The sequence below is a fragment of the Hakea prostrata genome, chromosome 8 (genome assembly GCF_041222555.1).
Source record: "Hakea prostrata isolate BN-2017 chromosome 8, UWA_Hpros_2, whole genome shotgun sequence".
In the NCBI taxonomy this organism is placed as follows: domain Eukaryota; kingdom Viridiplantae; phylum Streptophyta; class Magnoliopsida; order Proteales; family Proteaceae; genus Hakea; species Hakea prostrata.
In genome coordinates, this window is record NC_142607.1 from 50,113,417 (window position 1) to 50,170,024 (window position 56,608).

At 36.8% G+C, this 56,608-nt stretch overlaps 2 long non-coding RNA genes and 1 pseudogene across 2 annotated transcripts; all 3 read right to left on the minus strand.

Moving 5' to 3' along the window:
- Positions 1 to 877: 877 nt before the first annotated feature.
- On the minus strand, positions 878 to 2,167 carry LOC149008423 (uncharacterized). Its single transcript, XR_016175230.1, has 3 exons — positions 1,758 to 2,167; positions 1,288 to 1,382; positions 878 to 1,153 (listed from the first exon to the last, which is right to left on the minus strand). It is a non-coding gene; the product is annotated as an uncharacterized LOC149008423 (long non-coding RNA).
- A 33,019-nt stretch (positions 2,168 to 35,186) lies between these two features.
- Positions 35,187 to 37,072, minus strand: LOC149008424 (uncharacterized). Its single transcript, XR_016175217.1, has 3 exons — positions 36,979 to 37,072; positions 35,555 to 35,656; positions 35,187 to 35,452 (listed from the first exon to the last, which is right to left on the minus strand). It is a non-coding gene; the product is annotated as an uncharacterized LOC149008424 (long non-coding RNA).
- Positions 37,073 to 40,352: 3,280 nt separating this feature from the next.
- LOC149008425 (uncharacterized) lies at positions 40,353 to 48,894 on the minus strand (annotated as a pseudogene).
- Positions 48,895 to 56,608: the final 7,714 nt, after the last annotated feature.

Here is a 56,608-nt window from a genome sequence, read left to right on the forward strand (position 1 = left end):
TAATAGACTTTCCTTTTGGGCTAGGAGATGCATTCCATAGAAATTGAACCATAACTTCAGAATTTGGTACTGAGAAAACGTTCCTTACATAATATCCGGATGCAAGATGGATGCATGAACCACGCTCTGATACAGCATATATATATATATATATATATATATATATATATATATATATATATATATATATATATATATATTTCTTTTCTTCTATGCGTTTTTCTTTTCGTTTTAATGACCAATATGGCAAGTCTCTCTTCTACCTACAAAGAGAAACACACCCCATGTAACACGCAATTCTAAGATGCAAAATATGCCCAGAGCCGTTAGAAAAATCAAAATTTCTTTAGTTTAATCTCAAGTTCATTAAAATAAACTCGTGGTTTGTAGCACAAGGCGTTCTTTATTTGGAAGGTTGTAGCTCGGGGAGGTAGCACAAGGCGTGCTTTATTTGGAAGGTTGTAGCTCTTGAGAGGTAGCATTTCTAAGGGTTGTATCTATTTGAGGCAAATAAGGTATAAGAGTATTTTTGTCTCTAAAGGACTATACCAAAGAAAACAATTAAGTTTGAAACTGTATGATTTGTTTGGAAAGTTATAGCTCTTGTGAGGAAGCACTATTAATGGTTGCATCTATTGACGGTAAGAGTACTTGGGTCCAATGAAAATAAACACCACTTCCCAAAATATACATACTATTTCAAACATCTTAGATTCATATTTATAATCATTTCCTTGAAAGGGTATGTATGTATACTTTTGGAAGGAGTGTCTATATATATAGTTAAGAAAAAATATTTTCGTTTAGGAAAAAAACATATTATAACTAAAATTGAAGTTTTATTTTTATATAGTAGTATAGTATAGAACCTATTATAACTCACAATAATGGGGTCTACAAGCCCACAGGCCACAGGGTAGAAAGATGAAATTTCACGTCACAAAAGCATAAATACATAAAACCATTCAACTAGATCATAACAAGCGGAAGGCTATGTCTACCAAAAAAAAAAAAAAAAAACAAGCGGAAGGCTATGGTTTGTTTGACTGGTCGGCAGGCCCCTCCGTCCATGTGCCTATTATTTGCCACAAGATTTGTTCAAACACCAATACCAGCAGCTTCTTGTTCTCTCCTCGCTTTCTTCTCACTTGCCCTGTTAATAAAAAAGCACACATTGCAAACTCGGAGCTGGTATTGTTGAAGAAGAAAAGAAATAGATTAGTAAATCTTACTATCAAGTTTTTGAGGCAATTAATTCAATAAATTGTTTGTTTCGAGATTACCCACCGAAGGAATATTTATAAGATACCTCCAGTTCCCATTGATGAGGGTACGCCTACACGTACGGCAGGTCTCTACATTTGTTGCCCTCCCTGCGCTCCCTGTTGAAGAAGGTACCAGGTACCGGTGAATGAAAATTGGGGTTTTTTTTTTTTTTTAATGATATCAAGAATTGAGAGATTTGATGGACCCTTGCTATCTGAAATAAGGTTTTGTTGAATACAAAGACGATAAAGTTCCAGAAAAGAAATCCAATTTTGAAAACAATCAGTCATCCAGTCTTCACCATTTACGAAGCCGGCAAGAGTAGTGAAGAACCATTTGCGGTAAGAAAAAGAAGGAAAAAAAATCTTTTTTTTTCGTGAAAAAGCCAAACACCAAGCTTGAAGCAGAGAAGAAAGTAAAGGTAGTAGGCATGTGGTTTCAGAACCGCAGAGCTTGGTGGAAGACCAAGCAACTGGGGGAGAGAGAGATACCTGCTGTCCATTGTGATGCTCTTCGCCTCCATTTTGATGATCCATATCTGTTGTGATTTGGGTCTGGGAGTGACTTGGTGCTTGGTGGTACCGTCTATATATAGATCGCTCTCTATTTCTCACTGAGAGAGAGAGATAAAAACCCAAACTCACAGAACCAAGCTTGGTATCGTCTACTCTCAGAATCAGAGAGAGAGATAAAAACCCAAACTCATAAAAGGCAAAACCAAGCACCGATCGTCTACTCTAAAGATCGTTCTCTCTCTCTAAGAATCTCTTTCTTTCTCACTCAGAGAGAGCAGAAATAAAAATCCAAACTAGATAAAAACCCAAACTATAAATCGCTCTCTCTCTCTCTCTATCTCTGGTCGGATCTCTCTCTTTGTCACAGAGACAGACAGACAGAGATATTTATATAAAAACCCAAACCCAAATTACAAAAGGCGAGCCAAACCAAAGCTATTGTAAAGAAAAGCAAAACCCAAACCCAAATCACAAAAGTAGCTCCGGTCTTGCTACAGCACGAACTGAAAAGTCTAGAATAAAAAGTGTAAATTGTTTAATTGCTTAGAATAAAAAAGTGAGAGACAAGTACTCTTGAAATCAATAAAACTTGTCTGGTGAAGTGGCAATTCAACTTTCCTATCCTAAGACTTTTGAAAATTCCACAAATTTGGTAAAATTTTGTGAAAAAATTAAGAAAAATAAAAGTGTAAGATCTACCACTATCACTTTTTCACAAAATACTTTTCTTTCCTTCTTTCACACCTTATTATATATGGGAACCATATGTTTTTTTTTCCACATTTTTTTCCACCCATCTTTGCAAACAAACGCAGCAGCCTCAGGAATTCTGCCGGGTTTCCTCTCAGCAGCTAAAAATACAAAAACCAGAATTTATAGAAACAACCAATCAGACTGTAGGTTAAATGTATAATCAACTTCTCAAGTTCTCATTAGGTCATTCATCCAAATAAGGAAAAAAAGACTTTCTCATCAGTGGCTTGAAATACATGAATGAACTTCTGGCAAGCAAAACAAAGTGTTTTTGGCATCAATCCAAAGAAAATAGTCAAAGTCAGGCACCAAAAGATGTAACTTCAAATAGGGATAAAGAACTACTTGTGCATGCATGAGGTGCAATGCCCCTGGGCCCACACTTAAGCATGCAAAATGACCATCATGTCTCCATGGAAAGGAGGAAACCCAGCGGGAGTGGCAGTCAATTCGAATACTTTTGTGTTTAAACACAACAGTAATGCACTCACGTTTTATTCTTTTGGAAAATTACATGATTAACTATATTTAGTTTTTTCTTGACAAAATTAATCACCTAATATTTTACCCAACAAAATTGAGTAAAATTAAGTTTTATTTTATTTATTTTATTTTTTTTCATTTTTACCCCAAATAATCTTGCCGTCAGATGATTCACTTCCTGCAATCCAAGCGAAAAAACACCACCCTTGCTCTTGTTTTTCTTCAATACTACCGACTGAATCTTTCGATATTCTAAAGTGTTTTTATATTTTTTCTTTTCAATTTCTCAGCATAGTTATCCAAGCGGAATCAGGATTCAACAGCAGAAACAGAGGAAGAATCCTTGAAATTCAACCCCAGAAATAGAGGCTAAAGTACATTTCTGGAAAATTGCTGAAATCTTCTATATAAATTGAGCCATTGGAGCAATTTGCTTCAATCGAATTAAAGGAAAAAAACATCAAATTTCTGGGTCTCTTAGTATCACAAAGAACGCCTCTATTGTTGACTGTTCTTCTCAAAATTCAAGATGAAAAACCACCAGATACCATGCCATTTCAAATTTTGTACAGCTTGATCTGTTTATCTTCCACTAGCTCCCATGTTCCATCAAAATTTGTCCAGTTCGATTCTGTACAGCTAATCCTACCATCCCATCTCCCCTTTTATCTCTCAACTTTAGAAGACGACGGGTGGAAATAATGTCGATTACAGCTCCATTAAGAAATATCACCGATCTCCATCGGCGGTGGTGCCAGCGGATAACATCGGACCTGATAGTTGCCTGCGTTATTTCAAGGGTAAAATCGCCAAAAACGAGGGTAGAGTCACGGACCTCACAGTTTTGGTTAGTTTTGAAAATTCAAACATGATTTTGTTCACTTTTGTAAAATGAAAGATTATGTAGCCAGTTTTGTAAACGAAAACCTAAATGTAATCAATCTTGTAATTTTTCCTATTCTTTTTAACTTCCAAGTATTAAAGGAGCAGGAAAAACCATAGAACTTAATTTCGCCGAATTCGGTGATCTCGCCCCTGGCTATGTGCTATCCCGATTGTTGAAGGAGAAGAAGAAGAAAGAAAGAGAGAAAGAGAAAGAAACAAAGATCTATAAGCTATATTTGCCTCTTCCCTTGTATCATTGAAGTCTTTTCTCATATACTTGGCATGGTTGGTGGTTCTGGTGCAAACTAGTTCGTATGAGGGATCTGGAACGTGACCCTGTGAATATCCAACCTCCGTCTTCACCACCCCCTTCAACAAGTTGAAATGCAAGCTCCACTCCCTAGAAGCACCCGGCGCCGAACTGCGCGAACTCAAGACCTGGCCGCTCTAGTTGATCTGTATCGAAATCAAGCGCTGAAGTTGAAGGAGAAGAAGAAGAAGAAGAAAGAAAGAGAGAAAGAGAAAGAAACTGAAGACAAGTATTACCTCTTACCTGGCTTGCTGCTACGGCGTTGACGAAAGATTTCGCCGAGATTTCGTTCCTTGCAAAAAACTTTTACTAAAAAAAAAAAAAAAAAAAACTCTACGGGGAGAAGTTGGCAAGACAGAAAAGGAAAATAGCAGAGAACATTTTCAGTCTCTACGGTCTTATTTCATGAGCTTCCCAAAAATATGTCAGGGCTTGGTTATAATGATGGAGAACAAGGAATTTTGGTTAGTCAACGACTGCATTGAAGCTCTCAGTTAGGTGAGAAATTACTACTGCATAGGGGAAGGGTAGTGAATGGCCAGCAGTAGGGTGTTGGGATCACCTCCCCTCAAGCGTAGGGTATAACACTGCCCTCCACCTCCACCACCACACATTCAGCTTGGAGCCCTCCTCTGAAACCTGACAAGGTCCCTCCCAAATTGTATGGGTTTTTTTCCTAGGATGTGTGTGGGGTGGGTTGTTAGCGTATCTGGTAGTGTTATACACTGGATTTTATCTGCTCTTGTCCTGACAGGCTCCAGTTTCATCCAATGCATCGTCGGATGATGAATACGTGTAATATTCTAATTCTATGATGGATATTCTTCCACTCTTAACCATTTCATTTTTCTAACATTTTCTCTCTCCTTTGTATCTCCGTCTTCGGCTCCGGCACCACCGCCACTTACTTTGCTGCGCTGATTGAAAATCCAACATTGAAGAATGAAAACAGAGAGCTTGAGAATGATCATGATTACACGTGACCCTACAGACGAAGTTGCTAACTTGATCATTGTAAGTTATTAAATCATAAATGAGGTAGTATCATTTTATAGCTTCAATTAATATATCTTGTAACTGATTTTTGTGTTTCAAATGTAGGCTAATATGGAAAAACAACTCAATGAACTGCCTGAAGAAATGCGAGGGGACCCTGCCGTGCAAGATGAAGTTTTTAGAGATTGTGTAGGTGAAGATGTCCATGGTCGAGTATGGATGTGCGGAGTTGGAATAACTCCAACACAAGTACATGGGACAGCAAGAGAGCTCAAGAAGTCATACGTTAAAGAGAATACACAATTGCAGGCTAAGATACATACATTAGAGGCAACAACATCGGCACAGGCTGAAGAGATAGCTAGTCAGGCTGAAGAGATAACTACTCAGGCTGGAAAGATATCGATATCTTCGCTTGAGGCTGGCTACTCTTCGCTCAGGGCTGACATAGAGTTCCTAAAGCAAAAAGAACAACGTACTTGAGGTGAGTATGGTTCCACACTAGTATAAAAAAGATATTAAGTTTTGAATTCTCTTTCATTTGCTACTGTGAAATTGCCACATTGAGCTATTGATTCAGCTCTGTTCAACTTCTTTGTTGTTCCCTCATAATATGAATGAAATGTGAATGCAAATCAGTAATTTCTTCTTTCTATCCTGTACAGTCAAGGAGCTATAGTAAACCTGCTTGATTTTCCACAAACCATATTGAGTCAAACTGTCAAATGATGTTACTGAATGAAGTAACCAGCAAGTTCAAGAACTTCCATGACCATATCTTCTGGCTTGACTTGGTTTAGACAATTGTGAACAAATTGCAAACCTGCTACCAATTAATTTGCTTCTTTAGGTCCCACTCAAGTGGAAACAAACAATTAGACAACAAAACAGTAGGCTTCGTCCAGCTCCATCTTAAATTTCTAAATGAAATTCTTTAAAATTTTTTTTTCCAGAATTTAGCCGTAATTTCCTATGAGTTCACGGTTAACTGCTTTTGATCCAAAGAGATGGTTCTTATTTGATGACACAGTTTCACTTTATTACGTGCGTTTGATATTAAAAGCTTTATCAATGTATCTGTTAGGTAGCACCAATGATCTCAACTGCAAACATTCAAAGAAGCTCCATAGAATCAACAAGGTTCAGGGGTGGCATTTCTTTAAGGGATTTGAAAGGCTTTGTGAAAGCTAGGGGGATTAATACCTTGATTTGCTCATCCAAAAGTCCATTCAAGCTTAGAAAGTGAGACACATGAGATCCAAATCCTCCAATGGAACCCTCCTACACTGTTACCAGGATCTCATGCTCAGTAACCAGATTTCTTATAAGCTGTGCATCAAGAGGTTTGCAGAACTTAGCATCAGCAACTGTAGCGATTATGCCATGAGAGTAAAGTATATCTACAGCTTCAATGCATTCCTGAACTATGGATCCAAACGATATATCCCAGAATAGCCCGAAGATGATCTGCTGCTAGTTTTGCTTTCCGGATGAATAGATGATCTGAAGAGAAACATGTTGCAGAGGCTACTATTTGGCAGTAGTGACTGGGTGATTAATTTGAGTTCAAACAGGAGAAGCAGTGCAACACTCCCATACATGCTGAGTCGATTGTGTTCATTACTCATTTACTTGTAGCATTTTCTGTGATGAATTTTCATTACTAATACAATTTTACTTGTCTCAGAAGAGGGAGGGGGGGAAGGAATCTTGTGTATCTACCTTGAGTAGATTTTTCATAGATGACTGATCCACTATGAGTATTTCATTCAAGAATTAATAGATGTTGGTTTTACACAGCTTGATGTTTATCCGGATGGGCTATAAGATACAATATTGAGAAAGTGGGCTAACTAAACAAAGCCCAAGGGTTGCTCTTTTTTGACCTGTCTAATATCACTAGCCAATCAATTGAAGTTTTCTTTTCTCTTCTATTTTCCTCCTTTCTGTCCTGCTGGATTTATAAATATAAACCCTCTAAGAAAAGGAAAAAATAATAATTGCGACGGTAAAAGATTCCGTAGTAAAAGTTATTATTTATAAGTATTTGCCACAGTACAAAATTACTGTAGCGAAAAAATAGGAACCATAATCCCCTTACCAAAATACTTATTACGGTAAAACCGTGGGATATATAAGTATTTGCCACGGTAATTCCTTATTGTGGCATATATGTAAGTATTTGCCACGGTAAAATATTACCGTAGCTAAAGGGAGTAGAACCGACCCCCCTTATTTCCGTCGTATTTCTTTACAACGGCTCTTCAACCGATGGAAACTTACCGTCGGGTTAATACTTTTGCTACGGTTATTGGGCTTTTGCCACGGTAATTATCCGTGGCAAAAGCCCTTATTTCTTGTAGGGTCATCGTGGTCACATGATGAGTGAACGTCTCAATAGAAAGAAAAAAAGGCTTTGCGTTCCATGCTTCCTCCTCAAACAAAAGTCCTTGATCCATCGCCTCTGTCTCTATTTGGGATTTCTTGGAGATGTATTTTCTCTAATGGGTTTCTCACTTTTCAGCTCTTACTATTGCAGAATGATAAGCGCCCACCCTTCAAATGGCAACGATACATCTGCAGGAGGTCAAGAACGAAACAAAAGATCTGAAAAGGGCGAAACCATGAACTTAAGGAAGGTTAGAATCCGAGTGGAAAATCCTCTTCTGCAATTGATTTCTTCTATTTTTTTTGTTTGGTAGAATCTGCAATTGATTCTGTGGGGGTGTGCTTAACTTTTGTGTTCGGTTCTTGAAAATCTATGTTTATAGTTTTTGTCTTTTAACCTAATTTGTTCTTTAGCTTTTTAAGGTTTCTTAAATAGTGAGTGTTAACTTGGTTTTTCTTGCTATTTTCAAGGTTGAGGCATCGAAAATGGAATAAGCACTACAGAAGGCTCTGATGGAGGTTAAAAGAAAGCTTAAAACTGATCATTTCATGGAAGAATAGTATTGTTCTTCAAGATTTATTTTGTTGTAGGTTAAATGATTTGATCTTCATCTTTGGTTTAAATGTGGTCGATGGGGAGCTCGAATAGGGCAGTATCTCTGCAAGAAGGATTAAGAGTCGGAGGTGGTGGTGAATCGATGTTGCCAGAGCCGTAGAGGAAGAGCGGAGGAGAGTAGAGCCGAGAGAAAAGAGAAAATGTTAGAAAAATGAAATGGTTAAGAGTGGAAGAATATCCATCATAGAATTAGCATATTACACGTGTTCATCATCCGACGATGCACTGGATGAAACTGGAGCGTGTCAGGACAGGAGGGGATAAAAATCGGTTATACATTCCTTTGGGGGAAGCACAACCAGATTCAACAGTAGGTAGCATGCTCTCATAACTCTATCATCCGAAACTCATGTCTAGGTCTGGAATTGATTAATAGAGTAAAATTAGTTTTTTTTTTTTTTTTTTTTTGTGAAAGAAAAACTTTAATTAAAAGGAAAGTTAGTGCTGATAGCACCTACATATTGTATGTGATGTACTACTACAACTATCTAGCTGTGTGGCTACAAAATATGCATACTTTTCAAAATGCAAATGGAGCACTGGGTTAGGGAAGTCAACATATTTCGCATATTTTGTTGTATTAGCTAAGTCCATTAACCTTGGTAGTTCCTCTAGAGCCCACTTCTCTGTTGAAGGCCTTGGTAAGAGCTTCGTAATTTGATGATGATTAGTCCAGATCTCGTCTATCCTTATCCCCTTCCCTTTCGCAATATGCATGCCTAACTATAGGCCAAAAAGTATAGTATCCAATATTCTATTAAATTCCCGCCTTCCAAAATTAACGAACTATAGATGTCCGTCTCTGCATATAACAATGCTCCAACCTGTTACTCCTAACTGCTTGTAAGGGACCCCTGCACATATCATAATATTTTTTGTTAAATTGTAAAGTATGCTTACACAAATTATCTTCTAGATCAGCTATATGAGTGTTATTATTTTGGTATTCCGGAATATTTAATGAGTCCCTATCTTCATTCATTTGTAGCTTCAACACCTTAATCCAATGATTCGTGTTATGTAACACTACCATTTGATTAGGTAGTTTATAATTAAACACCCTCTCATTTCTTACCTTCCATATAAAGTAACATGTAATTATAAATACTAACATAATCCATCGCGCTTTGTCTTTACTCAATTGTGAAAGATAGAGTACTTGTACCGTTATACATCAATGTGGAAACTAAACGTTATCCCCCCAAAAAAAAAAAAAAAACTACTGGACACATAACAATCAAGGTATTCTTTTTTGTACCTACTGAATCTAGGAAGACCATGATTATTGTCTTGTTTGCTTCCTGGTACTTAACCCTACTGGGAAAGCATGGGAATGACTATAAGTAGGCTGGATGTCAAGGCATGTGAGATGGTACAACATCTTTAAGTACAGACGTTATAGCGCAAAATTAGAAACCAATTAACATAAAATGTGGTCACGAGCAATTCTATTTAAACTGAATAACCTGTTTTGTGTTCCATGTAAACATTGATTATAAATTGGGAGATATATTCAACGTCGAGCTGACCTGCATAAAAGAAAATCAAACATGTAGCCTTGAATTGGAGTAAACCATTGCACCAAAAAAAATGATCATGATGAGCACAAAGCACAAGAAAATAAATAATAAGGAAATAAAAAGAAAGCATAACAACACAGTAACGAGTGACCTTTCCAAAGCCCATAATCATTAGCTAGGTGCCATTTCACGGTGTACCATACACTGAAGGACCATTAATGCCATGTGTTCCAACATCACATTCACATTAGATGGTTGAAATTTATTTATCTGTCACATCACTCATTTGATTGATGTGACAGATAAATGTATTTCAACTATTTGATTTTATGTTCGGACACATGGCACATATGTGCAAGGAAATGTGATGTTGGATATTGGTTCTGCACTTTCGTTCATTAAATCTTCAGTTATTCAAATGAAGAATAATTTCAAAAAGCAATCATATGAATACATGATGTTACCCCCTGACTAGTTTCATTTACCTCTATAATAGTATGAGGGATCATAATATAATGCAAGGATCACTCTAGCTGTGTTTGTTTGCAAATATGTGGGCACCACATGTAGTAGGGTGAGGAGAAAGAAAGGAAAGAAAAGGGTTTTGTGGAAAAGTGATAGTGGTGTGTTCCACTTTTTACTTTTCCAAATTTTACTACAAAACCCTATCAAATTTGTGGGGTTTTAAAAAGCCTTGGGGAGAGAAAACTGGGCAGTCACCTCACTAGACAAGTTTCCTTGATTTAAAGAAGCTTGTCTCTCACTTTTCCACCTCAAGCAACCAAACAATATACACTTTTAAGAAAAGTAGAAAAAATTTGTTTTTTTCAAGAATTTTCCCACCCACATTTATTCCAATAAACAAGCGCAGCCTCAATTGTGTCAAATGCATACAACTGGTAAAAATACCAACTAAAAAGTTAAAGAAGCCCATTAGAAAACCCACATTAAAGATGCGACTGTGAATGATAATCATGCAATTGATAGTCCCAAGTCCTCAAAAAAAAAAAAAAAAAATCAGTGTCTCCTTCAGAATTTCCACCTTCAAAGACCACACAAGGTCAAGTGAGAGACCAGATGGACAAAGAAGCAGAGACTTTGTACTACTTGTTTCAGATACTTGTTTCAGATATTACTGTTTCGCTAAGGCCACTATCATGCCAAGCATGTTAGTTATCCCTCTGCATTTTAAGAGAAAATTGATGTAAGAAAACAAAAGAAATGTCCATCAATCTCTACACATATTCTTGTAGGCTAAGATTTTATGGAAGGCTGTTGTTCAGTGCAAAATATAGTACGGAGGGTTTTCCCAATAGGCACAAGAGATAAGAATGTTTTCAATACTAAATGGGGGTAGTGGGAGATGAGGAGAGGGATAGAATGGGGAAGGACAATTGGACTGGTTGGGGTCGGTTATGTTTCATAGCAAGTTCTTAAGGAAAAATATTTGCAACTAGAATTTTTAAGTAGGATAAGATGATATACTTTTGGATTTTATTAGGAGGAGATTGACATACTCCAGAAAGGAGTTCGTGAGGACTAATGCAGAGAAAGTTCAACTAAGAACCACTCTACCAGTATGATCATCAATGATAGGCCAATAGTAGATTCCAGCAAAAATGTCTCTAGTTGAATGATGAATTCATCAGCAGTTACCAGACCACAGAACTATATCACCAATGGTGGGGCTAGGGATGGCTGATTTATTAGCACGAGGAAAGCCTGTTACTCCTTCAATTGAAGCATTGCCTTGAGGATTGACACATGTTTCCACAATTTAAGGGAATTAATATCACTTGCAGATGCATAACATCCAAGTGCAATGTGGAGCTAATCTACATCTCTTTTTCAAGCCCAATGTTGCCCCTTGAGTCTTGTCTGGTTCTCTTCTCTCAAAAATTTTTGGGATTTTCAGTCAAAGCTGAAAGATTTATAGGCTATTTTTCTGTTGTTGCTGAATCTTCACTTTCTAAAGAAAATTTTGATTTTGTTAAAGATTGTAACCATTTGCATTTTGGTTGGGGCATGTATGTTTGTATACATAAGTTTACAATTAGTACATTACATTACATTTCAGCTGTCATAACGGGAGGTTCAGTCTATTCAACACAGGTTAATATTTGAGATTCATCTGCTAGCAAAAATCACACCAAATTCTCCGAAAGCCCTTATGCCATTTACCATTCTAAAGCGTGACCTAGTGCGTATTCAAAAGTTTATAAGACACTCCCAGGTAAACCCTAATTATTTACTCTATATAAATAGTAGTCTGCTGAGAAAATGAAAAGAACGGAAAGGGAAGAAATATTACCTCGTCATTACCACTTGGTTGTTTCTGAAACCAGTTAATGTTCAGAACCTATAAAAATCAAGAATTTCTAATCAAGTCAGTCAGATCAGAGGAGACAAAATCGGAAAGGAAGGGTCACAGATTTGCAGTGGAGAAAAGAGGAGAAGAGCAATTACTGTTAACCTGGACGTCGGCGATAGGAGAAGGGTTATTAAAATTGTCAGAGAAAGAAGCCATTGCGCACATCACTGCCAAGATTGTCACCGCAAAAGTAAGCACATCGTTCGCCCGGTAACCGAAGGAATGCATTCTTTCTCCCCCTTTGTCTCTCTCTGTCTTTCTTGCTCGTCGTCTCTCGCCGGAAAACGATGCAGAAGTCGATCTTTCTTCGGAGGAGAGGAGGAAGAAAGGCAACGAACGCTTCCGTTACCCTTTTTATTGTTTTCCTTCGCACAGTAGAGTTTCAGTGGTTTTCACAAATACGGAGGCTAATCAAGTGAAACGAAACAGCATCTTCAAACAAACCTTATTGGTCATTAAGACAGTAAAAACAATCTTATGTAATGACGTGTTATATTTTGCTGATGTGGCCAAAGTTAATCCAACGAGCTTTTGACAAGTAATGCCAATGACGAACACAGAGGTCGTTAAATTCATGCTTAGCTGTCCAAATACACGTTGACCATCTTCAAAGGTATATTGGTTGACCACGTTTTGACGGGAACGCGATCAAGCTGCTAATTTTGCCATATTATTTATTTGAAATTTTCTCCCAAATGGATATGAATTTGTTTTTTTGAACCCATGACATTTTACAAGGGTGGTAACTATTTTATACACCAAAGATTTGGATTTTTCATCTCATTTATTGATAAGACTTTATTAGTCTTTTACCAACTATTAGGGTGCAATTTTGGTCCTCACGATCTTGACCTGCTCTGTGCTCAAATAGGGCTTGGGCTAAAGATTTTGGTCCTAAAAGCAAGTTAAGGCTACGAACAGGCCTAAGATTATTCTTTAGCCATTGGGCCTATCCTAACTCATCCCTAATTTTTTATTGGCTCTGATTTTGGCCCTGATTATGACCTTAATAATGGCTCTAATTTTTTTTCCTTAATATTTAATACCAATGAATTAGAAATATAGACAAGGATAGGGTCAATCGAGCCATGGTTAATCAATATTAGAGTTAGAGCTAGGGATAGGGCCAATCAGGACCGGAATGGACTTGGCTTGGTCTTTAAGGGCTTAATGTCAGGGACTATAATCTTAATTTGGCCATGAATTAGGATCGGACGAGAATGAACTTAGATTGAAATATATATGGTTGGGCTTGGGATTGCAAAAGCTCGACCTATCATACCTTGTTGCAACCCTACCAACTAAGTAGGGGTGTCAATGGTTCCGGTTAGGCCGGTTTTGGGTTGAAAAATACAGAGCCCAAACATAGCCATGAAGAAAATAACGGTTTCGAGCCGATGCGGTTTAGGTTTGGGTTTATTAGCAGTATGTTTTGAATACCTTGTTGATGTGTGGAATTTATCAAGAGCATGTAAACATATATAAGCATTAAATTCTCTTTAAGTCTCTTGTGGTGAGTGTTTAAAACTAAAAACTTTTTTTTTTTTCTCAAATAAGTGAAAATTATTGAACTAATACACACAAAAAAAATGGCATCTTGATGAATTTAGTAGGTTGTTTCTGCTTATTCTCCTACCCCTTCTTGATACTTTAAAAAATGGATCAAAATAAAGTATTAAAAGATATTCAAGTAATAATACATTTGCTAAATATTTACTTAGCCCATCTTCCAAATGACGAAGGCTTTGACAGGCTTGTTATTTGCATATTCCAAAGCAAAACACGGGCTGGCCTTGACCATATTTGGGGTTTTCCTGTCTTTTACATTTAATTTAATTTAATTTATTTATTTATAATGGATTTAACAGTCTGGTTTCGGGCTAAACAGTTTAAGCTAGCGGGCAACACACGGGCTGGCCTTGACCAGTCCGAATCAGTGCAAACTGAGGTTGTTCAGCCCAAACACAGGCTTCGGTTTGGGCTATAACGAGCCGATTCAATCCGATTTTAACCGTTCAAATTAGGTTTTGACACCCTTACAACTAAACTAGCCCTTTAAATACGTTTCTCAATAATTGAAAATGGTATGGTGCATTCCGATTAATTTGTTGGATCTAATTGAAAAATATTAATAAAAGTAACGAGAAAATATCAATTATTGAACTCATATCATCATTTCTCATGGATTGAGAATTCCATGATGATATTACATCCAAAACCAACCTGCCTGATGGATCGAACCGGTCTACTGACGAATATGTAAACCAGCCAACCAAAGTGAGTGCGGTGGGCCGTCTCTAACTTCCAAGTTAGAAAGGAAAACAACGTTTTCCCATTGATAGGGTTAACAAAAGGTTAAAAGAGGCATTAATTTAATCAATGAATTTGTATCATTTGGCATATTTAACCATCACTTTTGATTCTGACCACCAAAAGTGATATTCACCAATAGCACCTCAGTGCTGCGCAAGTCAACATAAATCAATATCTTGTATAGGTTAAAAAATGATTAATATTTAATCAATAGATTTGTATTAACTGGCATATTTTTAGCATTTTATTGACTGGTCAAATGTTTTCTGAAGTTTATTGAACATGTTATTTTGATATATAAATTAGGGCATTTTTAATTTTTTTAAATATTTATTTACAATGTTTTTTTTTATTTAGCATATTCATTATGAATGGTTGATTACACTTTGGATATCCTTTTTTTAATGACTCAAAGGGTTAATAATTTAAATGGGAAGAGGCTTTTTAGATAAGTGAAATATAGTCATCTTTTATGAGTTCATACTTTTGTAATAATGGTATAATAGTATGATTTATTTATTTGTACGACTAACTTTATAAAAGGGAGATAATTATTTTATATTTGGAGATTCAAACCCATGACCTTTCTTTATAAGGCTCTCGTCTTTGCCAAATAAGCTAACTCCTTGAACTCGTTTTTTGCATATTAATATTACTCTCTGGAATTCAATGGTGGTTTTATTCTAGCATATTCAAAGAGTATTTGTTATAGGTCTGGCACTCATTGAGGAAGCCAGCGCTCTCAAGAAAGGTTTGTTTAGTTGGCAAACATGGTTTCAACCAAATTATTATAAAGTTTGAGTGCAAAAATTTGGTTCGTAAGACTTGATAATAGAAAATGCATCACTATTTATATGGATAACATCTTTTTAGATATTGTTTAACTTTAGAACTCTTAATGTGTTCTATTAATTTTTAGTAAGTTTATAAAAATAAAAAATAAAAAATAAAAAACTCTTATTTTGGGGTTGTTAGCTTGTTATGGTGTCTTGTTTTGTATTTTTTGTTCAAGAATTGGAATATTTGTAATATTGAATGTTCAGTTGGAGGACTTAATCTAAGAGTGGTTGTAAGACTGTTGCCATTGCCGAAAAACTAAAGTTTCAAGAGATTTGTTTTGTATTTTACTTCTTCTTCCTTTTATAATAGGTATTTCGTTTAGAATACCTAATCAAACTCTACGATGGAAGAGTACTATAGGTGAGGTATGCTTGGAGCCCTAAAGTTCGATTTTATTTCGTCATTTCTTGAATTTTGTGATTTTTTGGGGCCTCGTTACCCTTAAGTTAACTCAATATTATAGGGTTAGGTTGTGAAGATTACAACTCACCGAGACTATATATGAAGCTTTGAAGCTTTAGCATTGTGAGGGTACAATTAGCATTTTAGATTTAGTGATACTAACTACACAAATTGTAGGTGGATATGGCCTATGCTCCGTTTATTAAAAGATTTCAACAATTACTATTGGAATTGAAGAATTATGACCTCACCAATGACAAGGTCCATGAATAATCCTTTAAACCATTAATTGCAACATATTTTGAACCAAAATGAGTTATAAAAGAAAGTAATTTTTTCCTTGAGTTAGTCAAACACCTACTACCTTTTGATTCATGGTGCCATTAGAAGGGGCTCAAATTTTGTGGGTTGTCATATTCATGTATGAGCTAGAAACAATCTTGCACTAAGAGGTGGTCAGAAAATAATAAGAAATAAATAATCTTCATTTAAGGAATCCTACCAAAAAATGGTTTTGAAACAAATTGTCTGTTTACCAAAAAAATACAAAATTGTTGAAATAACAGCTTTTTGAGTATTCCAAAACAGTCATTTAAATGAACTTCAAGGAAACGTTTCAAAGTGGACTCGCACAGACCGACGAAATTCACGTTGCCCGAGAACTATATAATTCTTTCGGTCAAACACACAGTTCACCACTCCAAGAGACTGGGGGGCTTATGTTAATGACTAAAATAGTCATTCCAGACAACCTGGCCTGACTTCAGGATTGTATGGTCCGACCAAACGGTTTATAAATTATGATAGGGCCGACCATCATATCAAGAATACCCAATCAGGGTAAACTTCTACCATACGTCAACTACCTAGAAGAATGAGTCAGGTAAATTACTCTTCCAGAGTTATATTCCAAATCTAATTCTAATGCCTTAAACTATATAAATGCCCTAAGCAAGCATAAGAAAATAAGCATTCATATTCTTTGTGATCAGTTATTTGAATTGTCTATTAAGTAGTTGAGATCATAGGTAATTGGTATTGACTTGCTCGTCGAAGACGTACCTCTACTAACCAAGGTCGAGCACGTGTTTTGCAGGTACTTGACAGGGAAGGACGAGTGGAATTTCGTATCAACAAAACCATATTGCTTAACACCATTAATTATAAGGTAATTTTCATGTGGACCCCCTGAGGTTTGGTTAATGTCATTTTTAGTCTGAAAAAATTGAGACTTTGCATCTGCCTCCTCTATATTATATAAAAAATTAATTTAAAGACAAATTATCATTTTTATGACGAATTTGCCCTTATTTATTTATTTATTTTTAATTTAACTTTTATGGCGTCGAGATAGGCCCGTTTTATGGGAAGAAACCAAAAAGTTAAAAACAACCATAATACCCTCCAGACTATAATGGAAAATGTTATCCGTATTTTTGAAAGTGCATTTGCTTTTCTGGAGGTCCCACTTGTGGCCACTTCCAATATTTATTAGAAAATTTTAAAAAATAAAAAAAAAAACAAAAGACTTCAAGAAAGGTATCAATTTTCAAAGTGTACTTGATTGTCTTTAGTAGCTTCTTGAGAGATCTGGAAGCGTAAGAGAAGTGCAGTCTCTCCCTTCCCTTGAATAAAATATTAAAAGCTATGGAACTTGCATGCCTAACGTGAAAAAATTAAACAAAACATGAAAGGACGAGGGCTCAAATGTGGATTCTCCCACCACTTCTAGCCTCAGGAAGAAGTTTGATAGATACAGAGAAGTGAGAAAGCATGAGAGAGAAAACAGTAGAGATGATGAGCAAAAGAGGAATCTTCAACCTAAAACGATGGGAAAATCAAAAGAAATCGGAAATCAAAATGAAAAAAATGGGGATATCTTACTTGAAATGATGAAAAAATCATAAAAACATGATTGTAATGATAAGTGTATTTTGGGTCAGGTTGAACACTAGAACCTTCGTTTTTGAGATCGTTGGGTTATTTAGACTTTGTTGAGTAAATTTAATTGTTAACAAGGATATAATTTGTAAATTTAAAAAGTCTTTTAATAAAAATGATTTGTCTTTAATAGTTGGATACAATAAGGAACACGTGCCACATTTTCAGGTGCGAACAAAAATCCAAAACTATATAAATCCTAATTTTTTATAGCAACCTTTTTAATTGTGCTTTTCTTTGGCTTATCTAGGTTTTGGTGCCTTTCTATTCATTGATTTTTATGCCCTTTTGTACGTTGTAAAAGGTAATGGGAAAACACTACTACATGAAAAAGGAAGGAACTTTAAAAATTTTCTTTCACTGCTCTCAACTCTCAATTGAATTATTCTTATTTTCTCCTTTCTTTTCTATCTTCGGACACAAACGGAACATTAAAAACAAAATAAACTTAGAAATCAGACACAGTAAAAGAGAATACATATAAAGTGATAACAGCTAGAGTAGAATCACAAAAGCATTAATACATGAAACTGTAAAGAAAGAAGTAACACCACAAAAGCGTTAATACATACAAGATTTGTTCAAACATCATATAAGATTTGTTCAAACACCCGCAGCTTCTTCTGCTTTCTTAGCTATCTCTTCATCCTTCTTGTTTTGGAGGAAACAACGGTTACACACACGCAGCTGAAAGAATATTAGCAAGTCTTAGTAAGTTTTTGTGGCAATTAATCAAATAATTTTGTTTCTTTTGAGATTAATTACCAATCCCAAGAATATTTTTAAGATGTCGCCAGTGCTGATTGGTGAGGGTACGGCGACACAAACGGCAGGTCTCTACATTCGGAAGTTGTTGTTGTTGTCGTTGTCGTTGTGGTCGTCGCCCTTCCTGCCTTCCTTGTGAAGTAGTTGTTAGGGTTTTAGCACAAAGTTATTTAAAGCATTACATTCTGAGTATATTGGATTTTGTTGGGTAGTCACTGCTCCAAACAGCCAATGGTTGAATTTTAATTTTGATGTTTAGATTAAATCTCCACTGTTCATTATGAGTAAGTGCATTAAACACTAACCTAAGTGAGATTAAACCGATTTTCTTGCATAACCCAAACAATTCAGGTGATGCTAAATAGACCAAACGAACCATTGGAGAGGGATTTTGCTTGGGAGCAGTGCTTACGTGGCACTGCTCCAAGCAGCGTACGATTAGATTAAAAGATTCATTGAATGCTTTAATCTTAATCGTTAAATATCCCACATGCAAAATTCATTGACTTAAGAGAATCAACAACTTAGTTTTACAGACTAACCCAACATATGAATCGACCGAACTGAACCGAACCAGTGTTTCTTTGCATTCCAATTCCTTTCGTCTTCTTTGCACTCCTATCCTTTCGTCTTCTTTGCTAACCCACCAGTTCCTTCTCCCCGTTGGTGGAATTCCTTGGCATCCTCGAGCGTTGTCATTAGCCAATGGGTTGCATTAGTTCTTGAACAAGGCCGTCAATGTAGAACCTCCAGAGAGAGTCCCTAAAGGGAGGACAGAGCATACCAACCTTCAAGGATACAGGGGTGCTGAGACAACCGGCTCCATTCTCTATTTCTACCAGGTAAATCCTAATTTCTTGTTAGATGGTTTATTAATGATGGGTTTGTGGAATCTATGCTGATGTTTATCTTTGCTGGACCCATCTTTAACGATTATAGTTCAGTGGGTTATTCACTCCTGCTCAAAAAGGAGAAGGCAATCGTTGTTCAACCTGATTGTGTGCTGATTCCCAACGGACCTTCATTGGGTTTTGTTCTAATTTGGGCTCTGATGCTGCAAAGGAACCCCTGAGGGTTAATGTTCTGTTCAAGCATATACAAGCCATGCCCTCGGGTAACACTGTTGTGATTGCAAAAACAGGGGATTCATTGTTTAACTGCCAGAAGCTGAAACTGCCGGAAGGTTGCGGGTAAGGGGAAAAAAATCCAATCAAAGATCTCAAACCATATGTAATGGCGATAATGCAAGCGCTGAATTTCAGTTCTCCCCCTTTGGATTGGACCTCTTTGCTCCATTTCCGCTTACAGATCTCAAAGAGAAACCCAGATATCCAACACACATAACTTACAGGAGAAGAAATGAGAAAGAAACCAAGCAGTGAAGAATGGAAGAAAAGAGAAGGAAATTTTTATGTACCATGAAAACGCTCATTAAATCGATCAAGAGAGATCTGGAGGACATTTTAAGTTGCATCGTTGAAAGCTCAAGTTCGGCAAACAGTAGGACCCATCTTGGCACCCAGCTGAAGCACTTTCCTGAACTTAAAATACTCCTCCTCTGGGAGTTGAAAACTAGTTATGATTCACTACCTTATGTGCAGCGGGTTTTAACGATCAACATTAAGACATTCAATAACTAGTCTCCGTCGCTGCTGGAGCAGGCCACGAGGCTTGGCCCCAAGCACCAGCCATGGTAGCGAGATTTGGCAACTGCGTCTAACGGGATGCCAGAAGAATCTCACGCGAGAGAGGTGAAACCAGGTAGTTAGCAAAGAAGAACCGACGAAGCGAGGGAACGAAATGATTCGAATCGTCCCGATCAAGCAAATCGGCCGGGGCGGGAACCTTCGGGCCGATCGGTAACCCGAATTCATCCGATGTTTGGGTTAGTTTGTAAAACTAGTTGTAGATTCACTTAAGTTAATGAATTTTGCATGTGGGGTATTTAATGATCAAGATTAAAACATTCAATTAAGGGGGCGAACTCTTTACTACCAGATCAACATTCTCGTTCCAAGTTGATTCCTCCCATCTTCTCCGGCGGCAGTAGAAAAAACACTCACTCAACAGTCAATATAGAACTCAAAGAGACACATTGCCCCCAGCTCAAGCATAAATCCTAATCTGGAGAGATGCCAACGGCCTGGCGATGAGAAGCCCCTCGTCGTCTCGTTAACAAAAAAAAAAAAAAAAAAAAAAAGAAGGAAGAGGAGAAAAAAAAAAGAAAGGGGGACACGTGGATTCTGGAGAGCTATTGAAACAAATTGCTTCTTCTTCTTCTTCTTCTTCTTCTTCTTCTTCTTTCTCTCTCTCTAACCTAACTCTCTAAACCCACTTCCTTCTCTCTAAAGCAGATCCAACGCCCAGCTTAGTGTAAGTGTAAGCTTCTAATGGTTCGTTTGATTCATTAGCCTGAACCGTTTGGGTTAGGTGAGAAAATCGGTTTAGTTTCACTTAAATTGGTGTTTAATGTTATACTCATCATAATGGACAGTGGAAATTTAATCTAAACATTAAAATCCGAATCCAACCATGCTAGCTGCTTGGAGCTCCCAAGCAAAATCCGAGTATATTTACTTATATTGATTTGTTTTTTTGTTTTTTTGGTGAAAATGCCAAACACCCAGCTTGAAACCGAGAAGAGAGTAAAGATAGCCCCAGGTGTGTGGTTTTCGAACTGCAGAGCTTTGTGGAAGACCAAGCAACTGGAGAGGGAGGGAGGGAGGGAGGGAGGGGGGGAGAGGGAGAGAGAGATACCTGCTGTCCATTGTTATGGTATTTGCCTGTTCCATTGTTGTGCTCCATCGATCTAGCTCTGTTGAAAGGGAGAAGTGAAGGAGAAATGGATGTAGTGGTGAACTGTTGATGATGAGATGAAATTGTGATGAACTGATGATGATGATGATGATGAAGTATATATAGAGTGAAGAGAGATATCTATTAGTGGAGGGGAAGGGAAGAATAATATATAAATCTAAGATGGGGTGGTCAATATAGAATATTAAATATTATATGTAGATTAGGTCTTTTTAAAAATTGTATTAAGTCTTATATAGAATATTATTATATCGTACTTAAACGGTTTGTTTCCCCTAGCTATGAATTATTTATGAATCGTTATAACTGTCATATCATATCATATATCATACGATACTTTAAAAAAAATAAAAATAAAAAAATCATATGAGAATTGAGATATTGAGGACCAACAAGCCATCTATGAAATGGGTTGCCACCATTTTAATAAATTTATTTATTTTCCCAAAAGTGAAAAGTTAACAACGAAAATCAGTGACCTAAAAGCGAGACGTTTTCACAGATGCTTTTACGTGTGCCCCACAAGATAAGAACCTCAATAATGCATGCATTTTAAATAGTAGATTAAGACACTAACTAAGACCACTTTACCAAAAACAAAACAGACACTAACTAAGACGGTAAGACCACAGGGATGCTTGTCGTCATAGTGGGGCCTACCGGGTAAGGGAAAAGAGGGAAATGTGTAACGACTAACGAGGACCCTTGCCTTCCACGGTGGTTCCTGTTGGTATTAGTCAAACCCTTCTTCCACCTAACCACCCACATTTTTTTTTTTTTTTGGTAGAACCTAACCACCCACATTAACATATATGAAGACTAAAGGCTAAAGCATCTCTCGTCTTACCTCATACCATGGAAATCACTAAAATGCCCAATTTCGTGATCAATTTGACATTTTTTTCTCACGTTTGTTCTTTAATTAATGCTATCTTGTGGTGCACAAGTGAAGCATCTGGTTCACTAATGTTTCATTATTCCATAGCGTGATGGGGGTTCACATTATCTTTTCTCTCGTTCTGGTATTAATGGTGTTAAATGTTAATTCAATCCCACTGCTACTCATTATTCATAGTTTTCTCCTGGGAGAGGATTCTCAAGTCTCTGGTTAATTTTACATCTTTCTCGATCGCGTTGGTCCTTGGTGAGGGAGGTCCAAATTATTTTCATAGTTTTCTCCTCGGAGAGGGTTTCTTTCTTGGGATAGAGCTTCAAGGCGGGTGAAATCTATATTTCGACCTTGATCACTCATTCAATCGTGGTCATGCACAGCACTGAAGTTAAACTCAAGCGCTCTACGTATTCTTACTCTCACTCTCGCATTTGGCTTCAGTGCTGTGCAATAATTGCACAATACTAAGCTGTCTATGGTCTAGATTAAGGGTGTCAATTTATAGCCTGAACCATTAAAACCGAACCGCACCAGCCCGAACCAAACCTTAATGGGTCGTAATGGAGCCCGCACCAACCTGAAACCGAACCGCAACCCGTTATAACCCGTTTTGTAATTTTACATTAAATAATATTTGAATTATTATATTACTATATTAGGTAATTGATATAGACAATTAAAAAAATTAAGCATGAATTCAATGATCAAATAGTCATTTTACTACTTAATATCTACGTTCTTGATTTCTATAGAATGTGGTGGGTTTTTTTTAATGGAAATTGACCAATAACAACTTTGCTTTCCATATAATTTTTGCTTTTGTTATAGGATGTTCAATTATTTATTCTTGTTTTTTTTTCTTACAAACCATAAACCGTTAGTCAACCCGAATCTAAACCGTTAGCCAGAACCCAAACCGCACAACCCCTCACTCTTACTTCACTGGATTTTCGTTGTTGAATTTTCACCCCATGAAAAAATAAATTTAACAAAATGAAGGCATTCATTCCATAGATCGGTCGAGTCAGTATCTCAATTCTCATGAGTCATGTTATGACTGTTTTGTTTTTTTTTTTTTTGTTTTTGTGTTTTTGGTAAAAGGTATCATATGATATGACATAAGTTAAAATGCCAGCCTAGTTTAAAAGTTGAAATATGATCTTCACCAATGGTCTCAGGTTTGTGTAGAGTTTCCTTCTCTTTTGACAATGATGATCCACCAAGTCCTGTTTGCCTAATCCAACCATTTATCATCAGAGAAAGTTTTTAGTCATTTTGCCTAATCCAACCATTTATCATCGGAGCTTTAGTGATTGGAATAATCTCAATAAATATCTTGATCTGCTTTCAAGACAAGCTAAGTTTTTAGTCTTCAGCACCATGCCTCTTTTTGGTATCAATTCACATTCTCCATTATGCCTATTTAACAGAGATGGTTTGATAGAATTTTGTTAAAAATAAATTATAGAATGAAAAATAAGTTTAGTATGTTAAAATAAAAAATAGTTAGAAAATAATAATGAACAAGTTCAAAAAGAAAAAGGAGAAAATATATATATATATATATTCTTTAAATGAACTGCAAAATTCAATTGTATCCCAATGAAGACTTAATATTTCTTTATCAACCATCTCTTGTTGCACTCCCTGCTTGATTGCATCAATACCATTCAAAGAGCACTAATGCTCTTCACCCCCAAAATAATATGTTTTTACTTGGAAGCTTCAATAAAATTTAGGTGATGGGGTATTAAGTTACAAGTGGAAGACAACGGTGTTAACAGAGACTTTTTCAGGCGTTGGGGTATTGATGTTTCATTTTTCTACAAAGAATTGTCCATTCACCATTGGGGTCGTCTTCTAGAGGGTTGGCTGGTTGTGAACATTGATGATTTGGTGAAGGGTCATAGAGCACGATATGATGCCATCGGAAGATTGGGGAATGGTCAAGTGGTCTTTGCCGTAGGAGGTGGTGTTGCTGACAACAACATTCTATCATGTGAATTGAGAGGCATCAGGTGTGGTATTCTAGAAGCTAGGAAGCATAACTTCTCAGCTGTGAAGATTCGTTACGATTCTTTGAATGCCATGCAGGCCATTTAGGGAGAAACTGTTGCTCATTGGATTGTTGCTGAATTGATGGAAGAGATTCAGGTGCTGTAGAAGGGTTCCAACACTGGCGGGTGGTCCATAATGTCCGCGAGACCAACTGATGTGCAGATTGGTTGGCGTTGATGATGCTGTCGATTGGTGAGCTTAACCTTGATGTTGAGGCGCTCCCTAGTCCGTTGCAATCGATTGATAGGGAATAGCGGTTTGGTCGTCGTTTTTCTTGAAATTAGCTTGATATAGTCTTTTTCTTTTATTATATTATGTAAATCTCGCCCTTGTTTTAAAAAAAAAAACAAATAAATTTATGTGATGGTAATGATTGGTAGTCACCTGCTCTTCATTCATTAATGTGATTAAGTGAGAAGTAAAATAACCTTAGTGTGCTTTAGGTAATTAAATTACATAATTACTTCTTATTTAATACCCTTTCATTTCCAAATTTTTCATTATAACTGGTTGAAAATGGTAAAAAAAATCAAAACTTTGACATAGATAGTTTGACATAAGGCCTGTTTGGTTATATGAATCTAGGTATTTGAAATGAAATGGGATTTCGAATCTATAGATTCCAAATCTGCGGATTGATGGTTCAAAAAATTAACTATTTGGTTAGGCTCAGATATATCGAATTTCATAGCGTTCCATTGGGTTACTTCGCATGAATACGCAAATTTCATCAATTTTATACTTAATAGTGGAATCCATGGATTTTACCCAATATCCAAAAATGGCAAAAAGGTGAAATTCTTGAATTTTATGAATCCAGTGATGTTTTACAACCAAACAGGTATAAATCTCCGATTCATGAATCTAGGGATTTGAAATCTCTGAATTGAAATAACCAAACATGTCCATATATATTCCCTCCTCGAATTCAGGGTATCTTTCAGGCAAATTCACGTGGAGTCTTCTAAGACTTCTAAGGTAGTCTAGTTTATTTATCTAGAGTCCAGATCGCCTCCCCTGACAGAGTGTTCTTCAGACGGATATTAACCACAAATTACAAGCAGACCTACAGGGTTAAGGTGTGAAGTTTATCTTTTTATTTATTGATTTGTAAGACTTGTGGTTGTGACTTGTGAGGCCATTAGAGGAGCATGGACCCTTCCACACTCACGGGCGTTGAGTTATGCCCGTTGTATGTAAAGAAACGGAGCATAATACCCACCAGCCTGTAAATGGAAAATGTTTTCCGTATTTTTGACTTTTTTATATTTCTCCATCAGAAAAAAAAAAAAAAAAAAAACAGAAGAGTACATTTGCTACTATAGAGTTTGCTTTTGTCGCTTTCTTCAGAGATCTGGAAGCGTGAGACAAGTGCAGTTTCTCTGTCTCTCTGCCCTTAGAATAAGGCGGAGACTGCTGTTTGTTCAAGATTCAGCGCCCACTAACAAAACGTGGTTGACCTTCTTTTCATAACTGTATCTATATAAGTAGGCGTGCTTATCATTTGATAAGTACATTGGGTTATGAGCATATAAGTCGTACTTCTTCTCTCCGTCTCTTTTTCCCATAAAGACGATTCCTTTCTTTCTGCAACTGCTGCAACTGGTAATAATATGATTTTTTTAATTTAATAGCTAAAGCGAGAAGGAAAGAGGAAGAGAGAGAGAGAGAGAGAGAGAGAGAGAGAGAGAACCAGCTGAAACCTAGTTTGCTCCTCGCAGGCTCTTTGTTCTGTTTTATTTTCTCTGGTTCTTCCCTCCTAGTCCTAGATCTTGGTCTGTCTCTGTGTTGAAGAAGGTAAAGCTTCTTCTGGAGGTTTTCCTGTGTTCGAATCTTTGCTTTTGCTTTTGCTTTTGTACAAGTTGTCCCTTTCCCCATTTCTTGGCTTGGCCTGCTTTTTCTTCTTCTTCTTCTTCTTCCATTTCTCGGCATTTTTCTCAGCATATTCGATTGAAATGCCTTAGGTTTCTTTGTATTTCTGGTCGTTGAAACTTGAAAGCCCTAATTTTTCATCTTACTTTACTTGTGCATTATTAGTTACTTTACTTGAAAGCCCTAATTTTTATTTCTCCTTTCTCTTTGGCTTATCATTATCTTTTAGTTTTGGTGTCTTTCTGTTCTGTGATTTTTATGCCCTTTTGCGTGTTATAAGAGATAATGATAAGGCACTGCACTGCACGAGAGAAGAAATGAAAACATTTTTATTTGATCTCTTCTCTATATTCTCTTCTCTATATACCCAGGAAGAGAAATGATGGACACAAATTGAAAATTAAAAACAAAATAAACTTAGAAATCAGACACAACTAAGACACAACTTACAACTGCCAAATTCAGGAATTTTAAAAGAGAATATATATTAAGTGATAACAGCCAAAGTAACATCACTAAAGCCTTAATACATAAAACTCTGAAGAAACATCACAAAAGCCTTAATGCATAAAACTATAAAGTAACATCACAAAAGCCTTAATACATAAAACTATGAAGTAACATCACAAAAGCCTTAATACATAAAACTATGTAACTAGATAGATCATAACAAGCGGAAGATTATGGTTTGTTTGACTGGAAGGCAGGCCCCTCCCTCCGTCCGTTTGCCTTTTACTTGCCAACCATCTTTTAAACGCCATATAAGATTTGTTCAAACACCAGCAGCTTTTTCTAGTCTCCTAGCTATCTGCTCAGCTCTCCTGTTACGATAATAGCACCAATTGCAAACTCGGAGCTGTAATTGTTCAAGAAGAAAATAAACGAATTAGTAAGTCTTAATTACTATCAAGTTTTTGAGGCAATTAATCAAATAAATTTGTTTGTTTTGACATTACCCACCCTAAGAATATGTTTAATGTGACGCCAGTGCTGATTGATGAGGGTACGCCCACACATACGGCAGGTCTCTACATTCAGAGGTCGCTGCCCTCCCTGCGCTCCCTGTGAAGAATGTGAAGAAGGTACCAGGTACCAGGTACCAGTGAATGAAAAGAAATAAATTCCTCCAAGATTTTCTTTTAAAAGGTAGTAATTAAGGAATAAACGTGACAAAGACATACAATCACAAAAGTGGGCTTCTTTAAGAATTTCAAGAATTGAGAGATTTGATGGACCGTCATTATTGTTGTTGCTGGTAGTGGTTTCCACAAAGAGAAAACCCTATCAGCTAGCAAGAGTGAATAAGATGGCGGCTTTAATGGTGCAGCTTAATGCAGACAGAGATGAATGCAAAGAGGATCGATAAAGTTCCAGGAAAGAAACCCATGCAATTTTGAAAACAATTAGTCATCCAATCGATCTTCACCATTTACGGAGCCGGCGGCAAGAGTGCATGAAGAACCATTTACTTACGGTAAGAAAAAGAAGGAAACAAAATCTTTTTTTCTCGCGAAAATGCCAAACATCAAGCTTGAAGCAGAGAAGAAAGTAAAGATAGCCCAGGCCTAGGCTTGCATTGCAGCCTAGAAAGGTAGTGGTGTGTGTGGTTTCAGAACCGCAGAGCTTGCTGGAAGACCAAGACCAAGCAACTGGGGAGAGAGAGATACCTGCTGTCCATTGTTATGCTCTTCGGCTCCATTGTTATGCTCCATATCTCTTGTGATTTGAGTGTATCTGACGGATGGTTAAGTGTTAACTGCAGTTTTGAAGTGAGAAATGGAAGTGGAGAAACAGTAGCCAATAGAGAAGATGGCCTGAAGTTTTGAGGAGAAAGGGAGACAGTGAAGGAGGTATGTATAGAGAGTGGAGAAACAGTAGCCAATAGAGAAGATGGCCTGAAGTTTTGAGGAGAAAGGGAGACAGTGAAGGAGGTATGTATAGAGAGTGGAGAAACAGTAGCCAATAGAGAAGATGGCCTGAAGTTTTGAGGAGAAAGGGAGATAGTGAAGGAGGTATCTATGGAGAGTGGAGAAACAACAGTAGCCAAGGGAGAAGATAGCTTGAAGTTTTGAGGAGAAAGGGAGACAGTGAAGGAGGTATCTATGGAGAGTGGAGAAACAACAGTAGCCAAGAGAGAAGATGGCTTGAAGTTAGTTTTGAGGAGAAAGGGAGACAGTGAAGGAGGTATCTATGGAGAGTGGAGAAACAGTAACCGTAGCCAAGAGAGAAGATGGCTTGAAGTTAGTTTTGAGGAGAAAGGGAGACAGTGAAGAGGTATATATAAGGAGCATGATGGGGTCCGTGATGCGTGGCCTAGCCACCAGCCACTGAAATTCTTTTCAGGAAGCCGACTTGCTCATTGGTCCTAGAGGTAGATACAGATAAGTGGTGTGTGGGTTCAGCGCGTTATTATTGGTGAATTCTTCTCATTTATTCTTCTACTGAGTTAATTTGCCAGGTTTCACTCACCACTTTGGCTTTCTTCAGATCATTGAGACCCGCCACCTTTCTTCGTAAATCTTGGTCATCCATCTGTGTGTGTGTCTCTCTCTCTCTAATCTCATAATGTCACATCTCATAATGTCACCGACTCACATGTTGCTCTTTCAAAATAATCATTTGAGAAACAGTAGCACTGTAGCAGTGACTCTTCTCAAAATTATTGTAAGCGAAGATGGATCTTTCTTGAGTAATGTGCATTATGTGGGCGATCGGTCCAAATTTCGATTTAATGCATGACCAAGTCAAATTAAACAATTTGATACCTGGAATTAAGGACTGCAATGGTGAAACTATCAAGTATCAACCTTTCTGTCTTTAAAATGCAGGGACCCATTCTAAGTGGGCGCCCCCAGCCATTTGGGTGCTTCAAATTCTACAACCTATATATGCTATATAACAAAAGAAAATAAAAAAACTTACTCAAATCAAATTATTACTTAGGGGTTGAGCTTTAGATGCACAAAATGAAGTGCTTATGGTCCAAATTGAATCTCAACCATTCTTTTATTTTACCTCCATCACCAATTTATTATATGTATTTCAGCCATTAATTAATAGAATTACTGCATGCAAGACTTTAGTAAAAGATAATATTCCTAGGTCTTCCAATCTTTTAGTTGATTTCTTGGCTAGAGGAGCAAATTGGTTTAGATTTTTTTCAGCAGTGGTGGGGTATCCCACCTTGTTTTGTTATCTCCCCCTTCTTTATGTTTTTAGGTCCTTTGTCGCTTGACTTGTTTTCTTAATGAAATTTTCATATTGTTGACAAAAAAAAAAAAAAAAAAAAAAAAGTAAAACATAATATAATTAAGGGTATTTTTCATATGGATCCCCCGAGGTTTGGTTTAAATCACTTTTAGTCTAGAAAAAGTTATTCTTTGAATCTGACTTTCCTGTGGTTTTGAGAAATATGATAAAATAAGCACATATCATAATTTTCATGACTAAAATGCCCTTATGATGCAACGGTCAAGATTGTACGCCATTTTATCCAACAATTTATATTAAAAAAAAAAAGACAAATTATAATTGTAACTATAAACTTTTTATTTTATATTCAAAAATTTTAAGATTTCAAATTTAAAATATTATGCCCGAAATATATTGCACGAAGCCCAAAATGATCAAGAAGAAGACGCCTTACCTAAAACAGACAAGCGAAATATATTGCACAAAAGTGATTTCCATAGACAAGAGATGCTTTGTGGTGCTTATCTACGTAGTGGGAAAGGAGTCAACGACGAGAGAGAAATGTGTAAGAGACTTATTAGAGAGCCTAGCCTTCCTGGCTTCACCTATGAGAAAACTAAGAATAATATATGTATATGGGTGGTTAGGTGGAATAAAACACACATAATCAAGGTTTAAAGTATCGGTATCGAATATCGTATCGGTCAGGTGATTTTAAGAGACGTATCGTCCTGTATCGAGTATTGTATCGTTTTGACTAATATATTTTAGTGTAATTCAATGGAGACACGTATCGAGATGTATCGTATCGGTTAGGTCAATTATGGACACGTATCGGCTAGTATCGTATGGTATCGTGGGATACTTTAAACCTTGCACATAATTACTCGAACCTGATCAGGCCATTCCGCAATGGTGGTTGGATGGAATTTATAGATGCTAAGCAAGATAGCCTTTTAAGTAATTATGGCAGATGAAGATCAAATAGTGTTTCATAACAAGGGGCTCTTGATTCAATTCTTTTCTCAACCAAAGATGATGATTTTCTTAGCCTATTAATGAGATTCTCTTCACGTCACGCTTCTCCATTGGCTTATTGATTATTACGATTGCGGTCTCTAAAGAATTGTATGGCAATGAATCTAAGCCAAATTTCCTTATCAATTAGGCAAATTTGACACATAATCAATACTAAAAAATCTTGTATGGTTGGATATAGATGGGCACTGTTTTCAGAAAAAATCAACACAAAATCTTGTATGATATGTACAAAATCACGATACAAAATGGACACTTTTTTTAAAATTTTAATAAAGCAATTAAAGAAAGTAAATACACATCACTTGATACATAGTTGCTCACATAAAATCAGGTGAAACTATAACGTTTCAAATGATTGGTGGAAGTCTCCTGTTGCTGTTGCAGCCAATTGATATATTTGCAATTGTTTAAGATTTGCGTGGTTCAAAACTTCAGATTGAACCCAATAAACAAGATGATTCCTCCTTCAAATTAAATTATCAATTCCTTCTATTAATGTTAATTTAATATTATACTACAAGTATTGCTTGTCTAGGTATTAACTTTAACTGCTTTGATCCCTGGCCCATTTGTTTAGGTATTAACTTTAACTCTTTCTCTGTTCGCTCTATGAATGCTGCGGGTGGTCTCTCGATGCTGTGGAATGATGAAGTTCATGTTCAAATTCTCTATGCAAATCAAAGGATTATTGACACAAGAGTTTACTCAAAAACTAAAGCGAATTTCTATCTTACTTTGGTTCATGAAGAGCCCATAAGGTAGAAGAGATATTTGGTTTGGGAAAAGTTGAAAGATCTAGGGAGAGACAGAGATGAAGCTTGGCCTTGCACAGGTGTTTTTAATTCTTTTTTGCAATGGGTAGAGAAACAAGGTGGACTTAGAAATAATGCTAAGGACATGGGAATGTGTAGAGGTTTCTTGTTGCATGTAACTTATTTGATATGAAGTCTAAATGAGCTGTCTTTGCTTGGTTTAATAAAAGACAAAAATATGCAAACATAAAAGTTTAAGATTGCTCTTCCCAGGGGAAGATAAGTTGGTTTGGGGATTGTCTAATAATGGTTTGTTCTCAATAAAACCAGCTTATCATTTGTTATGTGGTCTGAAAGATAGCGAAATGTCTCAACTAAGAGGTGCAGATTTTCATCAAATGCACGTTCCTGAGGAGGTGTGGAAGTTTGTATGGAATTATAAAGCCTTGCCAAAGTTTCAAACTTTCCATTGGAGGGCTCTCTTGGGTGGTTTAGCTACTGTTATAGCTTTAAAAACAGCAATTTGATAAATGATACTAACTACCCTAGATGTGGAGAGAAAGAAGAATCTATGGAACACATTCTTCTTGATTGTTCAATCGTTAGAGCTGTTTGGCATTCTTCTCCTCTTGGTTTTATAGCTCCTCACTCTAATGTCTCTCTCTCAAGTTTCATTCAAGCTTGGAGCACAGTTGGAAAAGATAAATAGGATATGCATAGAATTTCATGTCTTTCTTCCTTCATCTGTTGGGAACTTTGGCAGGCTCGGAACAGGCTTCTATTTGAAGGGACAACTTTTTCTCCTGATTATATTGTGAAATTTCAATGCAATTTCACTCGAACTGCATGGTTATCACATTCTTTGGATTACAGAAACCCATGTGATATTTCAATTGATGTGAAACAGTGGTTTGAACATCTATTTATAGATAAAGTCCATTCGAAGGCCCAACACAAAGAGATAATTAGGGCCTATTTGGTTACATGAATCCAAAGATTTGAAATCTCTAGATTCATGAATCTGAGAATTATACCCATTTGGTTGTAAAAATCTCTAGATTCATGAATTCTATAGATTCACCTTTTTACACTTAAAACGTGAATCTGTAGATTTATGGGTAAGGGTGAAATCCAGAGATTTCAAAAAAGCTATACGTTTGCACATTACAAAAGTCATGTCGATTAAATAGTTTTTTAGGATGAATTCACAGATTTTATTCCACAACCAAACACTTAATTTTATAAATTATGACTCCATAGATTTGAAGTCTATAGATTTGAAATTTCTAAATATTTGAAATCTTCAGACTCATGTAACCAAACAGGCCCTTAACAATGCATTATACATGTGCTGGGCCCTATGGACGGTAGTAACAACCCACGCAATGGTCAAGGCCCAAGAATCTGCTACCCAATCATAAGGGGATATGGAAATGTACAACGTGGGCTCCATGCTTAAAACGGCGAATCCTTTTCATTTTTTTTTCTTTCTTTTTTTTGGGCAATCAAAAGCCTTTTCACCTTAACAAGCGGAATTTGTAGGTAAAAAGGATTTATGAAATATCCATATCTTTGATCCATGGTATTCATGGCATTTAGATCTATAATGGCCGTTGGGTCTTAATTGGGCCCACGTTTTGCTTGGTTTTCTTGATTGATTCCTCTGCTTTGACTTCGTCATTTTCAGTGATTGAACCCTACATTTCGATCTCTATTGCAGGGACTCCAAGGTCAAGTATTTGGGGAGGAAAAAAAGGGTGAGCAGTGAAACAACTTCTATTGATTAATCAGGACAACTAGAAAATAGAAATTAACCCAGAAAATCTAAAACCAAACAGGAACAGAGGTATCAAATGATCGAATCATGGCCAATTTAAGAAAAATGGAACCCAGAACAAATTTCAGTAAGGAGGGTTACGAGAGGTGGAGGGCCACAAACGAGCATTAGGAGATATCTGGTAATTCAAATGGATTGGACTGTGAACACTGTAAACATTGACAGACATGCAGGCATCAGTTGCAGAAACAGAGCCGACGACAGTGCCAGTTCCGCTGCCTACAACAACGACATCAGGAGGTTCTGCATTGTGTATCTCGTCGTTCTCTTGAACACCCAAAGGAAGCATATGAAAAGAAGGATTAACAAAGGTACCCACAACCAAAACAACAGTAATTGCAGCAATGACTGACCCAGAAACCATTCCCCCAAATAAATCGAGTCGGACAAATGAGGGTGCAAATTTGTAAATTAATAAAATTTTAACCCTTAACCGTTAGATTGCATCTTGCTTATGTGGCTACATCAGGACTGTCGGGCTGCTGCCACAAATAAAAATCCTAGAGCACTTGTTTTCTTGAGTAGGAGTGAAGAGCTAAACCCAAGCCTCTTCTGCCCTACGTCAAACTATAGGAGATTATCCTCCATCTGATGAGCACCTATCACGATCGATGTCCTTGGATTTCTCCCACCATCCACGAATGCCACACACCGTATCATTTCTCCTCCTTCTTCTCTTGACTTTCTCACCATCGAATTCACCCCAAAATCCTCCAAAACACACCCTCCTCCATCTCCTCTTCCGCCTCTTCCTGCTCCATCAACAGATCAACGGTTGGCACCGCTGGTCCCACCCTTTTGCTCCCCACATCATTTACCAGAAAACACACATTGAACGGCTTCACTGGCTTGGTCATGGTGAGGTTCAAAGCCGCCGTGAATGCTTCGTAGATGGAAGTATGGAACTCTCCAAGTCTCCATGGTGGTTTACGATACTACGGTGCTGGTCTTGGTTCCACCATAGCCCGTCACATCATCTATGAGCAAGAGTGTTTCGTTCAACTGCACGGCCTTTCCTCTAACGGTTGACCCCTATGAAATACTCATCGGACGACTGACGATAGTAGGTGATGACGGTGTAACCAACATGGTTAACAATGAGTGGTATATAGGTCAGGGATTTGGAGAGTCCGGATCAGCTACTCGTTGTATGTCTTTACCACCATAAATACAGGGAGACCAATGGATTGGGGGTTGGGTGATGGGAGGTTTTTTTTTTTTTTTTTTAACCTGTGGTGCTGTCCGGATTCGGAATTGGAGAGGTTCACTGGAATGCATACACGCAAACAAGTACAGAGAAGAGAAGGTGGTGCTAGTCTGCCGGGAGTGAGAAATTCGACAATTTCGCTTCATGCTGCGCAGCACTAAGCTGTGAACAGCCACGATTAAGCCACATCTTCCGATTTAATAATTACCGTTGATTTTAAACATGTGAGGTTTGAGTTGTTTTAAGTGAATTAACCAGTAGGTAGACTAGTTTGGCTCAATTCCGTTTCAAACCAAACCGGCTCAAAAGGATCACATTTTGAAATGCCAAATCGAGGGAAAGGTAGATTTTTGTTCTTCTTCGTTCTAGCTTTCGAGGGAAAAAATGATCTGTTGTGCACAGTGGAGTAACACCACAGTTTGACACATGTGATATTCTTAATAAATAGTTCACATTATAAAACTAATTTTTAAGTGGAAGCGACCCATTTTTGTAACCTGTTCTAACCAAAACCCACCTGTTTGTAAGAACCAAGGTTTAAAGTATCCCACGATGCCGTGCTTTACTTGCCGATACGTGTGCATAGTTGACCTGGCGATGGTAGCATTTCTAAGGGTCTCCATTGTATTCACTAAAATATCCGAGGCAAAGATACAGGTATAAGACGATATTTTTGTCTCCTAATAGTCGATCCTATACTAAACCGCAAAGATAACAATTAAGTTTGAAAATGTAGCTGATTTGTTTGAAAAGTTGTAGCTCTTGGGAGGTAGCATTTCTAAGGGTTGTATCTATCCGAGGCAAATAAGGTATAAGAGTATTTTTGTCTCCTAAAGGACTATACCAAAGAAAACAATTAAGTTTGAAAATGTATGATTTGTTTGAAAAGTTGTAGCTCTTGTGAGGAAGCACTATTAATGGTTGCATCTATTGACGGTAAGAGTACTTGGGTCCAATGAAAATAGACACCACTTCCCAAAGTATACATACTATTTCAAACACCTTAGATTCATATTTATAATCCTTTCCTTGAAAGGGTATGTATGTATACTTTTGGAAGGAGTGTCTATATATAGTTAAGAAAAAATATTTCCGTTTAGGAAAAAAACATATTATAACTAAAATTGAAGTTTTATTTTTATATAGTAGTATAGTATAGAACCTATTATAACTCACAATAATGGGGTCTACAAGCCCACGCCACGGGTAGAAAGATGAAATTTGACGTCACAAAAGCATAAATACATAAAACCATTCAACTAGATCATAACAAGCGGAAAGCTATGGTTTGTTTGACTGGTAGGCAGTTATTATTTGCCACAAGATTTGTTCAAACACCAATACCAGCAGCTTCTTCTTCTCTCCTAGCTCTCTCCTCGTCTCTCCTGTTACGATAAAAGCACTTATTGCAAACTCGGATCTGTTATTTTTGATGAAGAAGAAAAGAAACGGATTAGTAAATCTTACTATCAAGTTTTTGAGTCAATTAATCAAATAAATTGTTTATTTCGAGATTACCAACCCAAAGAATATTTGTAAGAGAACGCCAGTGCTTATTGATGAGGGTACGCCCACACATACGGCAGGTCTCTACATTCAGAGGTTGCTGCCCTCCCTGCGCTCCCTGTGAAGAATGTGAAGAAGGTAACAGGTACCAGTTACCAGTGAATGAAAAGAAATAGATTCCTCCAAGATTTTTTAGTAATTAGAAATAAACAAAGACATACAATCACAAAATTGGGGGATTTTTTTTTTAATGATATCAAGAATTGAGAGATTTGATGGACCCTTACTATCTGATATAGGGTTTTGTTGAATACAAAGATGATAAAGTTCCAGCAAAAAAACCCAATTTTGAAAACAATTAGTCATCCAGTCTTCACCATTTACGAAGCCGGCAAGAGTGAAGAACCATTTACGGTAAAAAAAAGAAGTGAAAAAAAAAATATTTTTTTCTCGTGAAAAAGCCAAACAGCAAGCTTGAAGCAGAGAAGAGAGAAGAAAGTAAAGGTAGTGGGCGTGTGGTTTCAGAACGGCAGAGCTTGGTGGAAGACCAAGCAACTGGGGGGAGAGAGAGATACCTGCTCTTCATTGTGATGCTCTTCGCCTCCATTGTGATGATCCATATCTGTTGTGATTTGGGTCTGGGAGTGACTTGGTGCTTGGTGGTACCGTCTAAATATAGATCGCTCTCTCTCTCTCTCTCGCTAAGAATCTCTCTCTTTCTCACTGAGAGAGAGATAAAAACCCAAACTCACAGAACCAAGCTTGGTATCGTCTACTCTCAGAATCAGAGAGAGAGATAAAAACCCCAATTCACAAAAGGCAAAACCAAGCTCCGTACCGTCTACTCTGAAGATCGTTCTCTCTCTCTCTAAGAATCTCTTTCTTTCTCACTCAGAGAGAGATAAAAATCCAAACTATAAATCGCTCTCTCTCTCTCTCTCTGTCACAGAGACAGACAGAGAGAGATCTTTATATAAAAACCCAAACCTAAATTACAAAAGGCGACCCAAACCAAAGCTATCGGAAAGAAAACCAAAACCCAAACCCAAATCACAAAGTAGCTCCGGTCTTGCTACAGCACGAACTGAAAAGTGAAACAAACTTACTTGATTTTGGGGTTTTTTTTAAAGATTTCAAGAATTGAGAGATTTGATGGACCCTGTTGTTGTTTCTAGTAGGGGTTTCAACAAAACCCTATCAGCTAGCAAGAGTGAATAAGATAAGAAAAACAATTTTGAAAATCATTTAGGTAAGAAAAAGAAGGAAAAAAGAAAATCTCTTTTTCTCGTGAAAATGCCAAACACCAAGCTTGAAGCAGAGAAGAAAGTAAAGGTAGCCAAGAAAGGTAGTGGGCCTGTGGTTTCAGAACCGCAGAGCTTGGAAGAAGACCAAGCAACTTGGCCCGAGGGGGGGGGGAGAGAGAGAGAGAGAGAGAGGTACCTGCTGTCCATTGTTATGCTCTTCGTCTCCATTGTTATGCTCCATATCTCTTGTGATTTGGGTCTGGGTCTGGGTCTGGGAGTAACTTTGTGCATGGTGGTACCGTTTTATAGAGTTCTCTCTCTCTCTAAGATGGTCGAATATCTGTCGCGAGGGCAGAAAAAGTCAAAAAGCACATAACCGTGACTAATCGGTTGTCCTTTCTCCCCCCCCCCCCCCCCAACCTTATCTCTGAACCCAAACCTATTCTTTTTCTCCCTTTCTCAATTGAAACCTAGTCTTTTTTTTTTTTTGCCAAAAAAACCTAGTCTTTTATGTATGTATATACATGAAAGATGGTCATCCATTTCTCTCTCTCTCACAATCGAAACATGCTCTCATAATGGACAATTGAGAAACAGTAGCAATCGGCACTATGGAGGCGAAGAGCATCACAATGGACCCTACCATTGTTGAGAGAGGTACCTACTAACCCTTCTTATCTTAAATGTCTGTTTGTCTGACAAAGTGGAAAGAGTATTGTAAGCGGCAGATATGGAAAGAAATCCCTTCGGAGTTTGTGAGAGGAGAACTGGCGAAATTTTGGCGAGATTTTGCCGATATGGACCTGGGCTATTCATATGCAGCTCGCCAATTCTAATGAAGATCATAAAGCAATATTTCACATGGTAGAGGTAGGTGAACATGTTTAATAAATAAATAAAGTAATGTAAAGTTTGAAAATATCACTGCCATCATGCAAATCATCACTCACACTCAATCAGTATTCACTTTTACCTTTAAAAAATAATTTTTTAATAATTTCTTGGTTCTCATTGAACCACGTGTGTGTAGTTCAATTGCGAATGTCAAAAAAGGTTAAAACTTCATCATCACTTCATTCATTTTCGGTGATTTCTTCATAACTTTCTCTCTCTGAATCTTAAAAGTTGCAAATGCAGCGCTTCGTTTTTCGTCAACTCGCCGGAGCAGGACGAAGTTGTAAAACTGTTGGCAGCTCTTCCATTCTGCTTCTCATTGCTGTTCTCTCTTCTGTTTCTTTCTCTTTCTCTCTTTCTTTCTTTCTTCTTCTTCTTCTCCTTCAACCCAGTGATTTTCGTTTGATTATTTTCCGGCGATATTTAAACAATATCGTTTCGCCCCCTGGTTTCAGTTCGCTAGGGGGCGAAATCACCGAATTTCGGCGAAAAAAAGTTCCATGGATACACCTTGCTTGGGTCATGCACATTAATCATCAAGCCAAATATTTCAAGCAGTTGAATCAAAATTTTGATTTCAACCGTTGAAAATTTCGGCTCGATGGCCATGCCTAAGGTTTGAAGTATCCTACGATACTATACGATACGATACATCTCAATATGTCTCTCCATTGAATTATACTAAAATACATTACTCAGAGCGATGAAATACTCGATACAAGACGATACATCTCTTAAAATCACCTGGCCGATACGATACTCAATACCGATACTTTAAACCTTGGTCATGCTAAGCCAAATTAAACAATTTGATACCTGGACAGCAATCTACAGTGGTGAAACTATCAATCTTTCAGTCTTTAAAATGCATGCACCCATTCTAAATGCGCCCCATTTGGGTGCTTCAAATTCTATAACCTTTCCAAAAGAGCTATTTAGTATAACATATGTTCCTTGGGTTTAGGGTTTACTTACGTTTTCAAACTCTTATTAATTTGGTAGAATCAGGTGATCATAACCAGCAGATGTATGGAATGAGTTGCCACCATTTCGATAAATTTATTTTTCCAAGGAGTGAAACGTCAACAACGAAAATCTAGTGACCTAAGAGTGAGGGGTTGAGCTCTAAATGCACTATTTCTAAAATATGTTGGAGCTTTCAAGGCCTTAATTTGGCAGGTTGAAGCCATAATGATGGAACCCACTACATTGTCTACTTGTCGATCAATCTGTGATTGAGGTTTCTGGTTGCAGCATGTATTGTTGGACTTGGATCACCAATGGGCATCATATATCAGTAATATATATACCTTCTTAATTGTCGAAAATGGTGGTCCAGATTCCAGACTGTAACATGGGACATGTTTATATGAGATGGAAACTATCTTAGTGTTCATGGGCACAAAAGACTCTCCTCAAGTCTTTTTCTCATTTACTGTTATCCCTTCAATCCTTCTTCTAAATGGATTGTTTAAATAGATCGAGATCTCAGCCTCATTGCTGATGTCCTTTGTAAGGACTTGAATCACTGAATGCTGATTTGTCCATGACATTGAAGAAAAGCAAATAAGGCTCATCACTAACATATATATGTTTGTTTCTACATGAATTCAAGTAACTTGACATTAATATTGCTAGTTTTCTTTAATTACGAGCTCAGCCTGATTGTTATTGTTATGTGGTCACCTGAATGTTTCAAATCTCTGTTTTTGGTTTCAGTTTGTTGATGATGACAACCAGTGCTACTTGCAATCAACTACACCTTTTTGACATCAGGAAAGATTGGCCTTCCATGTATCTGCAAATTCATCAGGTGTTAAATCGTTTCTGTAGCAAGAACTTGTTAGCCATTTGTAAAGGATTATTACAGAAAATGAAAGGAGTGCAGGTAATGGGATTGTTGAATAACTGTTATCAGTTGTCACTTTTTAAGTTTTAACTACTAAAAATCCCAGTGAATTAATGAACATGACTTCTCTGGTGAGATCAAGCTATGCTTTACCCTTTCTTTATCATTCTGATCTTCATTATATAATGAAATTGGGCTACTTCTTCTTTCTTTGTTATGCTTTTTTGCCTTTTCCTTTTTTTCTCTTTGTTTCCATGCCATATGGAGTTTGTGGGTTTTCTGAAAAATAGATTTTTGTGTCCTTGAGTTTCATGTGAGGGATTTATTTTTGTCTCTGAGGCTTTACAGATCTTCAGTAATTGCATTTGCAATCACATGCCACACACCTCCTCACAAGAAGCTACATGAAGAGACCCAAAATAATGCTGGAATACATAGTCATAACATAAGTGAGGATTTTGCGGTAGACGCAGGGTGTAGCAAAATGACCGTTAAACCCCCTACGGAAAAGCAGAAATTTCTAAATTAATAACGAGAATCATTTTTTTTTACCGAAATTTTCTAAATAATGAGAATCATTTTTTTTTACCGAAAAAAAAAAAAAATCATTTGGTTCCTGGCTTCCTGCATATGTTGAGTTTGAACCGAGCCAAACCGACATAGACCACTCCAAGACGATTTTCGTTATTCCGTGGCGGCGGTTGAAGTTCAACAAAGCCTAACTCCGACGACCCAGCGATGATCCACAACCCCCATGGTTTGACGATACGGTAGGGCGAGTTTTGTACATCAGAGCCGGAAGTTATTCCTCCCTGCTCGAAGCAAGCTCAACCAAGAGCTTCAATGGCAACCAAATCGTACACAGCCAGGGCTACAAGCAGAACCCAGGTCGTCCATTCAGGTAATTTGGAAAACCAAGCGGCAACAATTATCCCAAGAAGAACCACATAGCCCTGCCGTAAGAAAATCGGAATTCCACCGAAGAAAACCGACAGAACACCGACCACAGTAAAGGTGAAAAGCAGAATGGAGCACGTAATAGCATCAATAGGTATCGAAGAAATGCTGGATTATAGACAGAAATATCGATCCACTCATAGAACCCAACACGAAGAAAGCAGAGAAGTAGTAGAGAATGACAAGGAGGAAAGTAACAGCAGCTATGAGGATGACAAACACTACAACGTTAAGCAATGCGCCTTCAAGATCCTTGTTCAACCTCCTTGCTTCTTCTTCTTCTCCTGATGCGTCGATCTCGAAATCGAAATCACGAAATGAGGGTTGGGCGGTTACAGATTTGTGTTTTTTAAGGGCCTGTTTGGTAACATGAGTTTGAAGATTTCAAATATTTAGAAATTTCAAATCTATAGATTTCAAATCTATGGAGTTATAATTTGTAAAATTAGGTGTTTGGTTGTGGAATCGAAATTCAAAATGGATTCATCCTAAAAAACTAATTGATCGACGTGATTTGCCTTGTCCACTACAAGCGCGAAAACCTGTAATAACAAGCCAATAGATAGATAGAAATCTCTGAAAGAAAAATAAAATTCACCCCTAACAAACCACAAAATCTACCAATTCATATTTTTAGTGTAAAAGGATGTGAATCTCTAGATTTCACCTTCCATCTAGAGATTTTTACAACCAAACGGGTTGTCATCTTCTCCTTTCACCACTGCAGAATCCACAGATTTGAAATCTCTGAGAATTCATGTAACCAAACAGGCCTAAAACATTTTGAAATATCTCAATTCAAGCGCTGAAGTTTTTGAATTAGTATATACGTTTTTGAACATTCCAGGTAAATAAAGGTTAACAACGAAAAAACCAAGCGAATCCAATTCTATTGCTTAACCGCAAATCAATCACTTTTCTTGGGTCCGAACTCAAACACAAAACGCATTGCTTTAAGGGGCTGAGGTTTCTCATATGCAAATGTAGATCTTGCTAGTATTGTTGAAATCTCCGGATTCACAACATGGGATTTGATTTGTCTTTTAACCTTCCCTCCTTGAGGTCCGTTTATATTCTTCATTCAGAGAACGTGAATACAGAAGATTTATGGGGTAAATGGGAGGCGTGGAAAGTCCCGAGAGATTTGATCTATACTATTAATTTCCTTAATTTTGATAAGGGTATTTTTGAACCATAATTCAATAAATATTTTTTTAAAGGATAAATCTAGGAAATGGTGTCTATGTTCTTAAAAAATTCAAAGCCAACTAAAAGGGCAGTTTTGCTTTTATGAAAATCTCATGACTCAAGCACGATTTTTGAATTAGTATATCGTAGATTTGAAATCGGTATAAAACGTTAAATCGAACCGTTCAACTTGAACCGCATTAATGAGCTGGACCGAACCAAACACAAAAACGCATGCTCTAATAGGTTTTACGATTTTTTTTAATAATATAACCAATCCAGGACGGCTGGCTTGACGGTGCAGGACCCAAGAAAAATCCATGTTCTTTTGGATTTAGTTATGTTTTCAAACTCTTATTAAGTTGGTAGAATTAGGAGATAATCCGATCTTGATCAGACAAGAGATAACCAGCAGATGTATGGAATGAGTTGCCATCATTTCAATAAATTTATTTTTCCAAGCAGTGAAACGCTAACAACGAAAATCTAGTGACCTAAGAGTGAGGGGTTGAGCTTTAAATGCATAGCAATGAAGTGCCTATGGTCCAAATTGAATCTCCACCATTCATTTTTTTTAACCTCCATCACCAATATATTATATGTATATCAGCCATTAATTAATAGAATTCCTACAAGACTTTAGTAAAAGATAATATAATAAAGGGTATTTTTTACCAACGGGGTTGGTCCAAGTGGTAAGCAGTTTGGTTCGCTTAAGCAAGGTTCCGGTATCGAATCCGTGTGCTAACAATAAGAATTTGTGATTCAACACTGACCTAGTTTCAGCTGTGTTCCAAAGGATCCCACAATCAATTATCTGACTGATTTTATCAGAAATACGCAACCCATAAATTGTTTCTTATTCGTTGAATTGAACAAACACTGATATTGCAATAAAATTCGTCAATCTTGTTCCAAAAGCATTCCCACAACCAATAATAATACAGAAACTCTAATTTCTTCTACGACGAAAGAAGGAAAAAAGAAAAAGAAGAGAAGCAAAGAAAAACAAAACATTATGCATGAATGAGGGTTCAGTGTTTATGCATCTCTTCAGGAGTAGAGAAGTTCCTTCTACCAGTAAGGTTGCCCTTGCACTTTCCACTCCCCATCGTCAACCTCTGATGAGTTCAAAGGAATGCATTCTTTCTCCCCCTCTCTCTCTCTCTCTCTCTCTCTCTCTCTTCCTTGGTCGTCTCTCGCCGGAAAACGATGCAGAAATCGATCTTTCTTCGGAGGAGAGGAGGAAGAAAGGTAACGAACACTTACGTTACCCTTTTTATTGTTTTCCTTCGCACAGTAGAGTTTCAGTGGTTTTCAGAAATATAGAGACGAATCAAGTGAAACGAAACAGCATCTTCAAACAAACCTTATTGGTCATTAACACAGTGGAAAAAATCTTATGTAATGACGTGTTATACTTTGCTGATGTGGCAGAAGTTAATCCAATGAGCTTTTGACAAGTAATGCCAATGACGAACACAGAGGTCGTTAAATTCATGCTTAGCTGTCCAAATACACGTGACCATCTTCAAAGGTATATTGGTTGACCACGTTTTGACGGTAACGCGATCATGCTGCTAATTTTGCCAAATTATTTCTAAGACATTTGAAATTTTCACTCAAATGGATATGAATTTGTTTTTTGAATCCATGACTTTTTACAAGGGTGGTAAGTATTTTATACCAAATCTCTTATTGATAAGACATTATTACTCTTTTACCAACTTTTAGGGTGCAATTTTTATCTTGACGGTGTTGATCCGCTCTGAGCTCGAATAGGGCTTAGACTCAAGATTTTGGCCCTGAGAACAAGTTAAAAAATACACAGCCCAAACATTGGCCCTATCCTGACTCGTCCCTAATTTTTTCTTGGTTCTGATTTTGGCCATGATTATGACCTTAATTATGGCCCAAATTTTTTCCTTGATATTTAATGTCAATGAATTAGAAATATAGACAAGGACATGGTAAATCAAAGCCATAATTAATCAAGATTAGAGTCAGAGCTAGGGACATGGCCAATCAGGACCGGAATGGACTTGGCTTGGCCTTTAAAGGCTTAATGTCAAGGACTATAATCTTAATTTGGCCATGAATTAGGATTAGGATTAGGAAGAGAATGGACTTAGATTAAAATATATTTGGTTGGGCTTTGGATTCCAAAAGCTCGGCCTAGCCTTACCTTGTTGTAGTCCTACCAAGTAGGGGTGTCAATGGATTGGGTTGGGCCCGTTTTAGGTTGAAAAATACACAGCCCAAACATGGCCATTAAAAAAATAATGGTTTCGAGCTAGTGCGGTTTAGGTTTGGGTTTATTAGCGGTATGTTTTGAATAGCTTGTTGATGTGTGGAATTTATTAAGAGCATGTAAACATATATAAGCATTAAATTCTCTCTAAGTCTCTTGTGTTAGGTGTTTAAAACTAAAAACTTTTTTTCTACAAATAAATGAAAATTATAGAATTAATATACAAAAAAAATGGCATCTTGATGAATTTAGTGGGTTGTTTCTGCTTATTCTCCTTCCCTTCCGATACTTGTAAAAATGGATCAAATAAAGTATCAAAAGATTTTCAAGTGATAATACATTTGCTAAATATTTATTAAGTCCATCTTCCAAATGACGAAGGCTTTGACAGGCTTATTGTATGCATATTCCAAAGCAAAACAAGGGCTGATCACCTTGAACATATTTGAGATTTTCCGTCTTTTACATTTAATTTAATTTTATTTAATTTATTTATAACGGATTTAACAGTTTGGTTTCGTGCTAAACGGTTCAAGCTAGTGGGCAACACACGGGCTGGCCTTGACTTGTCCAAACCAGTGCGAATTGAGGTTGTTCAGCCCAAACACGACCCATTAAGCTTCGGTTTGGGCTATAACGAGCTGATTCAGTCCGATTTTAACCGTTCAAGTTAGGTTTTGACACCCTTACAACTAAACTAGCCCTTTAAATACGTTTCTCAATAATTGAAAATGTTATGGTGCATTCCGATTAATTTGTTGGATCTAATTGAAAAATATTAATAAAAGTAACAATAAAATATCAATTTATTGAACTCATATCATCATTTCTCATGGATTGAGAATTCCATGGTGCTGTTTATCAAAAAAAAAACATGAATTCCATGGTGCGGTGGGCCGTCTCTAACTTCCAAGTTAAAAAATGATTAATATTTAATCAATAAATTTGTATTAACTGGCATATTTTTGGCATTTTATTGACTGGTCAAATGTTTTCTGGAGTTTATTGAACATGTCATTTTGATATATAAATTAGGTCATTTTAATTTTTTTTAATATTCATTTACCATGGTTTTATTTATTTATTTATTTAATTCAACATATTCATTATGAATGGTTGATTACACTTTGGATATTCTTTTTTTAATCACTCAAAGGGTTAATAATTTAAATGGAAAGAGGCTTTTTAGATAAGTGAAATATAGTCATCTTTTTGAGTTCATACTTTTGTAATAATGGTATAGTAGTATGATTTATTTATTTGTACGACTAACTTTATACAAGGGAGATAATTATTTTATATTTGGAGATTCAAACCCATGACCTTTCTTTATAAGGCCCTCGTCTTTGCCAATAAGCTAACTCTTTGAACTCGTTTTTGCGAATTAACATTACTCTCTAGAATTCAATGGTGGTTTTATTCTAGCATACTCAAAGAGTATTTGTTGTAGCTCTGGCACTCATTGAGAAAGCCAGCGCTCTCAGGAAAGGTTTGTTTAGTTGGCAAACATGGTTTCAACCAAATTATTATAAAGTTTGAGTGCATAAATTTGGTTAGTAAGACTTGATAATAGAAAGTGCATCAATATTTATATGAATAACATATTTTTAAATATTGTTCAACTTTAGAACTCTCAATGTGTTCTATTAATTTTTAGTAAGTGTAGAAAAGAAGAAAAAAAAATCTCTTATTTTGGGGTTGTCAGCTTGTTATGGTGTCTTGTTTTGTATTTTTGGTTCAAGAATTGAAATATTTGTAACATTGAATGTTCAGTCAGAGGACTTAATCTAAGAGTGGTTGTATGATTGTTGCCATTGCCGAAAAACTAAAATTTTAAGAGACTTGTTTAGTATTTTACTTCTTCTTCCTTTTATAATAGGTATTTCGTTTAGATGACCTAATCAAACTCTACGATGGAAGATTACTATAGGTGAGGTATGCTTTGGAGCCCTAAAGTTCGACTTTATTTCATCATTTCTTGAATTTTGTGATTTTTTGGGGCCTCGTTATTCTTAAGTTAACTCAACATTATAGGGTTAGGTTGTGTAGATTACAACTCACCGAGACTATATATGAAGCTTTGAAGCTTTAGCAATGTGAGGGTACAATTAGCATTTTAGATTTAGTGATATTAACTATCCACATTGTAGGTGGATATGGCCTATGCTCCGTTTATTAAAAGATTTCAACAATTACTATTGGAATTGAAGAATTATGACCTCACCAATGGCAAGGTCAATGAATAATCCTTTAAACCATGAATTGCGACATATTTTGAACCAAAATGAGTTATAAAAGAAAAGTAATTTTTTCCTTGAGTTAGTCAAACACCTACCTTTTGATTCAGGGTGCCATTAGAAAGGGGCTCAAATTTTGTGGGTTGTCATATTCCTTGGTCCCATATTAAGTTTCAACTCCGATAGAGTTTGCTTCTTTTTATTTTTTTTTCACTTCATGTATGAGCTAGAAACAATCTTGCACTAAGAGGTGGTCAAAAAATAATAAGAAATAAACAATCGCTATTTAAAGAATAGTGATTTTTATCCTTAAAATTAATCATACCAATATAGGGGTAAAAATGTCCAAAGAGAATGAAAAATTAGTGACTTTCCCTTTTTGAACAAAATAGTGATTTTTCCTTTCCAATGTGGTTAGTTTTAGGGGTTAAAAATGTCAAAGTAATGAAAAATCACTATTTTTGTTAGTTTTGTAAACTCAAACTTAATTTTAGCTAGTTTTGTTAACTAAAACATTGAGTGGTTATTTTTGTAAAGGAAGACTAAAAGTGGTTAATCATGTAATTTTTCCAATTAAATTTTATTAATTTACATGAGTAAGTCCCTCGTTTCACCCGACCTCTCCTCTGTTCAACTCTTCTTCATCTCTAAAACTGTAGATACCTACTCCGATCAGTGCGTTAAAGAGGTGATGCGTTTTATGTACGCTTCCTGAAAGAGCTTAGTCTGCTCCCCCATTAGCTCCAGACGCTTAAAGAAAAGATCAATTTCTTCCCTTCGGAGCTCACGACATTTCTTTTCCAATTCGTTCAACTATGAACTGCCGAGCAGACGGAAACCTTCTTTCACAAAGCTGTCTCCCATTCTTGGCATGCTCATAAACGAAGCCTCTATGGGAGCTTGGAATGACTCAATGAAATGTGGATACATAGACCAATCGATTTCCTCGTCTTCCTTCACTGCACCCTTTGAAACCTCTGGTTTTGCAGAACCCTTTGAAACCTGTTAGGTTTTTTATTAAAAATCTATATTAAGTTTCAAAATTAGTTTTTTGCATTTCTTTTATTTAATTATTTTGTTAGTGTGTGGGACCCATGAGGAAAGGGTGGTAATGAGGCACCATGAGTAAAGCAGGCCATTCATGACCTTGGTTATGAGATTCTTCATGACATTGGTCATGTGTCTTAAAGGTCTTGATCATGGTGATGAGGTGGGCTTACTTGAATGATGGAATTTACTCAAATTCTAACTCTTGACATTCATTTTTCATTTCAACTTCATGACAATTGATGGCCATTACCATGAGTGGGGTTAAGGTGTTTGAATGGATTAAATCCAATTCATTCCAAAGAAGTGAATATGAGAGTTACTTATCCAAGTAGTGGGGAGGTTAGGTCAAGATGGTTTATTCTCATTAGTGGAGGAGGGACAAGCCATTGATTCTCCATTAGTGGAGAATTGATTCTCTAATTCATTGTCTTAAGAATCCTAAGGGGTGTAAGGTGAGGTTTGGGCCTATATAAACCCAACATTTCCTTGCATGTGGTGTGGAATAGAGACACTCCTCACACTTGCATAATTTGTGTTACAAAGTTAATTTCTTTCTTTGAATTTGTCTAAGTGTTGTGCTCTAGCTTTTGGCTCCTTGAAGGGACTGGAAGAACTACCTCATCTTCTAATTGGAGGTTGCTTTATCTTAAAGGTGGTGGTGCGAAGAACCCTTGGTAGTAGGGTGCATCAATTACATTAAAGCCAACACTTAAGGTGTGACTCAACATCATCGATCGGTGGTTCGTTCGATTGCAACTTCAAGCTCTTCGGATTTGCTAAAGATCTTCATCTCTCAATTGTATTGCAATTTTATTTTTGTGTGTTTGAAGAATTTGTAATACAATTACCCCAACAAAACCTCTAACTTTGCAGAACCCTTTGGAACATCTGACAAAAGTTGAATATATAGCTTTTGATTGGGGCAAACCAGCAGCAATTTTAGCTGAACGAGACACACCCAAATGAGGGTCCTCCCCTTCCCTAGCCCTAGCGGTGTTATTCATATACTTCTTCTTCAGCCTTCTGATTTTATCATACAATTGATTTCGAGAGACATTGAAACGGAGGGATTTCTTAATGAAATCATGAAAGGTATTCATATCCGCAACTGGGTCCATCCCTTTCTTGGAGTAGTAATCGAGCATGCCCTTCAAAACGACAAGCTCATCATCCTCGGTCCAAAGCCTCTGAAAAAGGAATCCGGATCATCACCCCCGACGGGGAGCACAGAGTGCCCCTCGAAGGTTTTTCCACCACAAAAATGGTGGGCCCCACCACTAAAAATATTAAAAAAAAAAAACCCTCCCATCACCACCACTGTGCCCCCCTATTTTTTGTGGTGGTAGTGCTCCCCGACGGGGTTGCAGATCCGGACTCCTGAAAAAGCTGATTTTTCTAATCGTTGCCAGGTTTCTTCTCAGTATCCTCAGAGATCCCGGGGTCATCCTCATCATCCACAGACTTCTTCTTTTTCTTGGAATCTTTGTTGTCATCCTTGTCTGACTTGATAGGTCGCTTAACTGGGACAGTAGACTTGGCCTGGGGGGCGGACGGAGTGGATGGATTCGCCTGTGGTTTCTTAGACTTCTCGCCGTCATCCATAGGCTTGGAAGAAATGGGTTTTATGTTTAACGCACTGATTGGAGTAGGTATCCACACTCTCAGAGATGAAGAAGAGTTGAACATAGGAGATGTCGGGTGAATAAGGGACTTAGAATGTGAATTAATAAAATTTAATTCCTTAAGGTGTGAAAAAAAAATTCACAAAAACCCTCATTATTAGTTAAATCTTAACCATCCATTCAAATTGCGATGATGTGGCCAAATCAGGGCCGTCGGCTGCTGCTGTCGCAAGTAAAAATCCATTTTTTTTTTCTCTTTTCTTTTTGTGGCTTCTTTCAATCATCTGGAAGCGTGAGAGAAGTGTTGTCTCTCTCGAGTCCGGATCCTCACCCCGTCGGGGAGCACAGAACCGCTCCCCGACGGCTTCCCAACCATACAAACACGTGGGGGCCACAGGTAAATTTTTGATTTTTTAAATATTTTTTCAAAAGGTATTTTTCACCTGAGGGTCCCACGTGTTTGTGTGGTTGGGAAGCCGTTAGGGAGCGGTCTGTGCTCCCCCGACGGGGTGGGTGAGGATCTGGACTCGACTCTCTCTTCCCTTGAATAATATTAGAAGGTGGAGACTGGTGTCTGCTGAAGATTCAGTGCCACTAAAATCTGACAAAACGTTGCCGGCGTTCTTTACACTGTGTCTATAGTTACCGTTTGATAAGTACAGTGGGCCAGTGGCATTTAAGTAGTTGGACATATGTTCCCCTCTCCGTCTCTTCTTCCCATAAATACTACTTCTTTTTGCAACTTGTAAATTGTAAATTTAATAATGTAATAATATGATTTTTTTTTAATAGCTAAAGCGAAAAGGAAAGAGGGGCTACGAAGAGAGGAAGAGAGGAAGAGAGGAAGAGAGAAGCAGCTGAAACCTAGCTTGCTTTGAAAGTAGTAAAGTATATATTTTTGTAAAGCTGTAAAGCTAGCTGAAAAGTAGTAAAGTATATATTTTTGCTTTGAAAGTAGTAAAGCAGCTGAAACCTAGCTTGCTTTGAAAGTAGTAAAGTATATATTTTTGTCCCTCTCAAGGTGACAAGAGGACAAAAATATATATTTTCGGTCCCTCTTAAGGTGACAAGAGGCCAAAAATTGTATATTTCTGTCTCTCTCAAGGTGACAGGAAGACTAAAATATATATATTTCGGTCCCTCTCAAGGGGACAAGAAGACAAAAATATACATTTCAATCTCTCTCAAGGTGACAGGAAGACAAAAATATATATATTTCGATCTCTCTCAAATCTTGATCTCCAAAAGGGACGGCAAAGTAATAAAATATATATTTCGGTATGTGATCAGCAGAACTAACATGAGAATTTTCTCATTTATTCTTCTAGCTACTGAGTTAATTTGCAAGATTTCACCACTCTAGCTTTATTGTCATCATCTACACTGAACAACTTGTATAGCTTGATACATTCATCTTATACGATTATCATTATGTTGTGTGTTTTTTTTCTTCCGTATTATATTCATTCATTATTGTATTATAATATATCAAATGATATGATATTGGATTTTCCTAGGCTTTTTGCTGTCGACTTGGTGGTACCTAGCTACGATGTCCAGCAGCATTAGATGGTAACATATTTTTTTCTATAAGATTATCATCAAGTTAGTCCACAAGTGGACCACAACTCACAAGAATGGGTCTACAAGCCCAAAAGGTAGAAAGATGAAAAGAGCAGAGGTATAAAGTGACATAGGTTTGAATTTCAAAGCTTCTTTTATTTTATTGGTTTTAAGGTTTAAAAGATCAGTATATAATATTGAATATTATATGTAGATTAGGTCATTTTAAAAAAATTATTAAGTCTTATATAGAATATTATATCCTACTTAATGATAACGGTAGTACATTCTTAGATGTAGGGTGGGTGGAGGTGGACTTGGTCAATCACTTCAAACCTATTTGTTCTCACAATGCAATTTATATTACACTATCGTCATACAGAATCGAATTAACATTGTGATTACAAATAACATTTTCGAATTACAAATTGGGGACGTAAATGGATGGTAGTAGTAATCAGTTTTTAAATTTGTATTCATATCCATTTAACGGAATTCAAAATCTTCTAAAACTAATTGAAGATGAGTATGATATTCTCATATTTAATTTCTAATTATTACGATCGTTTAGTATCCAATTTACTTAGTTACAATATTCATGTAGTATTTCTTATCAGTAAAATGACAATGACAAATGCCAATGGTGGGTTAGTTGAAAGTTTTTTTTAAAAAATGAACCTTTTTCAAGTTATAGAAGTTAATATGAATTTTTTATTTTTTATTTTTGCAGATGGCGACAAAGTTAAAGGTTCTAAATTTATTATATTGTCGTCAACTGGCTAAGACTCCTGATCTTTCAGAAAATCAATTTTTGGAGGTTTTGCTACTTCAAGTTTGTGAGAATTTGGTTGAGATTCATACATCCATTTGTTGTCTCACAAAATTAGTCATATTAAACATTGGTTCGTGCAAGAAACTAAATGATATACCAAGTCAAATCAATAAGTTGACTAATCTCCGAAAACTCAAATTAACAGGAAGCGCTATGGCAAAGTTTGCAGAGAATTTGGATTGTATGACATCACTGGTAGACCTTCAAATAGAGTCTTGGCATGAGCAGAGTACAGTGGATCTCTCAGTTAAAATTTCTCAGGTAACTGCTATGAAAAGCCTTAAATTGTATGACACTAATTTGACGAGCATCTCGTGTCTTCCTCCAAGACTGACGAGCCTTGATATTGATGAATGCCAAGGATTTCCGAGAATCTCAGCCTACGGTATGGATTCTCCCATCGATCTGGGCTAACTTGGGCGAAGGAGATACATTGGGTTTCCACTCACTTTCTAGTTGATTCAATTGTTAGCATGGTGAGGTGTCTCTCGTTCATTGTAACAATCTATTGTGTCTGGCAAAAACGGAATGACAAAATTTTCAATAATGTAGTTCATTCCCCTACCTAGGTGTGTACTCGTTTGAAACGGCTGGTTTAATACGGGTTTGATGACCAAAAGTTGCAGGTGGAAGACAATGGTTTTAATAGAGAGTTTTTTTCAGGCGTTGGGGGTATTGATGTTTTTTTTTTCCACAAAGAATTGTCCATTCACCATTGGGGTCGTCCTCGGAGGGTTGGCTGGTTGTGAACAGTGATGGTTCGGTGAAGGGTCATAGAGTAGGATATGGTGCCATCGGAAGATTGGGGAATGGTCAGGTGGTGTTTGCCATAGGAGATGGTGTTCTTGACAACAACCTTTTATCATGTGAATTGAGAGACATCGGGTGTGGTATTCTAGAAGCTAGGAAGCATAACTTCTCAGCTATGGAAATTAGTTGTGATTCTTTGAATGCCATGTAGGCCATTCAGGGAGAAGTTGTTGCTCCTTGGATCGTTGCTGAACTGATGGAAGAGATTCAGGTGCTCTTAGAAGGGTTCCAGCACTGACGAGTGGTCCATAATGTCCTCGAGACTAACCGATGTGCAGATTGGTTGGTGTCAATGATGCCCTCGATCGGTGGGCTTAACCTTGATGTTTAGGTGCTCTCTAATCTATTGCAATCGTTTGTCAGGGAAGAATGGTTTGATCGTCGTTTTTTCATAAATTAGCTTGATATAATCTTTTTCTCTTTTTATGTAATACTCACCCGTTCAAAAAAAAAAAAAAAAGCATGGCCCTTCCACATTCGCTGGACCAATATCAGGTCTATTTCTTACAAGGAAATGGATGTAGATGTGTAACAAGTATTGCAGCATCACATCAAATGGTGGAAATCCATTGATGTGATCTGTAAATGAATTTCTACCATGTTGGGACACTTGTCATATATCCGTAAAGAAATGGAAAAAATGGAGGTGATAAATTATTCACCCTCGCAGGCGTCCACAGTTAGGCCCGTTGTGGCTAGGGGTGTAAATGGATAACTAAAATCTGCTTCCGAATTCACATCCGCATCCGCATCCGTTTAGGGGTATCCGAATCCGTCCGATTATTAATAGGATGCAGATATGGTATACCCCTTTCATACTGATTATTATCCGTCCGATAAAATTATCCGATTAAGTTACTTATTTAGATTTATTATTCTTATTTTTATAAATTTTATCTATGATATGTGACTATTTTTCTAGATTTTCTACTAAAATAGCTATCAATGTTGTTAAATTTTTAAATTTCAAACCTAACCCTCACAAATAAAAAGGTAAAGATGTAAACAAGTAGTCGAAAACTTGTATTCAATCTATATTCATGGCTATTTAGAAGAATTTACTTAAGAAAATAACAATCCGATTATCATTCAAATCCGACAGAATCCGTCCGAAAACCAATAGGATATTATCCGAATCCGTCCGAATATAATAAAATACGGATATGGATATACCACTATCTGATCTGAATCCGGTCCATTTACACCCCTAGTTGTGATGTTGTATGGGAAGAAACCAAAAAGTCAAAAACAACCAATACCCTCCCGTCTGTAATGGAAAATGTTATCCATATTTTTGAATTTTTTTATTTCTCCATCAGGAAAAAGGAAAAAAAAATACATTTGCTTTTTTGGAGATTCCCACATGGTCACTTCCCATATTTATTAGAAAGATTTAAAAAAATAAAAATAAAAAACAAAAGACTTCAAGAAAGTGTTTCAATTTTCAAAGTGGACTTGGTTGTTTTTTTGTCGCTTCTTCACAGATCTGGAAGCGTAAGAGAAGTGCTTCCCTTGAATAAAATATTATTAGCATTAGAAATGGACGCGTAGTTGGCCTTGTTTTCACTGTATCTATATAAGTCCACCTACTTATCGTTTGATAAGTACAGTGGATTATGAGCATATTATTGCTTTTTTAGTTTTGCAACCCAGCAGCTTTTTTATTTGTCCTTTTCTTTATTTTTATAAATATTATTTAGCTTTTTTAGGTACGTTGTCAAAGATAATGCTAAAACACTACTGCATGAAAAAAAAAACGAACTATATATCAAATTTTTCTTTCACTACTCTCTAACTCTCAAGTGAATTATCCTTATTTTCTTCTTTCTTTTCTATCTTTGGACACAAAATAAACATTAAAAACAAATTAAACTTAGAAATCAAACACAGTAAAAGAGAATACATATAAAGTGATAACAGCCAAAGTAGAATCACAGAAGCATTAATACATGAAACTATAAACAAGGAAGTAACACCACACACAAAAGCGTTAATACATATAAGGTTTGTTCAAACACCCGCGGCTTCTTCTACTCTCTTAGCTATCTCTTCATCCCTCTTGTTTCGAAAGAAACAACGATTACAAACACGCAGCTGAGAGATTAGCAAGTCATAATAAGTTTTTGAGGCAATTAATCAAATAAATTTGTTTCTTTTGAGATTACCCACCCCAAGAATATTTTTAAGATGTCGCCAGTGCTGATTGGTGAGGGTACGCCGACACAAACGGCATGTCTCTACATTTGGAGGTCGTTGTTGTCGTTGTGGTCGTTGCCCTCCTGCCCTCCCCTGTGAAGTAAGTTTTAGGGTTTTAGCACAAAGTTGCTTAAAGCATTACATCCTAAATATATTGGATTTTGCTTGGGTAGACACTGCTCTAAGCAGCCAATGGTTGGATTTTAATTTTGATGTTTAGATTAAATCTCCACGGTCCATTATGAGTATGTGCATTAAACACTAACCTAAGTGAGATTAAACCGATTTTCTCACATAACTAAAACAGTTCAAGTGACTCAAACTTATGCTAATATAGGCCAAACGAACCATTGGTGAGAAAGAGAAAGAAGAAGAATAAGCAATTTGAATGTTTCCCACCTGAGTGATGAGTGATTTCATATTGGAGATAAGCGAATAGCAAAATAAAAGTTAATAAATCAACATTGGAGTATTTGGAGGCCAATTCAATGAATTTAATCTGAACTTTGGTAGCGAGAGAGATTAAAATTTCCAGATACTTAAAAGAATGAACCGAAGCAGAAAAATACGAAAATTATTCAATCGTTCATACTTCGATTCAAACAAATCGGGGCCGGAAAAAACACTTCAGAGCCGATCGGTAACCCCAATAATGGCCGATGAGAAGCCGTCGCTCGTTTAAAAGAAGGAAGCAAACCATCAATCGAATAATAATAATAATAATAATAATAATAATAATAATAATAAGAAGAAGAATAAGAATAAGAGAGGCTGGGGGATTCGAGGGCTAAATATTCAAATTGCTTCTTCTTCTTTCTCTCTCTGTAACCTAAACTTTTCTCTTTTAAATAAACCCATCTGTAACCTAAACTTTTCTCTTCTAAATAAACCCATCTGTAACCTAAACTTTTCTCTTCTAAACCCATCTGTAATCTCCCATTTCTCTCTCTCTCTCTGTAACCTAAACTTTTCTCTTCTAAATAGAAACCTAAACTTTTCTCTTCTAAACCCATCTGTAAGCTCCCACTTGTCTCTCTCTCTTTGTGTAACCTAAACTTTTCTCTTCTAAACCCATCTGTAAGCTCCCACTTCTCTCTCTCTCCAAAGCAGATTCTTTCAATCTGCGCAGGCTTCAGGTGCAAGTGTAAGCTTCTAATGGTTCGTTTGATTCATTAGCCTGAACCGTTTGGGTTAGGTGAAAAAATCGGTTTAGTCTCACTTAAAATTGGTGTTTAATGTATATACTCATAATGGACATTGGAAATTTAATCTAAACATTAAAATCCGAATCCAACCATGCTGCTTGAAGCTCCCAAGCAAAATCCGAGTATATTTACTGATATTGATTTTTTTTTTTTTTGTTTTTTTGGTGAAAAATGCCAAACACCAAACTTGAAGCCGAGAAGAGAGTAAAGATAGCCCAGGTGTGCGGTTTCAGAACCGCAGAGCTTGGTGGAAGACCAAGCAACTGGAGAGGGAGAGAGGGAGGGAGGGAGGGGGGAGGGGGAGAGAGAGAGAGAGAAAGAGAGAGACCTGCTGTCCATTGTTATGGTCTTCGCCTGCTCCATTGTTGTGCTCCATCGATCTCTGTTGAAAGGGAGAAGTGAAGGAGAAATGGATGCAGTTCAGTCGTGAACTGTTGATGAGATGAAATTGTGATGAACTGATGAAGTATATATAGAGTGAAGAGAGACATCCATGAGTGGAGGGGAAGAATAAATAAATCTAAGATGGGGTAATACGTGCATGCTGGGGCCTAGCTATAAGGCTATAACCACTAACCGCTAAAAATTCTTTTCCCAAAGTTGATATTACTCCCTGTTCTTTTGAATCATGCAAGATTCCCAAAAGCTGATATACTAAATCACTGTTCCTAGTTTATTTAGTTCAGTCGTGTGACATAGGTTTGAATTTCATAGCTTCTTTTATTTTATTGATTTTAAGGTTTAAAATATTAATATAGAATATTATATGTAGTTTTTTTTTTTTTTTTAAATCCAAAGAGTTAATATATAGGGTGTGGGAATATTACTAATATAGATGTCGCCGATGGGGTGCGAACCAGGACCTCTCCGTAGGAATTTGGACTTTTAACCGCTCTACTAACAAAGTTTAAAGTATCCCACGATACCATACGATACTAACCGATATGTATCCATATTTGACCCAACCGATACGATACATATCGATACGTCCCTCCATTAAATTACACTAAAATACATTAGTCAGAACGATACAATACTCGATACAGGACGATACGTCTCTTAAAATCACCTTACCGATACGCTACACGATACCGATACTTTAAACCTTGTCTACTAATCTACCATTGTAGTTAAATTTGACAAAAAAAAAAGAAATCCACCATTGACATATT